Source organism: Leucoraja erinacea, chromosome 1, assembly GCF_028641065.1.
Source record: "Leucoraja erinacea ecotype New England chromosome 1, Leri_hhj_1, whole genome shotgun sequence".
Taxonomy (NCBI): Eukaryota; Metazoa; Chordata; class Chondrichthyes; order Rajiformes; family Rajidae; genus Leucoraja; species Leucoraja erinaceus.
In genome coordinates this window covers 124,738,863-124,801,093 of record NC_073377.1, presented here as the reverse complement: position 1 = coordinate 124,801,093, position 62,231 = coordinate 124,738,863, and the positions used below count along the sequence as shown (strand labels likewise).

General features: G+C 42.0%; 1 protein-coding gene across 4 annotated transcripts; it reads left to right on the top strand.

Moving 5' to 3' along the window:
• Positions 1-1,591: 1,591 nt before the first annotated feature.
• Positions 1,592-47,015, top strand: LOC129701642 (uncharacterized). Of its 4 annotated transcripts, none has more exons than XM_055642980.1 (13): positions 1,592-1,931; positions 7,456-7,547; positions 11,457-11,626; positions 16,415-16,494; positions 17,451-17,574; positions 18,423-18,546; positions 19,555-19,613; positions 21,312-21,420; positions 27,934-28,110; positions 33,092-33,183; positions 35,147-35,276; positions 44,419-44,469; positions 45,858-47,015. In XM_055642980.1, the coding sequence occupies exons 1-12, from the start codon at positions 1,654-1,656 to the stop codon at positions 44,457-44,459; spliced, it is 1,476 nt and encodes a 491-aa protein (XP_055498955.1). In that variant the 5' UTR covers positions 1,592-1,653; the 3' UTR covers positions 44,460-44,469; positions 45,858-47,015. The 4 variants fall into 4 exon arrangements, with proteins under 4 accessions (XP_055498955.1, XP_055498946.1, XP_055498966.1 ...); XM_055642971.1 differs by having other exon boundaries at positions 1,594-1,931; positions 18,420-18,546; XM_055642984.1 differs by lacking the exon at positions 44,419-44,469 and having other exon boundaries at positions 1,596-1,931; positions 18,420-18,546.
• The last annotated feature ends 15,216 nt before the right edge of the window (positions 47,016-62,231 follow it).

The window sequence follows — 62,231 nt, the reverse complement described above, 5'->3', positions numbered from 1 at the left end:
TTCCTTTGGCATCTAAAAATTCTCAGAAGTGATAAATCTGGCTGTAAATTTTTCTTCAGATGCGTTTTCATTTTGTATGTAAAAACCCACGAGAATCATGGGCGATTTAAAAAAAATTAGAGCCAGATTTATCACTTCTGAAACTTTTTAGATGCCAAAGGAATCAAGAAAAAACACAAATAATGCCTTAGTTGATGAAATGCAGTGAGCAAACGGCCAATGTTCGCCAAGCACTCTCTGTTGTTGTCCCTTCAGCTCTTGTTTCTATCTACCGTCATTTCTCCTCACTTTTGGAATTCTGAAGTAGGCTAAATGTCTCACACGCTTATCCCGATTTCCATAATTATTTACAGCGCAAAAATTGACAATTTCAGCGGGTTTTAACGGGCCCGCTACGCTGGAAACAATGGTAAGTGCATACCTGCAGTACATCGCGTGTAATCCATTTGGAGTAGCGTAGCAACAGTACGGGTCATGGGTCGTGACCCGACTGCCGTGAAACCTCCCTATAGTAAGGAGCTGCTGGAGACCAGCGCTAGATGGACTAAAGACCACAAGATCATCTGCATACATCATATTGTGAGATTCAAAAATCACAAATGCTCTTGAGACAAATTCAGACAAAGAAGTGTTTTTATTAATTTCATATTCTGCAGAATAGGTGTCTCTCCTCTGATGTCCCCTGGAGGCACAAAGAAAATGGAGATGCTTTCTATCTTTATACCCTTCTTCACTGTGGTCACTACCTCAGGTCTCCCCATCGAGTTTCGTCCAATCATAACATAAAGCCCACATTCACACGAGAAAGTCCAGGAATGTCTCGGACCATTTCCTGACGTCAAGACTCCCAAGGCCTTCTGCTGAAGTTGTTATCTGTTTGCTACTTTTTATCTAGAATTTCTCTCTGTTCTGTATATTGTTACTTTATTTTACCAGCAGTCTGGCTTCTGCGGATAAGCTCATTTCTTTCTAAGTTATATTTTTCAGAGTTCTAGTATAATTCAATCATCCCTATTAACCCTTCTCTCACAATATGGTTCACTAAAATATTACCAATCATGCACCCAGTATTACAGGCTTTCAATTGTTTGGACAGATCATCAATATAAAGATTAAAAAGGATTGGGGACAAAATTCCCCCTTGTCTAACACCATTGCTAACCCCACATGGGGCTGAGACCCTATTGCCCCCATTTTATTTGCATAGTCTGGTGGGTATACCAGTGGGCCAGAATTCTCACAATGTATTTAGGCACCCCCTCTTTGACTGAGATTCTGCATCAAGTCAGGAGCTGACAACGCCAATGATAGTGGGTGCGCGACGTTTAATGCCAGACGACGGCGTCGTTAAGGTCAAAGATCGAGCGGCCGGCCGGGGGTTATGCAGATGAGGAGCAATGCCGTCACTTTGGGTCAGGTCGCCAGCTGGCGCGCATGCTCCGATCTGCAGCGCCACCCGGGGCCGCGCTCCCGATCAAAGAGCTCCTCTAGGATCTTTGCTCCCGACCCCCCTCTCTGCGCGCTCCCGATCAGTGCGCGCTCCCGCTCCCGCTCCAGGCCCTCTGCGCGCTCCCGATCAGTGCGCGCCCCCGCTCCCAGCCCTCTGCGCGCTCCCGCCCCCGGCCTCGGGCCCTCGCTGAGCGCCGCGCCAACATGGAGGCGAGCGGTGGCGGCGGTTCCGTTCCCCGCGTCTCGCAGGCTCCGTCCCGGGCGGATTTCACGGTGTCTCCCTTCGCGGCGCAGCCGTGCAGGAAAGCGGCGGCGGCGGCGGCGGCTGTTGTCAGGACGGGCCCGGGTCCCGGCGCCAGAGCAGGGAGAGCAGGAGGCGATGTGTCGGCCTACAGCCGCAGCGCTGCCGCCGGGGACTCGGCCTCCTTCATGGACACCGTGCCCGTCACCGTCTCCCTGGAGAACGTGGGCGGTCAGCACAGGTACCGCTGGGTTGCAGCATCATCTGTGTACATGTCCTGTCTTTGCTGGTGCTCCTGCCCCATAGTGGTCTCCTCCCGTTCCCTATACTTTCGGCAGATATTCCTGCTCCTTTAGTGCAGGATCCATCTCATTTATCACCAACTGAAGGGCCTGCGTGAATTGCCAAGTGCCGGGCTCAATTTCTGCTCAAGGAAGTTGAGCTCAGGGATCTGATTGGCATCCTGATGGACTGCTGTAAGGTTGGAGGTTGACAGCTCACACCGAGTGCTTATCTACTCTCACTTACAAAATCAACATTTCAAACGGAAGTGAAGTAGTGGACTATTTTATAATTTATGTTTAGGTTTGATATCCAATTATTTTAGTTCGAGGCCTGAAATTGTACTCTGCTATGCTAGCTTGAGAATAAAGTAATTTTCATATCACTATCCTTGAATGATACCTGGCAGATAGGAGATGGCCTGTGTAAAGAACAAGATGCAGGTGCACCATGGAATAGGAAAACACCTTGATGGGTGGGCTTTGTTATCATGAGTGGGGTAATCTGATGTCTTGGTATAATACTTTGGTAAGTAGATATCTCATGACATGCCAATCCACTAATTTAAGTTACCAACATTATTTATCGACATCTGCTACAGAGACAGACTATTGACTGAAATATACTACAAACCTACTGACTCCCATAGCTATCTAGACTACACTTCTTCCCACCCTGCTTCCTGTGAACACTCTACCCCCTACTCCCAATTCCTCCTTCTACGCCGCATCTGCGGCCAGGATGAAGTTTTCCATAGCAGGGCAACGGAGATGTCATAATTCTTTAGGAAATGGGGATTCTCACTAGGGTCTCACTAGATGAGACTCTCACTATGGTCTCCTTGATATCCCACAGATCTGCTCTTGCTCCCCCTCCCCCCCCCCATTTATAACAAGGCCCCAATTCAATTCAATTCAATTCAACTTTAATGTCATCGCACAAATACAAGTATGAGTACAACAAAATGCAGTTTTGCGTCAGTCCGTAGTAGTTGTACATAAGGAAAAAAAAATAGAAAGAGAGAAGATACAGAATAATCAAGAAATACAGAATAATTAAACAATGGGGACGGAGGGACCAGAGAAATCTATCGGCGGGACTCCGAGTTCAGCAATGTGATTGTGTTGTTGTAGAAGCTGTTCCTCATCCTACTAGTACGTGACCTGAGGCTCCTGTACCGCCTCCCTGATGGGAGGAGGGCAAACAGTCCATGGTTGGGGTGTGAGGGGTCTTTGATGATCTTCCCAGCCCGTCTCAGACACCGTTTTCGGTGGAGGGCATCCATGGCAGGGAGCGGGGCACCGATGATGTGCTGCGCGGTTTTCACCACCCGTTGTAGTGCCTTCCTGTCCACAGCAGTGCAGCTGCTGTACCATACCATGAAGCAGGTGGTCAGGATACTCTCTATGGTACAGCGGTAAAAGTTGGTCAGGATCCGGGGGGACAGGTGGGCTTTCTTGAGCCTCCGCAGGAAGTAAAGGCGCTGCTGTGCCTTTTTGATCAGCTTAGAGGTGTTGAGGGACCAGGACAAATCCTCCGAGATATGTACTCCGAGGAATTTATAGCTGGAGACGCGCTCCACCTCAGTCCCGTTTATATGGATGGGGGTATGACTGCCTCCTCTGGTCTGCCTGAAGTCAACAATAATCTCCTTCATCTTTTTGGAGTTGAGGACGAGGTTATTGTTGGCACACCAGGCTGTCAGGTGCTGGATCTCCTCCCTCTAGGCTGACTCATCGTTGTCGCTGATCAGTCCTACTACCGTGGTATCGTCAGCAAACTACATATGATCAAAATATGATCAGCCGTCTCATACAGCATATAATCCTCCAACATTTTCACCACCTCCAACAAGATCCTACTACTGGCCGCATCATCCCATCTCCACCCCTTTCTGCTTTCTGTAGAGACCATTCCCTCGGCAACTCCCTGGTCAACTCGTCCCTTCCCACCCAAACCACCCCCTCCCCAGGTATTTTCCCCTGCAACCGCAGGAAATGCAACACCTGTCCCTATACCTCCTCCCTTGACTCCATCCAAGGACCATGACAGTCTTTTCAGGTGAGGTAGAGGTTCACTTGCACCTCCTCCAACCTCATCTACTGTTCAGCTCCCACATATCGGCGAGACCAAGCACAGACTTGCTGATTGTTTAGCTGAATACCTCCGCTCAGTCTGCCTTAACCTACCTAATCTCCCGCTCAGCTCAGCACTTTAACTCCCCCTCCCATTCCCAATCTGACCTTTCTGTCCTGGGCCCCCTTCACTGTCAAGAGTGAGGCCCAGCACAAATTGGTGGAACAGCACCTCATTTTTCACTTGGGTAGCTTACACCCCAGCGGTATGAACATTAACTTCTCTAACTTCAAATAGGCCTTGCTTTCCCTCTCTCTCCATCCCTCCCCCTTCCCAGTTCTCCCACCAGTCTTACTGTCCCCAACTACATTCTACCTCTCCCGCCCACTCCCCTGACATGAAGAAGGGTCTCGACGCGAAAGTCATCCATTCCTTCTCTCCAGGGATGACGCATGTTCCGCTGAGTTACTCCAGCATTTTGTGTCCACCTACAGAATGTTTTAGTTTGGTCCGAGAGTTGGAGTTGGACTTGGCATCATGTGCAGAACAGAAATTGTGGGCCGAAGGACCTATCCCTGTGCTGCATTGTACATCAAATTTTAGAAGGAATCACCATCCCCTGCCCGAAATAACTCACTGAGTCTGAAGAAGAGTCTCAACCCAAAATGTCACCCATTCCTTCTCTCCAGAGATGTTTCCTGTCCCGCTCAGTTACTCCAGCATTTTGTGTCAACCAAAATTATTCATGTTCTCCAGGGATGCTGCCTTACTCCAGCACATGTGTCCTTTTCTGCAGTCATCAATGTATACACCTCAACCTGAAAGATGTATGTACAACCAAGGAGTCTTCTACTTTGGCTTTCATTATGAGGATAACCAATAATCTGTTTCACTTGGAACATGAGCACACAAAATCAGGACAATTGATCTAGGGATCGGCACCTGTTAGGTTATGAAATTGTCTGAGAGAGAAGTTGTATTACCTGTGCTGAGACAATTAACAACGACTCTTGGATGGACGATCATCTTATTAGATCTATTAACTCAATTAACAGCACCAAAATATGATCAAGATCATTGATGTACGAAAATTATTGTTTAAGGTCTGTCTTCCCCACAAAGAGAGCCCTTAAACATATATCTTTAAACCTGACTTTGGTGTGTATGTGATATAATTTAACCCGTCCTTCCAGTTGAGATTTAATTGTGCAAGCCAGTCTTTGTCACTTGGAATCAGATTGGTGTATTCACTTTAACTAGCAGTTACTGTGGACTTGTCATAACATGCCAAGGATTATGTTTACCCTCACACGTTAAACATTTTCTGAATGAGTATTAAAACTGACAAATAATGCTCTTTTTTTGAGGAAAGTGACTGATTTGCTACTATCCCCATAATGTCACGACTTTGTACATGGGAAATCATATACATGGCCTTGTGTTTAAGGTGAGACGGGATAAATTTAAAAGAGCTTTTTCATGCGCAGTATAGTTGGTAATGAAACATGCTGCCAGAGGAAATTATAGAACTGGGTACAATTACAACATTTAAAGGACACTGGGCCAGATGCATGGATCGAAAAGATTTGGAGGGAAATGTGTCAGTCACAGGCAAGTGTGACTCAGTTGGTTTGACAACTTCATTGGCATGGAAAGTTGGGCCAATAGGCCTGTGTGTGCTGTATAGCTCCATGACTCCAATAGAGCAATTTGCAAATGTACCAATCTGTATTACTAATAACTTTATTAATTAATTTTGAACTTAATATTGTTCTACACTCTGGATGCTTATACTTAAATGCTATGAAATTCGACAGCAGCTATAATAATATTAAGATTTGTACTTTCTATTGAGATAAACCCTTTATCTCTGTTAAGTCTTGCATAAGAAAAAGTGCCCGTATTTTTCCTTTTATTTAGACTTGAAGGTTATTGCTATTTAATATTTTTTTCAGTAGTGAGTAGCATTTAGATTCTTATAAAGAACAACTGTGTTCTAGCGTACACCAAAATGCTGGAGAAACTCAGCATCATCTATGGAGCGAAGGAAATAGGCAATGTTTCGGGCCGAAACCCTTCTTCAGACTGATGCTGCTGCACCCGCTGAGTTTCCCCAGCATTTTTGTGTACCTTCTGCAGTTCTTTCTTAAAAACTGTTCCAGCATTCCCTTTAATATCAGTCTACCATTGCTTTAATTGGATATGACTGTTGGCATATCTTAAATGCCGCCTTGTGCCACTTAGTCAATTGTTGCCATCCCAATTTCTGCATTTGTCCCTTGGAGGTCACCATTACGGTTATGAATTGCAAATGACTGAATACTTAGTGTGTTGGTCTGCATCTTCATGAAGTCACAGCCAAATCACATGTGAGTTTTTTTCGTGCTGCATGGCTTTGACAGGATTCATTCATCATTAGATCATACACCAACTTGTCATGGTGTGTAATCTGAACCCATGCAAAGTTGTAATACTTTGATTATGACAGTATAATCATATTGTTAACTTAATTTTCTCTTTGCACTTTCTCATCACTCTTTCAAAAGGGAATTGATGCATTTTCTAACTTCTAAACAGCCACTGCAAGCAGGCTGACTGCTGAGTTGCTAACTTAATGAATGACAATCGACAATGTAGGTGCAGGAGTAGGCCATTCGGCCCTTTGAGCCAGCACCCCCATTCAATGTGATCATGGTTGATCATCCCAATCAATACCCCGTTCCTGCCTTCTCCCATGTCCCCTGACTCCGCTATCTTTAAGAGCCCTATCATGCTCTCTCTTGAAAGTATCCAGAGAACCAGCCTCCACCACACTCTGAAACACAGAATTCCACAGACTGTGTGAAAAACAATGTGAGTGGGCATGTGCATAGGAATTTATTTCAGAGAACAATTGACATCTTGAGTTCCTTCACTATAGCATTTGCTGCATGCATATTATTTGAACTCTTCTACCTCAATCGTTCGAAGCAATCAAGAATAGCAATTTATCCAGTTTTGGGATTATAGAGTCATATAGCACAGAAAAAGGCTTTTCAGCCCAACGCCCATGTCAACCAAGACTCGCCATCTACACTACTCCCGCCTACCTGCATTTGACCCATATCTTTCTAAATCTTTCCTATCCATTGTACCTTATGATTATTGAAACTGAGTAATTTTACCAAGCATCAACTGCAAGTGCAAAGTAAGACAATTACTTTTTTTTTGCAAGGACGAGGGACAAATGCACGTACTATAAACTGAAGGACTTTTATGTCACCCCTATTGCAAAATGTAATTTTGCTGTTTTTAATGTGAAGTAGTTGTTATTGGACTAAATCAATATTTTTTCATTTAAACGTAAAGATTTTAATTTTCCACTTTCCTTTCTAAGATTTCATTTAACTGCATTATTCTTATTTCAGGATAGTGTGTTTGGCAACAGATGCTAATGGAGGCACATTGTCCTATGTTGGGCAGCTGAATTCCGATGTGAATTTGGAACTGCAGGCAGCAGGTAAGGCACATATATGTTGTGACAGAGGGTGTATATTACATCAGACTGGTTTTAGCCTGTGTCAGCGTGATTTGTTAGGGTGTTTCCTCTATTGAAGAGGTTAATTACACCGTAGAGAATCATAATAACCTAATCCTGGTATTGCAAAATTATCTTGGTTAAAATAAATATGCAAATGAACAGGTGGTACAGTAGTGAATTTCTTGTACAGGTGCACAACCTTTTATCCGACAGCCTTGGGACCAGACACTTTTCTTAATTCGGAATTTGTCGGCCTTCGGAATGGAAATTTTTTAGCGAAGATTTTAATGGCTGGTTCAGTGGTAGAGTGCTCGGCTCATATCCGCAAGGTCGCGAGTTTGCGCCTTGATCCCGGCAGTTCCTCGGTCACGAGTTTGAGTCTTCAAAGTAGTTTTTTCTTGCAGAATAAATGTCTGTATGAAATGCAGTGTGTTGAATGAATTCCTGAATTTGTAAATGTGACCGCAGCATTGAATCACCTCTCGTACTCGTCACCCTAGCGGGGCTACATGCCCTTAGGCGGCCTAAGGCGACATTTTCACACTCTTATATCCGTGTGCAGCAGAGGCGACGTGCGTTTGGTGCCAAACGTGAGCTTTGGTGTGCAGACGACATCCTGGAAAAAATGTCCGGTTTCTTCCAGGTAGGCGATATACCCTCCCGGGCAATATACCCTACACTTCTCTTTTATGAAGGAGATTTAGTTCCCCTTTCTTCGAGGACCGACCGGAGGTTCTGCTGTCACCTCTGCGGGCCACCCTCGGTGAACGTCCTGTCTCCCTGTCCCTGGGATAGCAGGGGGCGATCGCACAATACCCCCCTCCCCCTCCAACTCCAGAGGAATCCGCTCCCCGATGGGCCGCTACGGCGACAAGTGGCAGTTCGCCCACAGCCCGAGCTGCGCGACCCCAAGATCAAGACGTACCTTGCACTCCATCAGCTTCTGCCCCTCTGTAGTTGGAGTGGGGCTGGGCTGGAGTTGCTGATCTGGGATCTCCGTGCTTGCAGTGGGCCTGGGGGCGGTGTCCCGATGAGGAGGTGCAGCTCGGGCTGTGGGCGAACTGCCACTTGTCGCCGTAGCGGCCCATCGGGGAGCGGCTTCTGGTGGTTCTGACGTCTCCGGCCAGTTTGCAGTTTTCCTCTGGAGTTGGAACGGGGCTGGGCTGCTGCTGGCTGTGGGTCTCTGGGATTTCCATGCTTGCAGTGGGCCTGGGGGTCGGTGTCCCGTTGGTCCTGACGTCTCCGGTGACTGGCATTGTATGCTGGCATCGCCAACGTGATGACAGTGCAAAGCCCCCGCGCCGGTGCAATGGGCGGGGAGCTGGAGAGGGGAGGGAAGGGGTCACACACATGGCCGGGAAGCAGAGGGGTGTAGGTGGGGTGAAACTGAAGGTAGCGACAATCTGCTGCTCCCTGCCCGCTGAGTTAAAAAGTTCCCACGCAAGACTCACGATACACTGTGTATCGTGAGTCTACCGTGGGAACTTTTTAACTCAGCGGGCAGGCAGCAGCATATTGTCAATTATTAACCCTCCCGCGCAATATACCCTCACCTTCTCTTTTATGAATGGGGATTTAGTTCCCCTTTCTTTGAGGACCGACCGGAGGTTCCGCTGTCACCTCTGCGGGCTGCCCTCGGTGAACGTTTTCAAGGACCTTTCTTCAAGGAACGAAAAAATGTCCGCTATTCGGAGGTTTTCGTTATTTGGATCTTCGGATAAAAGGTTGTGCACCTGTACTTAAAATAAAAAGTTTGGATTCAACCCCCACTCCAGAGACATGGGCATGTAATCTATCCTGGTGTTATGATTGTGAGAAATACAAAAAAAACTTCATCCTCAGAGGTATCTTTTAAAAAAAGATGTTAGCCTCCCTTTTCAGTAGATCTAATAAATCCCGGTGCAGCATTTGGCTCTTGCATGTCCTGGTTAACTTGAAGTTGTCAAACAACCCACAGTAAATTTAATCAAACTTGTTTACATGATGATGCCTTAGATACATTGGCAGCTTCAACTCTCTGTTCCAAACGAACTGTGAAGTGTTTTGAAATGTCTGCACAAACCCAAATCATCATCTCCAATTTCATATTTTCTTAAAACATAGAAGGCCATGCAGTCTGTCCTCGATACCAGATCTCGCATCAGCCCAGCTTATTTCACTGTAACCCATTCTCTGTCGCATGCTCATCGTCTCCACCTTGATTCTCCCATCACTTGCCTGTGCTATGGGTAATGAACCTGCCAGCCAGCATGTTTTTGGGATGTGGAAGGATGCCGCGGCACTTGGGAGAAAATCCTTGCTGTCATGGGAAATCGATTGAAATAATTTGCTAATGTAAGCTTTAAACCTGCAGGCTGTAACATAAAAAGAAAATCTAGCAAATGTAAGTTTTGTGAATGAATGAATGGCATGTGACATGTCACAGTGAGATTCTTTGTTTTGCATGCAGAAGGATGCAAAGAGTGGCCACATGTATGGCGCCAATAAAGTTACAATGTATTCCATTTAGTCACTAATGATCCCTGTTGTTCTCGGAGCCCGTGCCGGGTCACACTTCGTTCTCAGCGCACCACCCCACCGGGTCCGTCTATTCTTTGCGTCCCCCTCCCCCCACACCAAATCCCTCTCTGTTCTCAACAGCGTGTCCTCATCCAACTTCCGGCACTCACATGGGCCCGTGCTTGTCTAACTTTCAGCACCCATGCGACCTCTCCGACCTCGGTCCGTCCGGCATCCAGCACTCAGCACAAGCCTGTCCTCCACTGCTGCCGGGTCCTCTCTTGACAGCTCCGTGGCGCTCGCCAGAAGCTTCCCACTCCCAGACAGCCATCCCGACTAATATCCAAACCATATTTTTTGAAAATTGAAGCTATAAGAATGTCCAGGTTGAATCTTAATATTTTGGGAGCTGAAGAAAAAAATTCAAAGCAAGAAAAAAACACCAGCAAAATACTATGGTAGAGTTTTATTTGTTGCAGTATTAATTACTGAGAGTAGGGGCATAGTATACGTGGAAATTGTTGTTGAGATCATTCAGCTAGTGCTTTAATGTGTTGCTTTGATTCATATGAAGAAAAAAATCAAGACATTTAAATTGCTAAAGCACCACATTCAAGAAAAGGTAAATACACAATATTCATGGAATCAAATGTAAAAAAGATTGGGAGTAGTTTTTGTATTGATTTATTATTGTCAAGTGTACCAAGGTACAGTGAAACCTTTGTGTGCTATCCAGTCACATTATACTGGATAGCACACATGAATGAGTACAATCATACCATACACAAGTACAACAGGTAGTGCGAATATTGCTGAATATAGTGTTAAAGAGTTAATGTGTTACAGTTAAAGAGTAGGTGAATGTTTACAAAAGGACCGCTATAAGGTAGTGTAGGAGATTGGGACTACACCATTAACTATGAGAAGTCTGTTCAGTATTTTGAGTATTGCCTTTGGAGTATTGTCGCAGAGCAAATGTCACCAGGCTTACTGTCGCACAACAAATATAAAATATTGTTTTATTTTTATTCTACAGTGTTTTTAGAAATTGAAAGCAGTGTTTGCTTGAGTAAAATTATTGTAAGTTCTTAGCAAAGTTGTTGGAGGATATTGAAAAGTCCGGCGCATGCATTCCAATTTTCAAGAATCTTGGCAGATCATTTTATTTTTGTAAAGTATGATTCAAATTTCAAGACATATGGGCTTTCACTTTATTTATTTATTCATCTACACTTTATTTATTGCTCTTCAGATCACAGCTTGAATTTCCTGTATTACTATGAAAGCTGATGGCGTATAATGACAGGTGGTAGAGGAAGAAAGCAGATGCAGGTCTTTGCACCAAATTATGAATGCTACAAAGTACATTATTTTTTTTGTATGCCTCAGTATCTTCACAGCCGTTGATGCAGCAAGATGGTTTGAGTGCCATTTCAGCAGCCAACCCACTTCTTCACATCCGCCCTCTTGATGCAGGCTCACAACAACTACAAAATGTTTGTGAAAGACAAGGAGAAGGTAGAAGTGGCGCAAAAGAACTGAACAATGATGAACCAAAGGTATTTATGTATTAGAATTTTAATGATATAAACTGGGAGTTTGATTCCTGTTTACAGATTAACATAAAACACCTTTGTGATAACAGATCAAAGTTATTTTTTTATGGTCTGTTCATTTTTATAATTAAATAGATTGCCACATTTTAGACAACAATTGCTTCCATGTCAAGATTAAAGATGGAATGGCGATATTTCTATTGTCAGTTGTACCTGTCCATAAAATTAATTTGTTTATCAAGAGAGTGACATTTAAAAGAATGTCGGATGGAACATCTTATGATATGGTGCAGTGCCTAGGCAGTAAATAAAACGCAATGTTTCTAATTTTTTAGCTGTTCCACCCATCAACATTCCTTAAACTTCCACAGAATTGATGTCATCAAGAGCACAGAAAATACATTATTTGGCAGACTTAATATTTCGGGTTGTTATATTTCAGGCACTGTTTGAAAGGCTGGCATTTATTGCCTGTTGCTAGTGGGCCTCGAAGGTGGTGGTGAGCCAGCTTGAACCGCTGCACTCCTCCTGGGTAAAGGTGGGAACTTTGGTGGGAAATTTCAGGAATGAAGGAAAGACATAATGATGTGTGACTCGGAGGGGACTGTGTGGATGGTGATGCCATTGTCCTTGGTAGTGCTAATCATGAGTTAAAGGGACGTATCGGAGTAGCCTTGGTGACTAGAGTATATTTTCAAGATTTCTGCAGCCATTTTATGCTGGTGATTCAGGAAGTGTGTTAAGTTTAGTTAACAGTGTACCAATCAAGAGGGCTGCTTTGTCCAGAGTGATGTAGAGCTTTTTGAATATTGTTAGAGCTGCACTCCTCCAAACAAATGGACACTATTCCATTATACTCCGACCTCTATTTTGTTGATGTTAAAAAATATTTACCCCATTCGTAAGTGAGTGCTGATCATAGGATGCCCAGTTTCTGACCTGTTCCTGTGGGCACAGTATTTACGTGGTTGAAATACCGATGAATGCCAAGGATTATCATTGTCTGACACTTTTACATTATCAATTTCCACATATCTGTCTGTGTCTAAATGTTTTATTTATTTTTATAGCATAGTGTGAACTACATTTCTGAGGAGTAATCATCAGTGAACTGTCCTGCTTCTAACCAGGTACTGGAGGAAAGATCATTCAATAGCTGGAAATGGTTGTGGCCAGGACACTGCTGAGGAAGCTTTTGGGACTGGCATAATTGACCTCGAGCAATCATAGCTACTTTTCTTTTATCAAAGTATGATTCCACCCATTGGAGCTTTTACTCTTTGATGCCCATTGATGCCGCAGTTTGTCATTGCTGCTTTGACGTCAAAATAATAACTTTCACCATAGCATTGGAACTCATTCGTCTATGCTGCAACCAAGGCGGTGAAGTGTGTAACCAAGTAGTTCTGGCAGAACTCAAACTGTACAAGTGTGAGCAGTGAAGACTTGTGAATTGCACTGTCACCATTTGCTCACCAACGCAGTACTACACCCTATCACAAACAATTCTATGTTTTTTCTCCAACGCCCCCACCCCCCCGCACTCTTTCCTGTAGCGGAAAACATTTTCTGATCTTTAATATTTTCTTATTGATGAATCTGAAAAATTAACTCATTATCTATGCAGATCCTGCCAAAGCTGCTGAGTATTTTCAACATTTGCTGTCTTTATTTCAGATTTGCAGATTTAGTTTTATGATCAGTGAGTAGGATTTGGGAATAAATGTTAGTTGATAGCATTGTCTATAATACATTTGCTGATGATTGGGGGAGGACTGGGCAATAATAACTAAGTATAACTAAGATTAGCCTTGCTGCTAGAGAGCAGGGAATATTTGGTCACTTTTTCACATTTTCCAATGGAACAGTGTTGTACTTGACTGCTGATGAGGTGAGTACTGGAGCACATGTCTTTAGCATGATAGTCAAATGTTCAGTGTCATAAGTTTTGCTATGTCTAATGCATTCAGTTATTTTTTCATACCATGTGGAATGAATTGAATTGGATGAAAGTTGATTTCAGGAATCTCAAAATGAAGCCAAGCCATTATTAACTCGCGCTCATGACAGATTATAGTTTTAGACTTTTCTTTAGTACTTGCATTTGAACCCCTGGTGTAATTAAGAATGAGATGTTCTTCAAGCTCCCACCTCCAATTAGATATTTGTTGTCCATCACCCATTACAATTAGATGAATGGTGGACATTGAGATTTTGATCTGATCCATTAGTTGTCTACAAGGTGTGATTCTGAGTTTGAGTAATTCAGGCAGTTTCCTGACTGCCGCAAGATATACTACTCCTCAGATATTAGTGAGAACTTTGCAAATTCATCTGGGCTGGGAATGGATTTGCTTTGTCTGATTTTAGTACTGAGTCAATGATTTCCTGTTCAGTTTTATTACTTGTGAACTTGTCTGAAGATTATATATTTACATTGAACTTATTTTACCCCACATTTTGGCTGATAAAAGGGATCCTCAGTACCTGCTTTTAAAAGAAAATGTTTTATTCTGTGGATTTTATTTTTTTTAATAGTTCCACTTTTTGCTTCTCCTCCCTACATCATGTATTTCTCATTTCCAGCCACCATCTGGCAGCATCTCTGGAAAAAAAAAAGGATGAGTCAAGACCCTTCATCAGACTGAAAGTAGGAGGTGGGGGGTGAAGAGCTGCAGGTAGAATTTACTTTAAATTAGAGAATTCAACATTCATACCACTGGGGTTGTAAGCTACCCAATCAAAATATGAGATGTTGTTCCTCTAATGTGCGTGTGGCCTCATTCTTGCAATGGTCAGCAGGGGCGGAAATCCCGGGGGGGGGACAAGGGGGACACGCCGCCCCCCCCTCGCCCCCCGTTTTGAGAGGTGGGGGACGATCTCTCCCATTTTTTGTAATCCGGATTTAAAAACTCCGTGAACAAAAAAGCTGTTAAAAATCTCCGCTTTCCACGAGACAGTGAGGGTGGGACTGATGATCGATGGCGCCAAATGGACCAGAGAGCACATAATGATTCAGCGCGATGATTGGAGGAGGGAGGTGTCGGTCAGTAGGGGGGGTCAGAACGGTGCTTGAATCAGCCCGTTCGCGGGGCTTTTCATCGCCCGGTGCAGCTTAAAATCGACCTTGGGATCTACCACCGCCCCGCCAAATTGCTGCATCGAGGCTCCCAATGTTGAAGCCCCCGCGAACGGGCAGATTGAAGCCCCACGATTCGGGGCGGACGAGCTGCTGTTGCCAGAGTTCGGAGTCGGTCACCAACCAGGTCAGTTGCCGATGTTTTACTGGCCATAGGGCCCACGGCTGAAGCCTCGCGTGTATATGCGCGCGCGCGGCCGCCAAGAAATTGTCCCCCCCCCCCCATGTTTTGACAGCGATTTCCGTGCCTGAAATGGTGGAGGCCTTTCTGGAGCACTAGCATGGGTGTTGTGGGTCAAGTCAAGTCAAGCACAGTCGGGCCAACAATCCATTTCAAGTCAAGTCAATCCATTTCATGTTAAGTCAAGTCAAGTCAAGTCAATCAATTTCTAGTCAAGTCGATCCATTTTGAGTCAAGTCAAGTCAATCCATTCCAAGTCAAGTCAAGTCAATCCATTTCAAGTCGAGTCAAGTCAATCCATTTCAAGTCAAGTCAATCCATTTCAAGTCAAGTCAATCCATTTCAAGTTAAGTCAATCCATTTCAAGCACAGGGCAGAACAAACAACTCATTGCATTGTCATTTTATTTCGAATTTTGCATTGCAGTTTCAAGCACAGGCAGGCCAGGCCAAACTACTCATTGCATTGTCATTAAGGGCTAACAAACCATTAATTGCAAGTACATTGCAGACTCACAGTGACTGACTGACGTCCAGGCATCCGGGGTTTTATACTCCTGCATCCCCTGTAAGGGCCGTTACCTTCATCATGGTGATTGACAGGCGAGAGGACCAATCAGCTGATCTCAAGATTTTTTTAACATTCATAACTTTTTTATTTTTCATCGATTGGATAAATCCTCGGGGCTGCCGCAGCGGAGGAGGACTGTGATTAAGATGGCCAAAAATCATAGCGATATAGGGTAGCGTATTTTCTAAAATCAATATACAGCGCAGTGGCCAAGATGAGACTTTAGTTATATAGATTTTTCCTTTACATTTGACCTCACAAAGTGCAAAACATCACACTTCCTTGGATTTTTTGCAAGAGAGTATTCCTTTTGTATAAGTATAATGCGGCAAGATTTTTTTGCATTCACCTGAGGAGTTGATGACCTCAGTTATATAATTATGCAGTCTGTCTTTGATAATTGAGCTTGCATCCTGCATTGCTAGCATTTTTAAGATAGCTGTGAAACATTACATTCTGCGACGGGGTATTTTTTTGCAGTAAATATTGTCAAGCTGTGCTGAAAACCAGGCTACATTTTTTGTCATACAGAAAATGAGGTAGATTCAAAACAGTAAGGTTGCAAAGTATAAACATAATGATAATTAGGAAACATTAGGCCTTTATAACATTCTGGGAATGTTATAAAGACCTCATGTTTTCTAATTATTACTATGCTTATACTTTACAACCATACTGATTTGAATCTACCTAGTTTTCTGTATTCAAAAATATGTAGCCTGTTCACACCTGCTTAATGGTATACTACATCGAGTATCATTAATCTCAGATGTGAAGTTTTGAGTTTTCTTAAAGCATTATTATCTTGCACAGTGATTACATGAAGTTTTCCAAATGTAATCAAGAAATATGAGATGGTCTCAAACCTAGCTGACCTCATGTCAACCCCTTTTAATCTCAGAAGCGCAAAAGTGGTTGGCCCAAAGGAAAGAAGAGAAAACCGCCTAAAGATTTCGCTGCTCCACGTGCTCCGACCACAGGGTAAGTAGGGGACGTCCTGTTGAATTTCAATTCCTGATGATGCTATGTTAGTACGTTTGTAATAATAACTTTTAATGGTGAATAACCTGACACCCGTCTCATAAAAATTACAAAAAATGCTGGAGTAACTCAGTGGGACAAGCAGCATCTCTGGAGGGGAATGGCAATAAAAATGACAATGTTAGAATAATCTTGCTGCATATTAACAAATCTATTTGTTTCTTATCCAAAACTATATGGATTTCTCTCAGAGATTTCCTGTTTTGTTTTAGATAGATCGCCAGTATTTTTATAAATAAACTGAATATAGGTCCACCACCGATTTTCCGGCATCCTTGGTTCCAGAGCCTTTCTGGATTATCCGTTTTGCCGGACAAACAGCTCACGCCTTGGGGGGGGGGGGGGGGGGGTCGTGATACCGCCCCGCAAAGCAGGCCACAGAAGTCAACTATGGGAACGGATCTGCCAGCTACGGCCAGGCCGGTGTTCCAGAACCCTGGCCGCAGGGAGCAAATTCGACCCGCCAATCAGCGCGGAAATCCCGATGAGGTCACAGTTGGCCACCGCACTGCCTAGGTGCCACGGGAGGGGAGGATTTTATCTGGATTAAAGAAGCGGTTAGACCACCAGTTGTCGGAATATCAATGGTGGTCGTTGTATAGATGAGCCTACTACTGAAAATTAGTGCATTATCGTCATAACATTTAAAATCATCACAAATGGTGTGTTATGCCTGTGAATAATTAATTCTGAATCTGGATATTTCTATGTATATGAAAATGCACTTATTAAACATGATTTATTCACATTATTGTCTCCTTTTGCCAATATTGCATGTAGTTAAAATGTTACAAGATCTATTCCTTTGAACATTTTTTATTTAAAAAAATGGTTAATTAACTTTGGCACTGGTTTTGAATAGTTTGTTCCTTTAATCTCTTGTAACTGCCTGACAGATATGTGTTATTCCTGAATGAACAAAGATCCAAGCTGAAAATTGAACATCCGGAACTTCGTTTTACAGAGATTACAAAGTTGCTGGGCACTCAGTGGTCACAGCTCTCTCAGGAGGGAAAACATGTGAGAAATTCCATATGATTATTTTTATTAGTTTAACAGAAATCAATATTTAGGTTATTATTCTCAAAATTTAGCATTCAGTTGCCTTCCCCCCCTCTTCCCCCATAACACTTTGGGAGAAAAATAGATAGGGAGAGAAGAAGAGTTGGTTGCAAAGTTTTTCTTCACGTCGGTGCATTATTACCTCGAGCTTAAATGTTGCTCCTGCATGTAATGTTTACACTGTGATTCCATTAACTAACATATCCTATTAGTAATCTTGGTGTCCTGATTTTAGGAATTATCCACTGATGTAACAAAGTCAGAAAGAGAAGCAGGTTGATCTTTTCCAATGTGCTCTTTCCACCATGATTCAATTAATATCTAAAAATAAGCTCCAGTATTAATACGCTTTTGTTGTGAATTTTCTATTTTTCGAGCAATAGCCCCGACAAAAATATTTACTGATTTACCCTGTTTAAATTCTGTAATGGCGTGGCCTTTCCTTACTACATGGAATCTGGCACGACTGTTAATAAAAGTCTTGCCTTCAGTAATCTCTCAAAGTCAGTTTATAAGCAGCCAAAGGTCCGTTTATTACCAACTGAAAGTGGAAGATAGGCCATCCATCGGTTGTAAGTGTAAATTTCAATTATCTCTTCAACTCTAATTGGCAATCATGATCCAGGCCATGTTGCAATTTTCACTGGAAATGGATTGAATTACATAATGTGATTTCAACACACCTGTTAAGATTTCTGATGTTATGATTGTAACATTTTTAATACCAACCTTGGCCCTCAACCTGGCTTTGTGTGTGTATAAATGAACTTTGCTGTTACTTACACTCTCTGTTTTCTGGACAGAAGTACATTGATGAAGCAGAAAAGGATAAGTGCCGGTATATTGAGGAGCTGAAGGCATATCAAAATTCAGAAGCTTATCAAGCTTTTCTAAAAAGAAGAGCACTAAACAAAGTAAAAAAACTGTGTGGTAAGAGAGAAAATAATTCCCTTATATTGTTTTTCTCAGATAAAGTTATTTTCTAAAAGGTGCTGTATGAGGAACTCACTTTAGCAGCAGACAACTTTGCTGATAGGGGTGTGGGTAGAGAAAAAAAAACCTAACAATCCAAAAGCAAAATACTGCAGATGCATAAAATACGAAAGTAAAACCAACAAATGCTGGTAATGCTAATAGAAACATAGAAATTAGGTGCAGGAGTAGGCCATTCGGCCCTTCGAGCCTGCACCGCCATTCAATATGATCATGGCTGATCATCCAACTCAGTATCCCGTACCTGCCTTCTCTCCATAGCCTCTGATCCCCTTAGCTACAAGGGCCACATCTAACTCCCTCTTAAATATAGCCAATGAACTAGCCTTGACTACCCTCTGTGGCAGAGAGTTCCAGAGATTCACCACTCTCCGTGTGAAAAAAGTTCTTCTCATCTCGGTTTTAAAGGATTTCCCCCTTCCCCCGAATCAGAAACAGCGTTACCTTCTCAGGTCTATACAATGTGGATTGTCACCAAACTACATCTTTTATCATTTAAACTTTTTCTTACCAGATACAGAGATTAATTGATATTTGTTTGTGAAAATTCAAACATACTTGTCAGTGTACAACTCCAGTTCAAGTAGATTAGATTTGTTTATCATTTAGCCATGCAATGTATGCAAGAGCAGACATGCCACTCACTGATGTATAATTAAACATATTCTGTGATTGTGATGTTGTGGTGAAAAACAGATGAACATTTTTGGGCAAATTTCAGTTAGAAATTTTGCATTTTAGTTCGGGGTGGAATTATATATTGATGGGACCTTAGCAGACTGGCAGGTGTAAGTATTTCCACTGCTAGCATAGAAAATGAAGCCACATAATGTCAGCAGTGGAGATTATTGTGTTTAACTTGTTGAGATGTTATCCTGCTGCTTGTGAGGCATTAGGATATTGGCAATTTAAATTGTATTTAATATAACACTCTTCCCCAATTAGATGTTGAATCTCTGGATACGGAATATGAAGGTGAAGCTGTTACAATGTCAGAAATATGTGTAAGTAAATATTTTATTTCATAGCATTTAATCTATTTAACCTTTATATATAATATATATAAACATATATGTATAATGATGAAATACTATAGAAATATATTGGTGAAATTGTTTGCCTAGTGAAAGAAAGTAAGTCCTCCACACGTGGTCTTATAACTACATGTATCCTGAGAGAAAATTAATATTTTTGAATTATGTATACGTGACATTACTGAACACAAATTGACTGGTGTAAAACCGCACTAAGACATGACAAAGATTATTTCCACACTTTTAGAATAGATTATGGCAGATAAACACAGCTTTCAAATAGAATACAGATGAGAAGTTCAAGATGGCATAATAAACATCTGCTTTCCAAATAGTGCTATGTCAGTGGCTGGGCTTCACTTTGTGTTTGGTCTATCACATAAAACCTCCCAATCACAAATACTGTATTTTATGATTTTGTGATCTGTAACGTGACAAAATGTTGCAAAAGGGGTTCAAAGGGGGGTACTTTTCAGTTTTTTATTTATAAAAAATTTGAAAACCATGTATCATTTTCCTTCCACCCATTATACTTTGTGTTGGTCTATAAAAACCTAGATGGGCAAAATGTGGAAAAGGTCAAGGGGCGCATCATTCTCAAAAGTGCACATTCAAAGTCACTTCAAACCTTCAGTCAGGACTGAGTTTTCAGTACTACATAAATGTGTGTTTGGATTATGCAGTCATGACTCAAACATATAGCCTAGTGATCCTGAGCTACTCAGCCAAACACTATCCCAAAGTGAGACACAAATCGCTGGAGTAACTCCATCATCTCTGCAGAACATAGATAGATACCTTTTTGAGTCGGGACTTCAGACCCAAAACATAACCTATCCATGTACTCCAGAGAAGCTGCCTGACCCACTGAGTTATTCCAGCACTTTGTGTATTTTTACATCAACCAGCATCTGCAGTTATTTCTGTCTACATTATCTCCAAGGTGCTCCTCCATCTAGAGATAAAACCATCAACTGGTGCAATTGTTTCCGCCTCTCTACAAATACAAGAGGCCTCCTTTGGTTGGGTATTCTTGAGTTATAACCAGTAGTCATTATTCTCAAAACCATGGCAGGTCTTTCAGGAATGAAGTTAGGAAATACTTCTGCATGTAGAAGATTAAATAACAGTTACTACCATATCGGTTTTCTGAAATTGATTGGACTTTTGTTGCCCCTGGATATTTGCTAAAGCTGGAGCAGCTGTGAGGTTAGCCCACAGTTCGGCCATTGAAGAATGAAACAGACTCGGGGGACAAATTGCTTATTCAGTGTTCCTATATTCCAGTATGCTCCTTGTAATCCAGTAAATTGTGGAGGTTGGTGGAAGTTATTATTTTAAAAAATATTGCTTCTCATTGGTTTGCACATTCACTCTTTCATATTGCATATGTGAAATGTCATATAATATTTTACCCACTTGCACGAATCATTGCAAAGTGTTTAGACGAATGTTTCATGTTCTTTAAACAGATGCTAATTGATTGGCCCGGTGTGACTTTGTTTTAAATGCAGATAATATCAATGAAAATGACTCAACAATTTGGTTCAATTTGTATTTTGGATCTATAGTTCTGCTTTTAAGATGAAAGTAATTTATCAAGAAATAATGTGCATCAGCAATACGTTTTGTTGGTTGATTCAGTAACTGGATGTGTTTGTTATGCAGGATGAGGGAAACAATGATCTGTACTGCAAAACATGTAATCAGTATTTTAGTTCACTACATAACAAAAAGGAACATCTTTTTGGAAGACAGCATCTTCAGAATTTAACAGGTAAAGATTTATACATTTCAGGCTACATGATGTATCCAGTTTCAATTAACATTACTAATCTCTCTAATAAAGCATCAATGGCAAAGCGTAGGATGTTCGAATAAAGTTACTTTTATTGGTGTATTGCAAAAATGATTCTAAAATGTACATGGCACTGTGTGGATTTGGAAGTTGAGAGATAAAAAGTATATGGAAATGGAGTTTGTAAATGATGGGTCAAGGGCCGGCAACCTTGTCGTGCATAGGGTCCAGGACGCATGTCTGAGCGGATGGCGCGCCACATCTATCACGTGTACACGTGGATCTCGTCCCGGATGGCAGGCATCAAATCACGTGTTCACAGAAGGTAGACAAAAATGCTGGAGAAACTCAGCGGGTGAGGTAGCCTCTTGCAATCCTTGCATGTCTCACCCGCTTAGTTTCTCCAGCATTTTTGTCTACCTTCGATTTTTCCAGCATCTGCAGTTCTTTTTTAAATGTGTTCACAGAAGGTGCGCGGCCCTACCGGCGGCTTTGGGCAGGATGCGGTACAGCCAGAGCTCGGCGCTTGGCGGGCCGGATGATTATGGGGAAAATAATCCACCTGCGGGCTGGATGGTTTCGGGTTACGGACCGCATTTAGCCCAGGGGCCTGTAGGTTGCTGACCCCTGTGATAGGTAAACCAATAAATCTTTGCGTTTGGAGGATCTGGGTAGCCATGGAGCTGATGTACAAATATTGACATACAAGTAGAGAAATTGGTTAGCACAGCAACACAATATACGTGTGTAGTTTAAACAGGTTGCACTACCAAAATATGGAACTTTTGTTGCATTTGTACAGAGGTTCTGCAAAAACACACCTGGAGTCCTGTATCTGTACCTGAGGAATAAAAGTGTTAACTTGCCTAAGAGAGGAGTGCAGTGTCACTTCATTTCATTGATTCTTGCGATAAGAGAGCTCTCCCAAGAGGAGAGATTAATTACGCCACGTTCATGCTCAAATTTCAGAAGAATGAGTGCTGAAATGTCTTGACATGATAGATGCTCGAGGCTGTTTACTCTGGCAGGATCGTCTGGAACCAGGACGGGTAGGATAAGTTCTTGGTCATTTAGAATTGAGTTGAGAAAATGTTCATAGTTTGTTGTCTGTGTGGAGTTTGTATGTTTTCCCTGGATGTTATAGCTGTATATAGATATATAGATTATAGATATATACATACACATACACACATATTTTGCATTGTTTATTATGGTGTTTACACAGCGCTATGTTTACATATCTGTTGTGCTGCTGCAAGTAAAAATGGCATTGTTCTGTTTTGGGACATATGACAATCAAACACTCTTGACTTTTTTGAATCCCAAAGATATGCTTGCAAATTGATTAGCTAGTGTGATTTATCCCTAGTATATATGGGTGGCTGGAGAAATAAGAGCACTTGATGGGCATGAGAAAGAGAATTGTTACAGGGAGATGAGTGGAGGAATGGGACTGATGAGAGTGCTCTGACAGCTGGCAAGGACTGAAACGGTCAAAATACATATTATAAAGAAATATGTGAAATGCAAGAATTCACTGGCTATAGAGCAATGGAAACTCACTTGTATATATTGCATTTAAAGGGTAGATAGAAGATTAGTCTTTATTATATCACCTTACCATATTGAAAAATGTCATGAGAAACTGTTTATATTCTGTTTTCTATATTCTCTGTTTTCAACTACCCACAGAAACATTGGAAGTCCTCAAACATTTTTTGTCACGGCAAAACGTGTAAGATCTTGTATGTTGGAAGTAAGCCATGCTACTTTTGTAAAAGGCCAGTCATTTTTATATTTTCTGTTGGCTCCAATGTAGGAGTACTGGACTGGAACTTGTGCAGTTGGCAGTCGACCACAGTGAACTGCTGGCATTTATTCTTGCCAATGTTAGGAAATTTAGGATTCCAAACAGGGATTTGCTGAATTCCTGGTATTTATGCAGAGGGCCCCATCTGCTGAACCGCTGCTGAGTTAATGGTATGTCCCACTTTCAAAACATAATTCACGACTTTTTTTCTCGTGGACATTTTTCATCAGGTTAGAAAAAAACGCCCTAACCTACGATGCCACGAGTACCTACGACTAGCATCATGGCCTGCTACGACCTACCTACGACCTCGTGACGACCATGCTGCGAGTATGAGTCAAGGGCAACCACGACAGAGGTCGTGAATTAGGTAGTGAAAATGGGACAGATCCTTTAGACATGGAACTGAGAGCCCAATTTATATAAATGGAGAAGTAACGTAATTGTTTAAATCAATTGTTTACTTTTATCTCTTTAGGTGATTGACCTTTTATTTTTTAATCTTTAAAATGCTTCAAATGATTCATTAATTAAAAAAAAAAACATAGTTTCTGAATATCACCAGAGGTTGTAAATTTGATCAAAGAGAAAAAGGGAGCACAAGCAAGATCTGAGAGGCCTTTGGGAAATATAACGAATGGAGAAAATAACTCAAGCGGACAAATAGAAGGGCCCCAAATCCCAAAGCTCTTTATACCTATATGAAAAGCAAGAATGTAACCAGGGAGAAAGCAGGACCACTCAAGGATCAAGAAAGAAATTAGTACTTTGAGTCTGGGTATGTAGGAACTAAATAAGACTTTGCATCTATTTTCACCAAGGAGAAGGACATGGAAGACAATGAATTGTGTGGAGAATACTAACATGCAAGGGCAGTTTGAGATTAAGGGGAGGTGTTAGAGCTTTTGAAAAGCATCAAGGTGGATAAATCCCCGGGACCTGATGAGATTTATCCCAGGAGTGCGACGAGAGGAGATCGCGGGAACCTTGATGAGGATGTATGTGACTTCACTAGCCACAGGCGAGGTACTGGAGGACTGGAGAGTAGCTAAAGTTGTTTCTGTGTTTAAGAAAGGAGAGAGAATCCAGGGAATTATAGGCCGGTGAGCCTCATGTCAGTGGTAGGGAAGCTATTGGAAAGGATATTTTGGGGTAGGATTTACTCTCATTTGGTGGAGAATGGGTTAATTAGGGGCAATCAACATGGCTTTGTACACAAGATACACACAAAATGCTGGAGTAACTCGGCCCGACGGGCAGCATCTTTGGAGAGAAGGAATGGGTGATGTTTCGGATCGAGACCCTTCAGACCTGGCTTTGTACATGACAGGTTGTGTACAAGGGATATGGGGAGAAGGCAGGAACGGGTTATTGATAGGGGATGATCAGCCATGATCACAATGAATGGCGGTGCTGGCTCGAAGGGCCAAATGGCCTCCTCCTGCACCTATTTTCTATGTTTCTATGTCTTGACTCATTAACATGTTTGCTTTTTGAGGTTGACAAAGGAGATCAGTGAGGGGAGGGCAGTGGGTGTTGTCTACGTATTTTAGAAAGGCATTTGTCAAAGGGCCCAATGGAAAGCTGATCCTGATGATTCAGATGCATGGGATTAACAGTGAGTAGATAGTATAGATTTGGAATTGCCTTACAGACAGGGGATTGTGGTGGAAGGACAATACTCAGACTAGAGGTCTGTGACCACAGTTCAGCAGTGATCTGTGCTGGGACCTCGGATGTTTATGATGTATATAAATGACTTGGATCTAAGCGTAGATAGGTTGGTTAGTAAGTTTGCAGATGACACCAAGATCGCTGGGGTCATAGACTGTGAGGAGGGCTGTCAAGTTATACAGCGGGACATCGATCTGCTACAGAAATGGGTGGAGAAATGGCAGATGGAGTTTAATCTGAGCAATTGCAAGCTGTTGCCCTTTGGGAGGTCAAATGTGAGGGGGAAATGTATATAATTAATGGCATGACCCTCAACAGCATTGATGTATCGCACTTTCAGGGAGTTATGGAATAGGACCCAAATATCCCTCCAAGTAGATACAGTGGCAAAAAAGGCAAATGTCATGCCTGTCTTCATAGGTCGCGGCATTGGGTATAAATCAGGACGTCAACTTTATAGGACTTTAGTTAGACCTCATTTAGAGTATTGCATGCAGTTCTGGTCACCGCATTACACCTAGGATGTGGAGGCTTTGGAAAGGGCACTGAACAAATTTATCAGAATAATGCCTGGATTAGGGGATATTAGCAACAGGTAGAAGTTGGATGGATTTTTGGCTCTGGAACACCAGAGGCCAAGATAGAAATATATAAAATTATGACAGGCATGAGTAGACAGTCAGAACCTTTTTCCCAGGATGCAAAATTCAAATACTAGAGGGCAGAGCTTTCATGGTAAGTGGGGCAAAGTTCAAAGGAGACGTACAACCTTGCTCTGAGGCTGAATCCGCGCTGCAAGGATTGGTGGTTTCAGTCCCTTACGATGGTGGCATTTAAGAGTTTTTTGGATAGGTATATGGATATGTTGAGAATGAACGGAAATGGATTCTACGTAGTTAGAAAAGAGATGGTTTTGGCATCATGTTCGGCATGGGCATTGTGGGCTGAAGGGACTGTTCCTGTGCTGTTCTGTGTTCTACCAGGGAAAGCTGGAGGCATGGTCTTCTCAGCTGTCAGTCTTTTTTTCCCAGTTATTTAGTACGCTGGGCCTTGCCCCAGAGCAACCACTGCTAGTCGCCATGCATTGCCAAAACTTGGGCACTTAAATGATGATGTATGCAAATGATGTAGACTGTAATATTTATTCAGAGGGTGGCAGCCAGGCAAGCACATGCACCTGTCTCAACATATCCTGACACCAGCATTATTTGATCAGGCTGAATGAACAACTTGTACATGATTCTCAACTTAGAATTCTCGCTGTGTCTTTTGGTTCTTGGTTTACATTGAAAGACAGCTTGTGACCCCTGTTTACGTACCATTGTTAGTTCTTTGTTCATTCATAATCACCAGCTTTGTGCTCACACATGTTGTAGTATTACTCAAGCTTACACAGTGTCATTATTAATTTTAGTTTATTTTCTGCAAATTTCTCAGGCATCTCCTTCAAAATTTGAATCATGAGATATTTACTACTTCCTAATTCATATGCCTCGTGACATGTTCGTTTCTTGTTTATACATCAGATGTTTCCAGTATTGGTTTAAATCATGGGTTGGCAACCTTTTCTGCCAAGGGGCCAGGACATATGTCTGTGGCCACATCTATCATGTGTACACATGGATCCCGCCCCGGATGGCAGGCATCAAATCATGTGTTCACATAGATCCTGCGCCTTCGAGGACGCACTGAGCTCAAATATCATACTCACTCGTCCCTGGCCCACTGACAACCCCGATCCCGACAGTGAAGCCCAGACACAGAAGGTGCGCAGCCATACCGGGGGCTTTGCGCAGGATGCCGTACAGCCAAATCACCTTCCAGGTACCGGAGATGACGGAAGTCTGCGGGCCGGATGATTAAGGAAAAAAAAATACGTCTGCGGCCGGATGATTTCGGGTTACGGGCCGGATTCGGCCCGGGGGCCATAGGTTGCCGACCCCTTGTTTAAATTTTCATCTCGGCCTCCATTTTTCATTGCTCATCATCAGTGTGACCTTTACACTTTGTTCAAGTTCCTTCTATAAATATTAGCAACTGTATCTAATTAGTGTTTGGCCCACTTGACAAGCAAAGTTTAAATGTATTTCAAAATGAGGTACATTTTCATAGGCTGGACTGAATTCCTAAGCTAAAGCTCTGCTTGTTATGTTTGCACTTGCCATTCGATCTGGGGTCTACTCCTGAGCCATCCACCTCACCGTTGAGTGGCTGCTTCACTTACTCCAGCAACAGAGGTCAGAGATTTATATTGGATTCCCGGCACTAAAATGCACTACCTGAGAAAAGTTTTTTTTTTTTTTTCAAATTATGGGTCAGCTTTTCCTATTAAGAAGTGTAAATGGTTTGATGAATGAATACAAACATATTTAGCTCATTGTGGCAATCCCTCGGTAAAGCTAGGATCCCCATAGCACTTTTCAAATTCTCTTCAACACCATGCACACACCTCATAGACATAAAGCCCAGGCTACTGCAGATAAAATCCTCCAGAGCATCTCTTTTGGATTCTGGTCAGGTTTCAAATTGTGTGTCAGGATACAAATATAGAATGTTTGCGAAATGTTTAAGATGTTAATACTGCATTAGCAAAGCTTCAAATTATTTTAGTTGTCATCACAAACAAACAAATTTATCAAAAAGTTTGTGCACCTTCTGTGAACACGTTTAAGAAAGAACTGTAGCTGCTGGAAAAATCGAAGGTAGACAAAAATGCTGGAGAAACTCAGTGGGTGAGACATGCAAGGATTGCATGAAGCTGCCTCACCTGCTGAGTTTCTTCAGCATTTTTGTCTACCTTCTGTGAACACGTGATTTGATGCCTGCCATCCGGACGGGATGGGGGTGGGATCCATGTGTACATGTGATAGATGTGGCCCGCCATCTGCTCACAGACATGCTTCCCGGCCCCTATGCAGAAAAAGGTTGCCGACTCCTGCATTACATCAATCCCTTCCTTCTCAAACTGCATTCTCAGATGTAACAACTGTGACTCTAAATTTAAACAGGAGACTTTGAGAAGGAGGCAGCTGAGCTCTCGAAGCAGCAGCAACAGGGTTACGAAGATTCAGTTGATGATGCTGATATGGCAGAATCCTCCCATTTTTGTGGCCGGATCTCAAGGCATAACTATACATCACTTAATCTAAGTTTCTTGGAAGAATTTATTTTCAAGCAGGTAAAATGTAAGTAAATGTAATTATTATTTTTGTGTTATTTCAACATTTATAGGGAAGGTATAACTGACTTTTACTAAATGCTGTAATTTAGCCAACTAAGGACAGGTAGGTGGTGGTGCTTGTATTTTGTAGGGATTTAGCATAATGTTCACAATCTATGCAGAGAAGTTCCTTCCTGAAATCTATTCCTGGTCTTGAATGCAATCTTATAAGTACACCAGCTACCTATAGTTTCATACATATGGCATCATTGTGTGATGAATTGCTAATTTTGATGTGGAAGTTTGCATCCTTGGTTCAAGTGCTTTAGACATTTAGGGATGGACAGCCTTATTCTTCATTTGATCTGGTAAATACTTGATTTGGGAGTACAAAATGACACGTGATGCTCTGTTATCAGACTTCTGAGCTGCTTCTGTAAACTAGGATACTATCCATTTCAACTCTACCCCATTGTGGGGATTGGAGTTTCTCTACAGAACTGATTCGCTACAATGATGAGGACTATATTCTGCACTCTGTATCTTCCCCTTCGTTCTACCTGGTGTACTTCTGTTTGACTTGGTTGTATTTATGTATGGTATATCAGATCTGTTTGGATAGCATGCAAACAAAGCTTTTCACTGTATCTTGGTACATATGACAATAATAATCCTAAACCTAACATATTGCTATTCTGTGCTCTTGTATTTTTTTTGTGGTTGGTGCTGTGGGGTCTGGCCATTTTACCTCAATCTCACAGAGGTCAAGCATTAACTCATAAGACACATCCCTCTGGACTGTCATCACCACCAATCATCAGGCCATTGTCTCCCAAGCATTCACAAATGTAATTTCCTTGTAAGATAATCTCTCCAAATCGTCCAGCCTAGTTTTGACCCACCCCTGCACGCCCTGTCCTACCTTTCATGCTAGATTCACAAACAGGGCTATGTGGACAGACCCATGGTTTTTATCCTGGTCCTGAACACCAAATTTATTTCTTCATCTCTTAACTGCATCCTTCTGCCCCTGGTCGTCCCTTCCTAACATACACCCATGACACCTTTGATGTCCTCTGCTGCTTTGACAATTCCCTTGTTCCAATTGCTTCATCCTTATTATGAATTAAAAATCCTTCTGTACCTGTATCCTCACTAAGAGGGTTGAGATCTCACCACTTCTTCCTTGAACAGATGTCTTACCAGTACCCCTCCCAACCCATTAATTTGCTTGTCTGAACTTGTTCTCACGTTGAACAGCTGCTTCAATCTCAGACCTATTCTTTATCAAATGTGAACCTATGGAAATTGGACATAGCCAAGATATAGCTACCTCTTTGTAGGATATGTGCAACAGTCTTGTTTCAATCCGACTCTGGCTGGCACCCTTTCTCAACTGTTTGACCAGTATAATTATGTCTGCATTAGTGCAGCTTATTGCAGCAGTGGGGAAGTCAAATTTTATTACTTTTGCTGTCAGTTTCCATATTGTTCTCACTTTCACAAGGTCCATCTCTGATTATTTCCTTCTCTCTTCAGGTCAGGAGATAGGCAAGCCATTAAATCCATTTAACTTCGACTTTCACGACCATCTTGACTGTATTTCTTCCCTTCCCATTAAATAAGGATTTAATTCCATTCTGCCAGTTAGATTGATTGAAAGATGCAGCATGGAAACAGGCCCTACGGCCACCAAAGTCCATGCCAACTATTAATCATCTGTTCACACTAGTTCTATACTATCCCAGTTACATATCCACTCCTTATACACAAGGGGTATTTTTTACACGTTGCACCACTGTGCTTTCATATCTGTCATATATGCTCGGATATTAAATCTTTACACTCAGTCTGAAATTAAGAATTAAAAGATAATTTTCCATGCTCTTTAAAGAAACTATTCAATGAGTATCTCTTCTTCACGCTATCTTCATATCAGTTTCTCTGTGAAAATTATAATTAATTTTATTTCACTCATCCTTTCAGGCAGCAAACTAGATAGCTAATTGTTGCATTAAAGAAGTAGCTTCGCAATATTTATGTTATCAATACCGTCAATTTTTAATAGCTCTATAATATGTCCTTGTAACATCTGTTTTGTGGAGAACATCCACCTCTGATCTTTTCCCATTACATAATTTTCTCAATTCTGATACCAATCTGCAAAATTTTCACTCCAGATCTTATCTAAAATAAGCTGTCCTGCAGTAAAGATCAACCAGTGACTTGCAAAGGTTTACTGAGTTTTGTAGAGACAAATGCTGATGCTGATGCTGATTTACAAAAAAGACAAGGTGCTGGAGTGCTTCAGGTGCTCAAATGCTTCAGACTGTCTGAAGAAAGGTTCCAATCCAAAATATCACAGATGCATGTTCTCCAGAAATGCTGCCTGACCCGCTGAGTTATTCCAGCACCTTGTGTCTTTTCTTAAGTTTTGTATGTTTTGCCTTTTTATACATCTAAGGATTATCAACTTGCCTGAAAACTTTGATGCTTTGAATTATGTAGCTTGATGCTTGTCGGTCTTGCAGCCCTATCTTGAAAATTGTAGCACTATTGTCGTCTCATCCTTCCTTCCAACTGCATGATATCATTGCCAGATCCCATCCACTTCATTAGTCAATCCATTTCTTCCCACAGTTAGCTTCAAACCATTTAGGACAATGTCAAAGACTAGAGGGCATAGCTTTTGGAAGAGAGAGATAAAGTTTAAGGAGATGTGCAGAGCAAGTTTTTTTGTTAGACGGCTAGCAAGAGAGTATTGGGCGCCTGGTACACACTGCCAGGGTGATGAAGGCAGATATGATAGTGGCTTTTAGATGGTCACTTGGATTTGCAGGGAATGGAGGAGTGTAGACCACATGCAGGCTGAGGAGATTAGTTTAATTTTATATCATGCTCAACATGGACATGTTGGACTGAAGGGTGTGTTCCAGTGCTGCACTGTTCTATGGTCTATTCGTTTATTTATAATCATTGGGTCATTTGAAAATTTATGAAAGTATCTTGGAGATTTTTGAAAATATGTTGCCTGAATCCGAGTTCAGATAACCATTGAAGGAGAGCCAAATCCTGAGGGGCACTTTTACACTATACTCCAGTCTAAAAAAAACAAAGGTTCACCCAAATGGTTGGCTTACCACCTTAGTTCTGGATCCATGCTGCCACAGTTCCTTTAATACTTTGCAATTGATATATAACAGTTCATCAAAGGGGCAGCACTGTGGCACAGAGGGAGAGCTGCTGCCTCACAGCACCAGAGACCCAAGTTCGATCCTGACTAGGGGTGCTGTCTGAGCGGAGCTTATGCGTTCTTCCTGTGACTACATGGGTTTTCTACGGGTGCTCTGTTTTCCAAAGACGTGCAGGTTTGTAAGTTAAGTGGCTTCTGCAAACATTGCCCTTTGGATGCCAAATTAACAACCAAGCCAAGGTCTGGAGTTCTTCAGGTGCTCAAATGCTTCAGACTGTCTGAAGAAGGTTCCAATCCAAAAATTCACAGATGCATGTTCTCCAGAAATGCTGCTAGACCCCTGAGTTATTCCAGCACCTTGGTTCTTTTCTTAAGTTTTGTATGTTTTGCCTTTTTATACATCTAAGGATTATCAACTTGCCTGAAAACTTTGATGCTTTGAATTATGTAGCTTGATGCTTGTCGGTCTTGCAGCCCTATCTTGAAAATTGTAGCACTATTGTCGTCTCATCCTTCCTTCCAACTGCATGATATCATTGCCAGATCCCATCCACTTCATTAGTCAATCCATTTCTTCCCACAGTTAGCTTCAAACCATTTAGGACAGTGTCAAAGACTAGAGGGCATAGCTTTTGGAAGAGAGAGATAAAGTTTAAGGAGATGTGCAGAGCAAGTTTTTTTGTTAGACGGCTAGCAAGAGAGTATTGGGCGCCTGGTACACACTGCCAGGGTGATGAAGGCAGATATGATAGTGGCTTTTAGATGGTCACTTGGATTTGCAGGGAATGGAGGAGTGTAGACCACATGCAGGCTGAGGAGATTAGTTTAATTTTATATCATGCTCAACATGGACATAGTGGACTGAAGGGCGTGTTCCAGTGCTGCACTGTTCTATGGTGTATTTGTTTATTTATAATCATTGGGTCATTTGAAAATTTATGAAAGTATCTTGGAGATTTTTGAAAATATGTTGCCTGAATCCAAGTTCAGATAACCATTGAAGGAGAGCCAAATCCTGAGGGGCACTTTTACACTATACTCCAGTCTAAAAAAAACAAAGGTTCACCCAAATGGTTGGCTTACCACCTTAGTTCTGGATCCACACTGCCACAGTTCCTTTAATACTTTGCAATTGATATATAACAGTTCATCAAAGGGGCAGCACTGTGGCACAGAGGGAGAGCTGCTGCCTCACAGCACCAGAGACCCAAGTTCGATCCTGACTAGGGGTGCTGTCTGAGCGGCGCTTATGCGTTCTTCCTGTGACTACATGGGTTTTCTACGGGTGCTCTGTTTTCCAAAGACGTGCAGGTTTGTAGGTTAAGTGGCTTCTGCAAACATTGCCCTTTGGATGTGAAAGTGGCATTGCATAGAACTAGTGTGCAGGTGTTGATAGTCAATATGGACTTGGTGGGCCGAAGGGTCTGTTTCCACATTGTATCTCTAAGTTAAAACATTTTTAAAGACTTCAGATATAATTGCAGAATCTTCTTCAAATTCTTCATGCTTACAGAGAGGGTTGCTAATTGTAAAAATTCAAATTGTTGCCATACATGTTGCAGACAGAATCATCTCCTTTCCATCCTGAAATTCAATGAAGTATCACATTTTATTGAAAAACTGAGCTGTGTGTTAGATCCAACCTACTTTTAATAAATTAGTATTGGCCTTAATTGACATCTCTGCACAAACACAAACTTTGTAAACATATACTGTACGTCGTCATTTCTAAGATTTTTAATTAGTAGCAAATGTGTAGTCCACGCATGATTTGACATTTATTGATTTAAACAATGTTTCCTTTGATTTGCAGTAAGAGAGTTTGAACTTGGTGAACTTGAAAATTCTTTGGAGCACGTACAAGATAAGCATAAAAAAATTAATAAACAGTTGGACGGATTGAAGGTAATTTATATTGTCTCTTTAATGTTCAGTCTTTCCTTTTATGCAATTGTCCTGAAGGGCTTATTCAGAGGATTTTGCAAATTTCGTTTTTTTTCTAAAAGAACAGTTGTGCAGCATATGCCAAGTCAATGGCATTAAATATAACCATGAATTTACAATGATTTGGTGAGAAAGCTGCAAAACTAACACCTATTTATAAGCTGACTTTGGAAGCAACCATTCATAGTGTCAAATAGATTTATAAATCATGGAAACAAGTCCTTCGGCTCAATTTGTGCATGCCGACCAAATTGCCCAACTGAACTGGTCCCACTTGCCTGTGCCTGGGCCATGTCCCTCCAAGCCTGTGCTGTACCTGTCCAAGTGTCTTTTAAATGTTGCAATTGTACCCCACCACTTCCACTGGAGGCTTGTTTCATTCACTCACCACTTTCTGGGTAAAAAAAAAAAGTTGCTCACATTTAAATTTTTCCCCTCTCACCTAATACCTATGTCCTCCAGTTTTATGCTCCCCTACCCTGGGGACAAGATAGTAGCTATTTATCTCTTATGTGACCTCATGATTTTACAAACCTCCATAAGTAGGTCTCCAAAATAGTCCTTGTCTATCCAGCCTCTCCTTATAACATAAACCCTCTTGACCAGGCAACATTGTCATCAATATTTGTTGCATCCTTCCCAGTTTAATGACATTCCTCTTGTCACAGGGTGATCAGACCTATACATAGTACTGCAAATATGGACTGATCAACGGCTGTAACTTGACATCCCAACTACTGTACTCAATACCATAACCAATGAAGGCAAACGCGCCAAATGCCTACTTCACCATTAGGTACGCTTTAGTTCATTTCTCTACTTCAAATCCACATTTCTGACAATCTGCCTTCATGTCACAAGGGTATTCATCTCAACCTTAAACATACCCAGAATCTGAACATCTGCAGTTTTTGTTGATAAAAAAGTTTCAAAGATTCCCACTGTCCAAATACAGAACATTCTCCTCATCTCAAACCAAACTGGTCAACCTCTTATCCATTAGATAGTCTGAAGAAGGGTCTCGACCCGAAACATCACCCTTCTCTCCAGAGATGCTGCCTGACCCGCTGAGTTACTCCAGCATTTTGTGTCTACCTTATCTATTAGATTATGCTTTTAGTTCTAGATTCATATCCAAAGAAAGCATTGTATGAATATTTTATCTAGTCAATCTCTTTCAGATATTCTACATTTTTCCAGTTACTGTAGGCTCTTTGCACTCGGCCATTACTCGTACAACAACTTCTTTGGCCCTGGAATCAAATACATTTATCTGCACCACCTTCAATGCACACAGATCACAAAAGGTAAACACATCAAGCCCCTATATAATTGCAGTGAGATTAGATTATATTGGACTTCAAGCACTTGCCATAAAACTCATAATCCCATTCGGTATCATCATTGCTTGATAAGCTTGCTTGCTAACATTCTGATTAGTATAATGCCTGGATTTCTCTGAAAACACTCACTATGTTAATTCCTAATGTTAACATGTAACTCATAATTTTAACACATATTTTATTTTTCCACTTGCCTCACTGGTAGCTAGAAGTGTTTGGAGAAGGGTGTACTCCTCCATCTGAAATTATCTTGAGCACGCAGTTGACCTATTTCTGTATTCCTTTGCTGACTCTTGAATATTACGACATTTAAATTATCAACAAGCTTGGTCATACTTTGCCCTTTCATCTCAGTTTTAACATTCAGATCAGTTTAATGCAGGTTGTAGAAAGCTGTGTCCCAATCACTCATTATTATGATATTTTACCTGCTAATCTGAAAATGATCCCTTTATTTCCCTTTAATAATGTTGAATTATTGTATAACTAACTTAGTTCTTAATTACCTGGCCCTAATGTGATGTGTTATTTAGCATGATTAATCAGACTGATTTAAAAATTACAAATGTCTTCTATCTTAGAATCAGAAACTAAAACTGGAAACTGACCTTGCAAACTTAAAAGCCTGTGGAGCATCATTGGATGCGCAATTAGAAAGTTTAAAAATGGTTCCATTACTCTTTCAGTTCCACATCCAAATAATGGATAACGGTGAGTTATAAATTACGCTGATCATCATTTCTATCATTACATCTCTTTCTAATAGTATAATCAAAGTAATTCCTGATTTATAGTTTGGTTTAGAGATACAGTGTGGAAACAGGCTCTTCAGCCCACCGAGTGCATGCCAACCATTGATCACAGGTTCACACTAGTTTTATGTTTTCTCACTTCCTCCTCGACTCCCTACACATGAGGAAAGGAATAATTTTTACAGAGGCCAATTAACTTTGTTTTGGCTGTTTGGGAGCATTTATTTAGTGCCCTGCAATGTTTAGCTTTGGACACAAAATGCTGGAGTAGCTCAACGGGTCAGACAGCATCTCTGGAGAAAATGTTCGAGAAAGAACAGCAGATGCTGAGTTTCTCCAGCATTTTTGTCTACCACTGAAGAAAATGGGTAGGTGACATTTCAGGTCGGGACCCTTCTTCAGACTGATTGTAGTGGGGGTGGGGTACAGGAAACAAGAAAACACCACAACAAATCAGGACAAACCTACTGACTCCTATAGTTATCAATTATATACACTTCTTCCTACCCTGCCTGTTGTAAAGATGCTATCCCCTAATCTCAATTCCTTCGTCCCCGCCACATCTGCACCCAAGATGAGACTTTTCATACCATGTCCTCATTATTCTGTGAACGCGGTTTTCCCCCTTCTGTCATGGATGGGTCCCTCACACGTGTCTCCTCTCTGTCTCGTAGTTCTGCACTCGCTCCCCCTGCCCCCAGATACAACAAGGACAGAGTCTCCTGGTTCTCACCCTACCAGTCTCCACATCCAGCACATCGTCCTCCAACATTTATGTCACCTCCAACATGATCCCACCACTAATCACATTTTCCTATCTCCATACTTTTTCCACCTTCTACAGATCGACCGCTCCCTCAGCAACTTATTGGTTCTATCATCCCAAACCGCTCCATCTCCAGGTACTTTCCTCTGCAACCGCAGGAGCTGAAACACCTGTCCTTAGACCTCCTCCCTCAACCCGATCCAGGGACACATAATTTTAGGTAACCTCTACAAACATTCACTCCCCCCCCCCCCCCCTTCCTCCACGAAAAGACAGTTAACCAGTTCCACTCTTGGGATCACACCATTCCTAGCAAACAATTGACCGATCAGGGAACCTCCCTGCTGTGGCCAGCCCTGATTTGACCTGGTCTTTTTTTTACATCCAGTTCCCATTGCCACTCCCCCACCCACAATCAGTCTGAAGAAGAGTCCCAACCGAAAACATCACCATTTCCCCCAGAGATGCCATTTGACCCTCTGGTATTTTATGCCTATGGTAAAAACCAGCATCTGTAGTTCTTTTGTTATTACAATTTAACTTTTAGCCTTGATTTGTATTAGTTGTACATAGCAGGACTAATCAGCGCTGTTCTATTTTTATGACTTTAACAAGGACAGGGTGTGAGTTGGGATGGTTTGCAGCCTTCAGTTCATTTGTCTCTGAAAACTGCATAGATTGGGTCCTTGCAAAACCAATTATGTAATTCCAGATCTTTGCGTGGCCTCCAAGCAATATCCTGTAGAATAAAAGATAAAACAATATCCAGCATTGAGCAAACTGCACTAAATAAATTATAATTATGAATCCAGTTTATATACCAACAACAAGCAGAGAAAAGGAGACGCCAACCCTTAGGGTCTAGTCCTGTTCAGACATGTTCACAGGGCTGCCAATATTGGGTGTGAGTTGGGAGTGAGAAATTGCGAGAGACCAAGCCCGAGGGAGCGTAGCGACCTGTTCACAGGGCTGCCAACATTGGGAGTAAGAAATTGCGAGAGACCAAGCCCGAGGGAGCGTAGCGACATGTTCACAGGGCTGCCAACATTGGGAGTAAGAAATTGCGAGAGACCAAGCCTGAGGGAGCGTAGCGGACCGGGGGGGAGGTGGGTGGGAGGGGGGGAGGTGTTCCCCCTCCCATTTGTACGGAATGTTTGCATTTTTCAGCTTGAAATTGTGCAATATGGCGCATACTGTAGCGAGTCTTTTAACTTACACTTGAATGCAATATGTATGCTTTAAATTGGATTAGCTATGAATAAGGTTAGACTAATTTACATTCCTAATTACATTCCACAGTATAGCCCAGGCTCTGATCAACACGTGCAGCACATGAATGATCTTAGTGTATTCATGTATGGAAATCAGGTTATAATCAAACATTTGGCCAATGTTGACCAACCTGGGTCTCACTACACACCTGGTACTGCTCCTGGCCCTGACTCTAGTTGCATACCTTCTCTCATTCCTGTCCCTGTGTCCAGCCTTACACCTGGCTCCCTATTCTACTCTGTTCATAGCTGCTTACCTGCTTAGGTTCCCAGTGCTGTACACTCCCCTGGTCCCAGCTTTGACTGCACACCTAGTACTATTCCAGACCTTGACTCTGGATGCACTTTTGGCCTTGCTCCTAGCCCCTTTGCACTGACAATATATGTGGCCCACACATAAAGCCCCATATCTGACCGCCTGGACTTAACCTCAAGTCCACAGGTGCTTATCTAATGCATTAATCCTTTATGGGGCACTTCACAGACCAAATTATCTATAACACAATCTGCTACATTCATTGGCTTCCTTGTTATCTAACATGCTAGTTACTTTGTCAAATAAGTCATCAATTGGTTGAACACAATTTCTCATCCATAAAATTTTACTTACTCAGCTGTATAAGTATTCTGTTACCATTTCTTTCATTTTCGTAACAAACTGTCCTGAAGTCATTTTCACCCCCAATATTGTCAGTATTTTGCTGTCTTCCTCTCAGCTGGAACTTTTCCGAAATGCAAAGTCCAATAATTATATATTTAAGCAATATTATTCTATTAAATGTGATCTTGAGAGTACATAATATTTTCTGTGGTATTCATAACACAACAATGATAAAAAAGATCTCTGTTTTGATTGCACCTACCAACATGCATACATTATTACATTACAGTTAATATGTACCAAGAGCAAATTTTTGTTCGAATGCTCCCCATTCCCAATTACTTTTACATTGAAGTGATTGAAATCCAAGTGACGTTTAAATGGCATCATAAAAGTAAAACCTCCGGAATGGATGATATTCATTACGTGGTTGGTTGGGGTCAGTATCAGCACAATTACTATATTAAACTTTGAATCTTCAGATGTCCTGGTTCAAGCTTTCTTTCTTTCTTTATCTTTATTTCGAACGATTAAAAATAAAGAATAAAAGAAAAGATGAAAATGAATAAATAAAAGGACAATTATATATATACATACATATATACATAAATACATACATATACATGTACATATATACATACATACATATACACACATACACATACACATATACATAACATATATGTACATACATAAATTAAAAAATCAAAAGCCAATTTCAACATAATACACATTAGACTCGTTCGAAAAAGGATAGGAAGAAGCCTATGCTTGTCGAGTCCTACCCCCATTCTTCACCATTAACAAATACAAAATTCAAAAAAATAAAACTAAACAGACAATTCAAATAAAACTACTCCAATCAAGCTATTAAGAAAAAAAAGAACAAAAAGAACAAGCACCATTAACATCTGTGAGATTTACATTCTCCTTCCTCATTACTGTACTTTTCAAAGATATATCTTTTGTACATTTTTTTAAATTGCATTATATTCATACTTTGTTTAATCGTTTCGTCAAGTCCATTCCACAAAACCACCCCACAAATGGAAATACACATACTTTTTAAAATGGTCCGAGCATAATGCTGTTTCAAGTTTAGTTTCCCTCTAAAGTTATAACCCCCCTCTCTGTCTTTGAACAGTTGTTGTATGTTTACGGGTAGCAGTTTATTTTTTGCTTTATAAATTATTTGTGCAATCTTAAATTCTACCAGATCCTTAATCTTTAAGGTGTGTAATTTTAAATAGAGTATATTTGGTCTAGTATATCTATAAAACTCTGGGGCTATCCGTCCGCCTGCCGTCCGGATCCCTTTCTGCCTTTTGATTCGTGCCTGATACCCGCAGATGTCCAATCGGAATGGCCGTTGCTCGCAGATGTCCAATCGGAATGGATCCATTTGCATGTACGGCTGCCGGCTGCATTTCTTCCTTTGATTCATTGCCACGCCCAATCCAGACACTCAATCTCCGAGATCTTTTCCATTTCGGTAGAGATTTCGCTTTTCTCATGACAGAGCGTGAGAAATTTGTGATCAGCGTGAGAATTTGTTCAAATGAGTGATTCTCACGCTCAAAGCGTAAGAGTTGGCAGTCCTGTGTTCAGCAACTCCTGCTACTTAGCGGATTTGTTTAGAAACTGGCTTTTACTGGCTATTTGTTTAGAAAATGGACCCTGTTGGCAGAAAATGGATTCCTTCCTTTACCGTTTACACTAATAATAATAGCAATTAGAGGAAAGATCCCAACCCAAAACAACGTCTCTGTCATGTTTTCCAGAGATACTGCCTGATCTGCTGAGTTACTCCAGCACTTTGTGTCTTTGTAGCACTAATAATGTAATTTGTTTATTTTTCTCCTCTGTCAATATTGGAGATTATTCCTTCAAAGTGTTGCATCTCCAAGTCTCCTGCATGTGCTCAGTGACTGGGTACCTAAATCTCTTGACAACTGTGATGAGATTGTGAGATCATTTTTTGTTAGTTTGCAGTCGGTGGGTACACCGTACAACAGATGCAGTGATCATGTCATTCATGCACTACGTCTATTCTTGCCTTCTTACCTTTGTTCCATTCTGCAGAACATACAAAGATATTGTGCATTTATTATGCAAGAAAGATTGTCTTTGTAGCTCTAGGCCCATCGTTGTTGGAGTGTCAGCACAATTGTGTGATTGTACCTTTGTTGCTTTGATTTGTAGTTCACAAATCTAACCTTATTAATGAATCCCTTTGTCCTGTCGGCATACCTGTAATCTCTATATTTTGTGTATGTGGGATTCTGGATTTTTACAGTCAGCGTGTAAACTTATGACGTAGAACGATGACTCTTGGAGCTGTTCAGGCTCAAACCTCCTTGCAGAACTGCAGAAGCATTGAAGCAGGCAATACAGGATTATGTACTGTGAATATCTGCATTTAGAAAATATGAGGCTTACTATGTAACCATTTTAGAGCATCTATCCCTAAGCATCAATAATGTATTGCATTAAACAGCACGTTGGTCAAGTCTTTTGCTTTATAAATTAGTGCTTTGTTCTATGCATCCTGTCATGCAGGTTACTAAAGGGCAAACCTGCCAGTGTGCATTTGGCTACTGGTGATTGGTTGTCCAACACAAAAGGAGTATCATTCTGGTACCTTGGTACCATCTTCTTCTGGTGGCGCTGCGAGTCTGCTGCCTCACCTGCAGTGCGTTCGTTGTTTCGACTTTTTTTGTTTTTATTAGCATGTCCAAAAGTATGTTTTAGTGTTTCTCTGTATGTCTCGTGTGAGGGGGGTGGTGAGGGAAACCGTTTTCAGTCACCTACCTCGATGGAGATGCGACTTTTTTGCTTGTCACTTCTTCGCCCTCCCCCCCTCCTCGCGGCCATACAACTGGTTTGGTGCAGCCTTTCCCAGTGCCGGGCCCAGAGCTTCAGCGGCGGCGCAGTGGGGACTTTTAACATCGCGGGGCCCCCTCGCCGGGGGTCGCTGCAGACGCGCTCCGACTGCTGGCCTGCGACCTACAACATCTTGGAACCTCGGTCTGTGGAGCTTCTGGCGGCAGGCGTGGAGATAACCTTTCATCGCGGAGTGGGCGATCCCTTGCCGGGGGTCGCTAGAGAAGAGCTCCGACCACTGGCCTGTGGCCTACAACATCTGAAAGCCACGGTCTCCGGTAAGGAGGTGGCCGATTTGGGAGCTCCGGGTGTGCTTGACCTGTCCCGACGTCGGCGTTCCGACCATCCAGACCAGAGGGCTTGAACATCAAGCCATCCGTAGTGGTGACTACGGAGGGTCAGAGCCCCGACCACGGTTGAACAAGGGAGGAGGAGGAGGAGGAGGAGAACTGTCTGAACTGTATTGCCTTCCACCACAGTGAAGAATGCTGTGGTGGATGTCTGTTGAATTATGTTGTGTATTATGTCCTTTTTTAATTGTAACGTTGCATGGTAAATTACATTTCACTGCACCATGTGACAAATACATTTGAACTTGATCTTGAGCCAGAGGTGTTTGAAAAATCATCTAAAATTAGTTTAGTTTAGTTTATTGTCACAGGTACTGAGGTACAATGAAAAGCTTTTTGTTGCGTGTTAATAAGTCAGCAGAAAGATGGTACAGTGAAAAGCTTTTTGCTGCGTGCAAACCACTCATATATTCTTGATTGCAATTGAGCCGTGCACAGTGTACAGATATATGATAAAGTGAATAACATTTAGTTCAAGATAAAGTCTGATTAAAGATAATCCTAGCGTCTCCAATGAGGTAGATTGTTGCTCAGGACTGCCCTCTAGTTGTTGGTAGGATGGTTCACAAACTGTCTCTGAACCTGGAGGAATGTGTTTTCACACTGCCTGATGGAAGAGGGAGTGACCGGGGTGAGACTTGTCATTGATCATGCTGGAGGCCTTGCTGACACAGTGTGAAGTGTAGATGGAGTCACTGGAAGGGACGTTGGTTTGTGTGATGGCCTGGGCTGCATCCACAATTCTCTGCAATATTCTGAGGTCTTGGATGGAGCTGTTCCCAAACTGTGATGCATCCCGATAAAATTCTTTCTCTGGCGCATCTGTAGAAGTTGTTGGGGACATGCTGAACTTCCTAAGCCTTCTAAGGAAGTACAGGTGCACAACCTTTTATCCGGTGTTCCAGAAACCGAAAAGCTCCGAAAACCGGCCATTTTTTCCAGATGTCGTCTGCGCACCAAAGCTCGCGTTTGGCGCCAAACTTGACCCAAAACGACCCACGGTCAACCCAGGTCTGTACTACTGTAGCGGCTGCCTCCTCCCTGGAGACCGGGAGACGCTTAAACATCTGTAAATCATTGCTTAAATGTTAGTCAGTTAGTTTGGAGGGCTTTTATGTGAAGGGGGGTGAAGGGGTAAACTTTAATTCTTAGTCCCCTACCTGGTCGGAGAGGCGGGGAGCGGTCAATGCCTTACCGGGTCGCCGTGCAGTAAGCTCCGCAGCGCTGTGGCCGTTGGGGCTGCGGGCGGCGCCAGTTGTAGCTCCGACCCCGGCAACTCTACCCCTGGCTGCGAGGCGCTCCAAATCCAGCGCGGCCCGCGGCCGGACGCCCCAGCTCCGCAAATGTCGGGAGTCGGCAGCGTCGCAGCGCTGGGAAACCAGCGGGGAGCGGGCAATGCCTTACCGGGTCGCCGTGCGGCAAGCTCCGGAGCGCTGTGGCCGCCGACACACAACATCGCGGAGCGTCGCTGGATTTGGAGCCGCGGAGTTGGGGGCTCCGTCCGGCCGCGGGCGGCGCCGGTTGGAGCTCCAACCCCGGCAACTCTACCCCTGGCTGCGCGGCTCCAAATCCAGCGACGCTCCGCGATGTTGTGTGTCGGCGGCCACAGCGCTCCGGAGCTTGCCGCACGGCGACCCGGTAAGGCATTGCCCGCTCCCCGCTGGTTTCCCAGCGCTGCGACGCTGCCGACTCCCGACATTCCCGGAGCTGGGACGTCCGGCCGCGGGCCGCGCTGGATTTGGAGCGCCTCGCAGCCAGGGGTAGAGTTGCCAGGGTCGGAGCTCCAACCGGCGCCGCCCGCGGCCGGACGGAGCCCCCAGCTCCGCGAGGTTGGGAGTCGCCGACCAGGTAGGGGACTAAGAATTAAAGTTTCCCCCTTCACCCCGACTCCACCACCACCACATAAAATCCCTCCAAACTAACTGACTAACATTTATGCAATGAGTCTCCCGGTCACCCGGGTGGAGGCAGCTGCTCCAGACTTTTCAAGCCGCCCGCGCTACCTACCTAATCTACGCTAAAAATCTTCCATTCTGAAATCCGAAAATGTCCGAAATCCGACAAGTGTCTGGTCCCAAGGCTTTCGGATAAAAGGTTGTGCACCTGTAGAGGCATGGTGTGCTTTCTTATTCTCTCAATTGGCAGAAAAAGTGCAAAGCTGAGTCCAAGGTTTTTTTTTTGTGTCTTATTAATAAATAGATAAAACGTTGGTCCATTTGAAAGAGTAATTACAACATTATGATGAGTTTGCTGCATTACATGGGCTGGTTATAATAATAATAATAATAATAAACTTTATTTCAGACTCAAGGTCCAGACAAGGGGCAACATTACATTAAATAAAATTTAAAAAATGCATTGCATATTAAAAAATATCATCAAGTACATATAAAATCTTAGTATATCACATAAAAGCATCATAAATTATATATTAAAAGAAAAACACAATACATGGGTTATGGGTCTCTGGGAAGTTGTATGCCAATCTTGCAGTCTACATGCATTGAATTGGTGCAATTAAGTATATTATCGTAGCATAAACATAACTCCCTCCCTTATCAGTTAACATTGATTAACTTGAAATTACCAAAACATTTTTGAAGATCTTGTGCAGTTAGCCCACTTTCTCTTTAATTCATTTTCCTTCCAGTTTTCTCCCATCTTTTTTTACTTGAAGGGACTTGTTCAACTGTGATTCCATTAATGATGGAAGGGTGAAGTCACACCTATTTCTTCAATATGAACTACATTAGTTCCTGCTCACTAACTTCCTCGTATCACTGCAGTACTCCAATTCTACCCGTTTGCACATCCATGATTTCCATTGCACTGCTATTGTTGGTTGTTTCCGTCGTCGTCAGGTGTCATGCTTTGTAATACCCTCCCTGAAATGCCTGTACTCCCTACTTCTCCACTAGGCCGTCAACTCACCAAGCCTACTCATTTTGTTAGCGTTAAATTATATTTGGTAATGTGCCTATGAGGGGACTGAAGCTGTGTACTAATTTAACCAGTAATGGTCTAAACATCTGTTTCCTACTGGTTATCCCAAAGTTTTAATGTCATTAAAGGACAATTTTACTCCACAGATTATGTCATTTTGCTTGAATTTTGAGAGAGTGGTAATAAAACAAAACATCACTGGTACACGTGACCTTCCAGCATTCATTTGTTTTGACCAATCATTAAGTAAGGATTAATTTGAAATAATATTTTACTTTATTACTCAGGAAATTGCATTGTGCAGAAACATTATCATTGGATACATTAAAGAAATAAAGGTGAATATTTGAACACATTTTAATACAATTGGTAATTCAGTGTCACATTGGTTTAGCTTGTAGGTAAATGGCAGACCTATACTTAGCACCATTTTAGAATGCTTTTCAAAATTTGGTTTTGAAATTTGTCATTTTATTATTGCTGCAGATTAGATCGATGCCAAGCCGTCCTGAACAAAAGAGTAGCATAAGAGGGGTAAAAGGTGCAGTTTTTCACCAGTAAAACTTGGTAATTTTAATCATCGAGTAAACCTGAGAAATAGTTGGCTTTCACAAAAGTGCAATGCAGATTAGAGGCATATATTGGAATACTGCAGGATAATAACAAGAACTTTGATGTGAATCGTGTTCTGTTTGAATTGGCTTTTCAGCTTTTCAACTGAGACTCATCATTATCACTCATCCCCTCTATCATGAATCATCACTCTATCATCAGTCTGAAAAAGGGTCTCGACCCGAAACGTCACCTATTCCTTTGCTCCATAGATGCTGCCTCACCCGCTGAGTTTCTCCAGCACTTTTGGCTACACTCTATCATGAAGATCTCGGATTCAAACGTTGCTTCATATTGAATTAGTTGATCTTAGTTGCAAATTGCTTAATTTGCCTCATTTAAGGAGGGGTAAATTAGCTTGGGTTCCTTCTACAGCTCCCTAGTATTATTCATTGAGTGAGAAAGGATCATGTTTAACTGATATTTTCCCACCACGACACCATCCATAATTAAATCGGAAGATCGGAGTGGAGGCTGGCTGGACAATGGTGCCTTCCTCACCTTGGTGCCACTGTGTTGTGTTGTGTCGTGGACTTTCTGTGTTTGTGCTTTTTTTAAAATTCTATTTTATTTTTTTAATATGTTTTAGTATTTATTATTTATATATTTTTATGATACTGACTGTAAAGGGAAATTAATTTCGTTGTCTCTAATTGAGACAATGACAATAAATTTGAATACAATGCAATACAATAAAACTGAAAATGCTGAAAACACTCAGCAAGTCGAACAGTGCCTGGGAAGAAATGAAATAGAATTAGTATTTAGAGTCACTGATCTGAAATATCAAAGCTATTTCTCCAGAGGAGATCCCCGCCTTGTCAAGTTTTTCATGTTTTTTCTATTTTTACTTTAGATTTCCAGCATCTGCAGTTTTGTTTTTGCTTTTCTGTTGTTATTAATGCCAAGCCAAGCATGTTACGTGCTTGCACATGAAACATTAATGCTTGCACATGAAAAATAGCCATGCAAGTACAAAACCATGAGTGCTGTAAGATGCTCTGCTGCATTAATCAAAAGCAGAAAAATTAAACAGCTAAACACATTTTGCAATTATGCACAACTTGACCAAGTAAAATAATTTGGTTGCAAATGTTTTTGCTTGATTTTACAGGAGCGCTTCCATTTGCAAAAATCCTTTGTTAGAATATGAAGAATAGAGAAAGAGAATGATGAAGAATAAGAATGGTTTGAAGCTGCAACTCAGGTCAGATGTGAACATTGAATTTTGCTGGATTTCTATCTGTTAGCCGAGATTTTATCTGTTGAATTTGATTTTTATGGATCAGAACCATTGATTTTTATTGTAATGCATTGCTTTTTTTTCAGTGTTAAGTATGTTTTTATTGTGCTCTGTATCTGGTTATAAACGCATGCTGAAGAAAATATGTTTACAGTGTGATCCAGGTTATATTTGATTTTTGCACATTACTGATGGAGTTACTGAACAGAACATTTTTTGCCATTATTATTGTGCTTTAATATGTGATGGTTTATTGGATAGTTCAAATACAGTAGCAAAATATATTTGGTGTGGTTATGTAATACCTTAGCTTAGTTCAAATTAATGGGTTTTTTTCTCCTTCCCCCATTTTGTTTCCTTTTGGAACACAAGTTTTGTGGTTAAAATTATTGTATTCTGCATGTACCAATTGTCACATCAATTTTTACATGTAAAGATGTAAATAACTAAGAGAAAATGGTCTCCAATGTGTTTTCCATAAATTTTTGCCTGCAATTTTAATGAAATTATGTACTTTTATGGATAACTACATTACTGTGTTTTTATTTTTTGAAGTAGCATGTGTGATTTTCAGAGTTGTTTGTGTTATTTGTTTCTAGCATTCAACACATCACTACGTTATGTACAAAATGTACATGTGTATCATACTAGCTTTTTTAAAGGACAAATCTGATAGTGGTTTTTAAAATGTATATTTAGCTGAATAATATTACTTGCAATTGCTGCCAATCCACTGATGCAAGATTTCCGGTAAAGGCTTTTGTCTTAACATCCATCTGGTAGCAAAACTTCTTAATTGCACTGTCATATATGAATCATATTGTAGAATGTGTATTTTTTAAATGACACTATAGAAATCTATGAACTCCTGTTTTATAGATATAAGATTTTTTTTTTTGGTGTTCTAAGTGTTTACTAAATCATTGAGAACAGTGTTTTCTATATAGTATTGCTACAATTGGACAAACAAAGTACTGTATATTTATTTTTTGTGAAACTGTCAAATACAATAAATAATTTTAAAAATCACACTTTTATTTACAATTTATTTGGAGGGGAAATTTGTAAAATTTGTTTGTATATTGCCTTCTATATTCTAATGATGTATAGATTTCCAATGCTTGTTGCTAGATCATTTAATAATAATGAGTGCCAATACTAACTGGCACAAAAGGAAGAGTATTTGTCAAAACTGGGAATGAATGGCAGAATGAGTCAAGGGTGAACAGTCCTTAATTCATTTCCATATTAAATTTATTTTACTGCAAAGATTTGCTCATTAGAGTTGAATGATCTCCTGCAGAGTAGGACAGTTTTCCATTTTGATTATCTAATACAGTGCAGAAAGTTCTTCATATCTATAATTTGTACTAGCAAACCTTGCAATTGGTTAGTTGACAACAGTCAACACAAATTTTGTGATTTTTGGTAATTGGAATTGTTTTATAAAACAAACCCATAGATTTGATAGAAGGATATACAGGCACTCCCCGACTTGGGTAAAAGGTTACGTTCCGTGAACCCTTGCCTAAGTCAGATTTTACGTGTTAGAATCGCCATCCCCTGCCTGAAATAACGTACTGAGTCTGAAGAAGGGCCAATATATTGCCTGCCCATGTTCTCCAGAGACGCTGCTTGACCTGCAGAGTTATTCTAACACTTTGTATCAGTCACTGATAGTATAAATTGTCTCAGTGGCATCTAGCTGCATCCGGGGCACTTTCTGCAGCGTGCGGTCTTCTGGGTAAGCCAGAGGTGGGGAACCTGAGGCCTTCTAGGCCATTGAGTGCGGCCTTTTGAATGAATTCAAATTTTATAGAATAAATCCTTTTATTTTTATTACCATGTTTTTTGTTTTTTATTATTTTTATTTTAATCTTAAATTGAACGTATTTAAAATACCAAAGATTTAAAGAAGATTCAACAAAATAATCCTCTCTGACTAGTGAGTGTATCTACAGACGGTGCACCTTCCATGACCAGAAAACGTGAAGGGTTTATTGTACAGATAAAAAGGTATCAGATCTAGATGCTCTCATTTATTTTCATTGTATCTTACATCAGCAAAATCTCTGTGCTAAATCTACTACAGGTGCACAACCTTTTATCCGAAGTTCCAAATAACGAAAAGCTCCGAATAGTGGACATTTTTTCGGTCCTTGAAGAAAGGTCCTTGAAGACGTTCACCGAGGGCGGTCCGCAGAGGTGACAGCGGAACCTCCGGTCGGTCCTCGAAGAAAGGGGAACTAAATCCCCATTCATAAAAGAGAGTATATTGAGGGTATATTGCGCGGGAGGGTTAATAATTAACAATCTGCTGCTGCCTGCCCGCTGAGTTAAAAAGTTCCCACGGTAGACTCACGATACACAGTGTATCGTGAGTCTTGCGTGGGAACTTTTTAAACTCAGCGGGCAGGCAGCAGCAGATTGTCGCTCCCTTCAGTTTCACCCCACCTACACCCCTCTGCTTCCCGGCCATGTGTGTGACCCCTTCCCTCCCCTCTCCAGCTCCCCGCCCATTGCACCGGCACGGGGGCTTTGCACGGTCTTCACGTCGGCGATGCCAGCAGGTCAGTGCCAGTCACCGGAGACGTCAGGACCAACAGGAAACTGACTCCCAGGCCCACTGCAAGCACGGAGGTCTGAGAGACCCACAGCCAGCAGCAGCCCAGCCCCGTTCCAACTCCAGAGGAACACGCTCCCCGTAGGGACAGAAGCTGATGGTGTGCAAGGTACGTCTTGGTCTTGGGGTTGCGGATGAGGCGGCGCAGCTCGGGCTGTGACGTCTCCAGCCACCCCCCTGTACAGGAGCTGAGACTGGGAACTGTGGGGTTGTTTGCAGTTGCAGAGGGAGGGGGCAAGGGCGGTACAGTTCCCAGTCTCAGCTCCAGTCCAGGGGGGTGGCCGGAGACGTCAGGACCAACGGGACACCGACTGCAAGCACGGAGATCCCAAAGACTCACAGCCAGCAGCAACTCTAGCCCAGCCCCGCTCCAACTCCAGAGGAACCCGGGTTGCGGATGAGGGGGCGCAGCTCGGGCTGTGGGCGAACTGCCACTTGTCGCTGTAGCGGCGCATCGGGGAGCGGGTTCCTGTTGGTCCTGATGTCTCTGGCCACCCCCTCTGGACAGGAGCTGAGAGACGTCTGGACCACCAGAAGCCGCTCCCTGATGGGCCGCTACGGCGACGTGGCAGTTCGCCCACAGCCCGAGCTGCGCCCCCTCATCGGGACACCGACCCCCAGGCCTACTGCAAGCACGGAGATCCCAGATCAGCAACTCCAGCCCAGCCCCGCTCCAACTCCAGAGGAACACGCAGAAGCTGATGGTGTGCAAGGTACGTCTTGTTCTTGGGGTGGCGCAGCTCGGGCAGTGGGCGAACTGCCACTTGTCACCGTAGCGGCCCAACGGGGAGCGAATTCCTCTGGAGTTGGAGGGACAGGGAGACACAGCAGCTTTTGAGAATGGTGGGCAATCACTTCCAAAGTTCTGCCCACACAGTCAGTACACCTCTCCTACACTTGTCTCCCGCACTAAGATCATCTCGCTGAGAATGATCCCAGCCGAACCCTCCCTATTCTCTCCTATTCTGCAAGAAAAAACTACATTGAAGACTCAAACTCAGATCGAGTAACTGCCAGGATCAAGGCGCAAACTCGCGATCTTGCGGATATGAGCCGAGCACTCTACCACTGAGCCAGCCGTTAAAACCTACGCTAAAAATCTTCCATTCCGAAAGCCGAAAAATTCTGAATTACGAAAAGTATCTGGTCCCAAGGCTTTCGGATAAAAGGTTGTGCACCTGTATTTTAAGTGACACTTTGCAGCAAGTTATAAGTATTGTTAACTGTATTCGTGCAAATGCAACACGGCATCGTCAGTTTTGTAATATGCTGAAGTTGGACGAAGAAGCATTCAGTGTGGATTTGCCGCATCATTGTAAAGTGCGTTGGCTATAGCAGGGACTGGTGTAAGCAAAATTTTTATCTTTGCGAGAACAGATAGTTAAATTTCATGCAGAACAGAATCAGCAGTGTGAATTATTGAAAGAAGATTTCTATAGAAATACTGTATTTATGTGCGATATCATGTCAAAACAAAACGACAAATATTTATTTGCAAGGTAAAAATAAGTATATATGATGTGGCAAAAAATCGAAGCATTTCGAAAAAAGCTATCTTTTTTCAAAACTTCTTCTTCAAAATGAAATTTCGGATGAACATTTTCCCCAGTTAGCGAATGTCATTGATGAGCAGGAGGATTCATGCAAATCATTTGAAGAATAGGCAGTTGTTATAGACTTATTAATTAAAGAATACAATGAAAGGTTCACTGACTTTGAGAATCATGACATCACACTCAAATTAGCATTTCAACCTCACCTAGTTGATGTCTCCAAGGCTCCTAAAGAACTACAGATGGAATTGATTGAGCTCTCAGAAGATGACATTTTAAAGTCCTTATTTGATGCTAAGAAAGATCTAGATAAAATGCAATAGAATATCCACGTCTTCGGCAACATGCACGAAAAATGCTTTCTTGCTTTTCAACCACTTATTGCTGCAAATCTACATTCTCCTACCTAACTCAAATCAAGACGCCTTTAAGGTCACAAATGACGGATGCCCATCTAGAAGTCCAGCTGAATGCGTACATCCATGTTGCAACCAAATATTCAAATGCTTTCCTACAAAAAGCACACAACAAAGTCATTAAAAGATTAGTTAATTTTAGAATTAACACATTTTTTTCATTTTCTTAAAGTTTGTACATAGTAGATTTTTACAAAATAATGTACATTTTGAAGTATATCTAATTGAAGTTTTGTGGATGCCGCCTTATTAGATTACAGCTAACTTAATGCAGCATTCCAACATGAAAAGGTTCCCCACCCCTGGGGTAAGCACTGCCACCATTGCCGACTTGTTTCCGATGTAAATTTGAGTGATCGTACAGTGTTGTGAAAATTACAAACTGCCTTGATTGCACTAGGGACTGAGTACAGAATTGTTTACGTAAGTGTGAGTTTACGTAAGACGCTTATTGTGTAAGTTGGGGAGTGCCTGTATAATAAATATTGTGTATAATGATTTTCAAGAGTTTGAAGTGTTTCACAGTTGGAACTTGTTTGGATACTTCAGGTATATGATACAAGAGAAAATGTTCCACCACAGGTGGAGAATTACTTTGGAATATAAAACCCATTGTTTCATTTCAGGGTGTAATCTTTGGATGCAAACTTAACCAAATCTGATGTGTATGTGTGTTGCAATCAAGTATAAATCGAATGAGATAGCAATTTGTTGTAATTTTTTAATGAAGGAAAAGTTATGCCTTTAATATTCATTGATGGTAATGAAAAGGCAGTGAAATGTGTCGTCTTCATTTCTGCATGTTTACTTTTCATTTAAAAATTGTAGTGCAGATGAAGCTCTGTAAAATTGACCTTTTTTATGTTGGCATAATTAATGCAGAACTGGTGATGTATGAATTCATTAACATTGGGCTCTGCTTTTACTGTTTCTACATGTGCAAAGTTTCCACTTTAGCAGTGCCAAATCTGGAACATCATTGAGATGCAATTGGCAATTATTTATCTCATTATGTCACACTCTTGATTAATTTTGAATTTTTTCTTAAATACTTTTGGGTCAAACTTGAGTCTCTCAAACATGTCTCAAACTTGAGAGAATGGAACAGTTTCAGTGTCATAATGAATGGTAATATCAAATCTTTATGGATGAGCTCAAATTTTTAGATTTCTAGCAAAGCTTCTGTTGCTTGATTTGCTGCTCAACAATTGCATTAACCTTCACCATTCTTGTAATTACCTGAGTATGTTTCCTGTGCATTGACAGTGCATAATGAAGTGATATTGATGCGGTTAGAATTGGTCATAACATTTCCTGAGAGGCACCAGTTGTTGAAGGTCATGGTGGAGAAAATATTATGATCAATTCCAACTGACGGGTCTGCTGTTTATTAAGTCCCAAAGCCAGTTGCTAATGGTGGTAGTAAGACCAAGGTCCTAACGTTTAGGGATGACCTTATTCAGAATTATAGTTTTGAAGGCTGTAATTAATTAATCGTATCCTGACAGAAATATTCTTATTGTCCAACTGCTTTGGGGCTGAATGTACTGCAAGAGTGACGATGTCTTCCATGGACTAATTTCTCCCGTTTGTGAATTACCGGGGGTTGGATTTGTCTGAAAGACTGGCGCAAATGTGAGCCATTCCCAATAGTCATACAGTCATAGAGTGATACAGTGTGGAAACAGACCCTTCGGCCCAACTTGCCCACACCGGCCAACAATGTCCCAGCTACACTAGTTCCTCCTGCCAGCATTTGGTCCATACATCCACCACCCTTTGTGTGAAAAAGTTACCCCTCAGATTCCTGTTAAATCTGTTCCCCTTAACCTTAAACCTCCTCTGGTCCTTGATTCACCTACACTGAGCAAGAGACTGTGCATCTACCCGATCTATTCCTCTCATTACCTTATACACCTCTATAAGATGACCCCTCATGCTCCTGCGCTCCATGTAATTAAGTCCCACCCTACTCAACCTCTGCCCAAGGCTCAGACCCTCTAGTCCTGGCAACATCCTCGTAATATCTTTCAGAGCACCTCATTATGGTTGGCATTAGAGCTATTGGATGGTAATAATTGAGATGGGTCACTTTGATTTTCTTGAGGTCTGGAAATATGGAGTTGTCTTATATTTTATGTTTAGTTAAATAATATGCAAAGTTATATTGAATGTGCAGATAGCTATTAATGACTATGATATATTTGGGATCACGGAGACATGGCTCCAGGGTGACCAAGGCTGGGAGCTGAACATCCAGGGATATTCAATATTCAGGAGGGATAGACAGAAAGGAAAAGGAGGTGGGGTAGCGTTACTGATTAGAGAGGGGATTAATGCAATGGAAAGGAAGGACATTAGTTTGGAGGATGTGGAATCGGTATGGGTAGAGCTGCGAAACACTAAGGGGCAGAAAACGCTGGTGGGTGTTGTGTACAGGCCACCTAACAGTAGTAGTGAAGTTGGAGATGGTATCAAACAGGAAATTAGAAATGCGTGCGACAAAAGCAAAGCAGTTATAATGGGTGACTTCAATCTACATATAGATTAGGTGAATCAAATTGGCAGGGGTGCTGAGGAAGAGGATTTCTTGGAATGTATGCGGGATAGTTATCTAAATCAACATGTAGAGGAACCAACGAGAGAGCAGGCTATTTTAGACTGGGTATTGAGTAATGAGGAAGGGTTAGTTAGCAATCTTGTTGTACGTGCCCCCTTGGGCAAGAGTGACCATAATATGGTTGAGTTCTTCATTAGGATGGAGAGTGACATTGTTAATTCAGAAACAATGGTTCTGAACTTAAAGAAAGGTAACTTTGAGGGTATGAGATGTGAATTGGCCAAGATTGACTGGCAATTAATTCTAAAAGGGTTGACGGTGGATATGCAATGGAAGACATTTAAAGACTGCATTGATGAACTACAAAAATTGTTCATCCCAGTTTGGCAAAAGAATAAATCAGGGAAGGTAGTACATCCATGGATAACAAGGGAAATCAGGGATAGTATCAAAGCGAAGGATGATGTGTACAAATTAGCCAGACAAAGCAGCATACCGGAGGACTGGGAGAAATTCAAAGACCAGCAGAGGAGGACAAAGGGCTTAATTAGGAAAGGAAAAATAGATTATGAAAGAAAACTGGCAGGGAACATAAAAACTGACTGCAAAAGTTTTTATAGATATGTGAAAAGAAAGAGATTAGTTAAAACAAATGTAGGTCCCTTGCAGTCAGAAACAGGTGAGTTGATCATGGGGAACAAGGATATGGCGGACCAATTGAATAACTACTTTGGTTCCGTCTTCACTAAGAAAGACATAAATAATTTGCCGGAAATAGCAGGGGACCGCGGGTCAAAGGAGTTGGAGGAATTGAGTGAAATCCAGGTTAGCCAGGAAGTGGTGTTGGGTAAATTGAATGGATTAAAGGCCGATAAATCCCCAGGGCCAGATAGGCTGCATCCCAGAGTACTTAAGGAAGTAGCTCCAGAAATAGTGGATGCATTAGTAATAATCTTTCAAAACTCTAGATTCTGGAGTAGTTCCTGAAGATTGGCGGGTAGCAAACGTAACCCCACTTTTTAAGAAGGGAGGGAGAGAGAAAATGGGGAATTACAGACCAGTTAGTCTAACATCGGTAGTGGGGAAACTGCTGGAGTCAGTTATTAAAGATGGGATAGCAGCACATTTGGAAAGTGGTGAAATCATTGGACAAAGTCAGCATGGATTTACGAAAGGTAAATCATGTCTGACGAATCTTATAGAATTTTTCGAGGATGTAACTAGTAGCGTGGATAGGGGAGAACCAGTGGATGTGGTGTATCTGGACTTCCAGAAGGCTTTCGACAAGGTCCCACATAAGAGATTAGTATACAAACTTAAAGCACAAGGCATTGGGGGTTCAGTATTGATGTGGATAGAGAACTGGCTGGCAAACAGGAAGCAAAGAGTAGGAGTAAACGGGTCCTTTTCACAATGGCAGGCAGTGACTAGTGGGGTACCGCAAGGCTCAGTGCTGGGACCCCAGCTATTTACAATATATATTAATGATCTGGATGAGGGAATTGAAGGCAATATCTCCAAGTTTGCGGATGACACTAAGCTGGGGGGCAGTGTTAGGTGTGAGGAGGATGCTAGGAGACTGCAAGGTGACTTGGATAGGCTGGGTGAGTGGGCAAATGTTTGGCAGATGCAGTATAATGTGGATAAATGTGAGGTTATCCATTTTGGTGGCAAAAACGGGAAAGCAGACTATTATCTAAATGATGGCCGATTGGGAAAGGGGGAGATGCAGCGAGACCTGGGTGTCATGGTACACCAGTCATTGAAGGTAGGCATGCAGGTGCAGCAGGCAGTAAAGAAAGCGAATGGTATGTTAGCTTTCATTGCAAAAGGATTTGAGTATAAGAACAGGGAGGTTCTACTGCAGTTGTACAGGGTCTTGGTGAGACCACATCTGGAGTATTGCGTACAGTTTTGGTCTCCAAATCTGAGGAAGGACATTATTGCCATAGAGGGAGTGCAGAGACGGTTCACCAGACTGATTCCTGGGATGTCAGGACTGTCTTATGAAGAAAGACTGGATAGACTTGGTTTATACTCTCTAGAATTTAGGAGATTGAGAGGGGATCTTATAGAAACTTACAAAATTCTTAAGGGGTTGGACAGGCTAGATGCAGGAAGATTGTTCCCGATGTTAGGGAAGTCCAGGACAAGGGGTCACAGCTTAAGGATAAGGGGGAAATCCTTTAAAACCGAGATGAGAAGAACGTTTTTCACACAGAGAGTGGTGAATCTCTGGAACTCTCTGCCAAAGAGGGTATTCGAGGCTAGTTCATTGGCTATATTTAAGAGGGAGTTAGATGTGGCCCTTGTGGCTAAAGGGATCAGGGGGTATGGAGAGAAGGCAGGGACGGGATACTGAGTTGGATGATCAGCCATGATTATATTGAATGGCGAATGGTGCAGGCTCGAAGGGGCCGAATGGCCTACTCCTGCACCTAATTTCTATGTTTCTATATACATGCACATGCTCTTTTAACTATATTGAATCACCTACCTGTTGTAAAAACTTGGATACTAACACATTTATTGAGCATACTTTTTCTATAGCATACCAGTCTAGAGCACAGCTTTGAACAAAAACTGGAGCACCATTTGGATCGGTCATCTAATGGCATCAGGAATTTGCATGGAGTGGAAACAAGATTTCAAAATTAGCTCTGAGGCAGTATTAAACCTCAAAACAATTTGACGTTTTCTTTGGTTATCCATAAGTGTGTAAAATATCTCTGCTTTAAGTAAAACTAGGTCTTGTTTATGAAAGCTGATTTCAGCACACAAGCTATGGGTAGTACGGAAGTAATCATAATTATTATGGCGAGGTCCAGATGCTCTGACCAGAATTTTTTATTCAACTGGTAAATGTTGATTTCTATTTAGTCAGCTCGGCACTGCTCTCTAGTTAAAAATTGGTCAATCGATGATTCCAAAAGAAAATAAGATATATTTAATGTAAAAGCTAATTTACTTTGTCTGAAAGAAATTAGGACTAATAATAAGGCTAAAGGGCCTGTCCCCTTTTCACGACCTAATTCACGACCTTTTTTACTCGTGGACATTTTTCATCATGTTGAAAAAACGCCCTCACCTACTTGATGCCACGACTACCTACAACTAGCATCACAACCTACAACCTCATACAACCTCCTATGACCTTGTGACAACCATGCTGCGAGTATGAGTCAAGGACAAACATCAGCAGATGTTGTGAATTAGGTCATGAAAGTGGGACAGGCCCTAACAGTGCACTTGGAATGATGTGTGACGAAACATGATTACAGAAGAGACTCAAAGATAAACACAAAGTGCTGGAGTAACTCAGCGGGTTATGCCCCTGTCCCACTTAGGAAACCTGAACGGAAACCTCTGGAGACTTTGCGCCCCACCCAAGGTTTCCGTGCAGTTCCCGGAGGTTGCAGGTGGTTGCAGGTAGTGGAAGCAGGTAGTGAGACTGACAAAAACCTCCGGGAACCGCATGGAAACCTTGGGTGGGGCACAAAGTCTCCAGACGTTTCCGTTCAGGTTTCCTAAGTGGGACAGGGGCATAAGGCAGCATCTCTGAAGAAAAAAGAATGGGTGACGTTTCAGACTCGATCTTTCTTTGGCATAAACCAGTATCTGCAGTTCCTTTAAATACAGAAGAGAATCGGCAGCTAAAAGGAAGGTATTTGCCATGCACAGTTGCACGCAGCAGGCCTTGGTGGATAGAGCGTAAGTGTTCGCATACGGTCAAAACAGTTGCCTAAACTACGTTTGGTCTTGCAGATGTAAAAGAGGCCACATCGAGAACACAAAACGCAGTAGCTGAGGTAAGAAGAGGTGCACATAGAAGAACTTCACCTGGAAGAACTGCTATGGTCCTTGGATGGAAGTGAGATAGGACGTGCAGGGACAGGTATTTTCATCTCCCACAGTTGCAGGGAGGGAGGGGCATGTCAGTGAGAAGTGATGCACAAATTAACGAGTTGTGGAGGAAGCGGTCCCTACGGAAAGCGGATGGGGAAGGGAAGATGTGACTGGTGGTGAGATTATGTTGAAGGTGGCAGGAATGTTTGAGAATGGTGTGTTGGAAGCGGAGGCTGGCAGAGTAAAAGATGAGGACACTATTCTTGTTCCGTTTGGGAAGGGGGATTGAGAGCAGTACTGCAGGACACAGAGGAGACATGGGCAAGGACCATCATAACAGCAGAGAGGAACCCATATTTACTGAAGAAAGAGGACATCTCGATTATCCTTGTCATCTTGGGGGCAGATCTGACAAAGATGGAGAAATTAAGAGTTATGGATTGCGTACCTAAAATCGTGATGTCCAATATTAGACACAGTGGGATGGACTTTATGACGCAACTTGCCTATTTCCTTCACTCCATAGATGCTGCTGCACCCGCTGAGTTTCTCCAGCATTTTTGTGTACCTTCGATTTTCCAGCATCTGCAGTTCCTTCTTAAACACTGCAGATGAGGCCTGATTAGTAATGTACAAAGATTTGACATTAAGTTACTTATTTTCCAACTTGCATGCAGGAAGGAAGGTTGACTGGTCTGATGTAGATTTTTTGCCCTTTTGGTTACAATTTTGCCTAGAGTTTTGGAAATGAGATACTCAAATTGAACAGTAGATGGCAATGCTTCATGCTTTATAACCACAAAACTGATCAGAATGAAGTTGTGACGTAATTGATAATGAAGTAGTTGAGCACTAGCTGAACTTTGCTTCAGGAGGCTCTTCTCAAAATGAGCATGAGAACTGTTAAAATGGGTGTTGGAAAATATATTTCACCGGTTTCAGATTTCTTCTTGCTCCAGGTATTTAAACTGATTGCACCGTCCTTTTTTTATAATATTACACAATCTACATTTTTTTCAGAATAATAATTATATTGAGATATATCTACACTTTGTACAAAATCTTAATTTGTGTGCACATAATATGTTTGCATAAACATTTGAAACAGAAAATAAAAATAGTTAAAATATATAATTGATTATAATGTGTGAACATATTGTGCTTAATGCAGTCACATATTAGTGCTTTGGAATTATTCATCAATACAGGGCTGATATTTTAAAGGCATTGAGTTTAATAGATTTTATTTATTAATAGTATTCCTTCAAGTTGCGTCATAAAGCCCTTGTCCCACTTAGGCCGTTTTTTTCGGTGACTTCAGGCAACTAGGCTGCCGCCACATGGTCTGTATGGTCGTGAGTAGTCTCCTCAAGTCGCCTAAAGAGTGGTAATGTTTTTCTGGTCACCGCTGGATTTTGAAATGTTCAAAACTTTCTGGCGGCTGTGGGCTTGACGTAGCTTATGCCCCTGTCCCTGAACGGAAACCTCTGGAGACCTTGCGCCCCACCCAAGGTATCCGTGAGGTTCCCGGAGGTTTTGGTCACTTTCCCTAATGGTGGAAAGTGGTTTCCGTGTAGTCGAGTCTTCTTTTATGTTCCTGCGATTATTTCAAAAACCCCAAAACCGGCCTTGACTAAAAATAGGTTGCCGTTTGGTCGAAGCCAGTGGAGTGGGGTTGCTATTTACTTACAGGCAGTCGAAGGCCATCTCCTTCGCTGACTTGCCATTTTGATTGGCTCATTGGAGTTTTCAGCAAAGATCCACAGGATCTTTGGTTTTCAGGACCTAGAAGATACGCCGGAAGGTAAAATGCCCGCTAACTTTATTAAACCTCTTAAAACCACTCCACTCCTTCTCGTCCCCCCTTCTCTCCCCTTCTCTCTCCCCTTCTCTCTCCCCTTCTCTCTCCCCTTCTCTCTCCCCTTCTCTCTCCCCTTCTCTCTCCCCTTCTCTCTCCCTTTCTCTCCCTCCCTCCCGCTCTCTCAGAAGGACTTACCATGCTCTGTGGCAGCCGTTTACCTTCCTCTTCATCGTGCAGACAGCGCTCCCTGGCCCCCACCTTCGCGGTGTGTGTGTGCTTGTGCGTGTGTGTGCACGGTCGGTGGCATAGATCCTGTAGGAACTTTGGTCAGTAGATGCAGCTCACGCTTCGGTCGAGGCTTTCCAGGCAAGTGATCAAAACCTCTGGCGACTCATGGAAACCTTGGGTGGGACGCAAGGTCACCAGAGGTTTCTGTTCGGGTTTCCTAAGTGCGACAGGGGCATTAACGTAGTTTGTCTTCTCCTGTTGTAGGTACTGTCATAGGTTGTCGCCAGGATGACGCAGGTTGTCGCCAGGTGACGTTGGTTGTCGCCGGGTGCTGACTTCGGTGAATTCCATTGGCGATTACGTCAACCGGCGACAGGTACCGGCGACTGAATTGTCGTCAGTTGTCTTTAGTTGTCACCAACAGGGTCATTGCTTGTCACGGGTGGCCGTAGATTGACTTCGGTTGTCATAGGTTGTCACCTGTGTGGTCCTAGGTTGTCGTAGAGACGTCCTAATGTGGACGTCCTAATGGGTCGGCGGTTGTTGGTAGCTTGACCACGTGGTATGTGCCGTAGCTTGTCGTAGGGAGTGTCCAGTCCCCGCTTTTTCAGCGACCTGTTACGACTGACAGTCGCCGAAAAAATCGCATAAGTGGGCCAGGCCTTTAATGATAGACCGCTCATTAATGCTTATTGAAATCTCCCAAGAGTTAAGTGAACCTAGATTTGCAATTGTTTTCCAAATTGTTAATATCATGTAATTTTTACTTTCCTCATGTCATTTGATTCCCTCAATATTCATATCTCTTTGAACAAACTCAACGATTGAGGCTCCATAACCCATTAGGGTAGATAATTCCAAACATTCACCATCTTCTGCATAAGGGAGTTCTTCATCTCAGTGCTAACCAACCTTATCCTTATTCTGAGATCGCTTCAACATGCTTCAACCCAAGAAACATCTTTCCTGTAAACAGCTTGTCAAGCCTCCTAAAAAAATGTTTCCAGAAGTTATTTTTTAATCTCTGGAGAACACAAACATAGTGTACTGAATATTCCCTAGCACAGTCACCCAAAACAATAATCTTGCCAGCCCTAGAAATGATGGATCTATTTAATTTCAGTTTCTCGCTTAAACACCTCTGTAATATCTTCTTCCACCTCCATCCCTGGCAGCACGTTACGGCCGCTCCCGGTGTAAATATAAACGTTGCCCCTCTCACCTTAAAACTATGCCCTCTGGTCTTTGACATTTCCAATTTAGGAAAAAGGTTCTCATAGTCAGGTCTCCCCGCAACCTCCAATGGTTCAGAGAAAACAATCCAAGTTTGCCCAATCTCTCCGTATCGTTAATAACATTGAATTCTGCCAGCATTCTGGTAAGCTTCTTCTGCCCCTCTCCAAAACCTTATTCTTATTGCAATGGACTGATCAGAATTGCATGCAATACTCCAAATGTGGCCAAACCAAATTTTTATTAAGCTACAACATGACTTCTGACTCTTCGACTAAAAGCACCCACCAACTCATGAAGGCAAGCATATCACATACTTTTGGTACTAAAATAACTACATGTTATGATCCCTCTATACATCAATGCTGTTAATTCATTTGGCATTAACTTTCTTTCCCCTTGCATTCGACTTCCCAAAGCACAACATCTCACTCTTGCTCAAGTTAAGCTACACCTGCCATTTCACTGTCATATCACTAACTGATTGATATTCCCCCTGTAAAAAGACACAGAATGCTGGAGTAACTCAGTGGGACAAGGCAGCATTGCTGGATAGAAGGAGTGGGTGACGTTTCGGGTCAAGACACCTTCAGACTGAGTCAGGGGAGTGGGAGACACAGAGGTAAGGAATGAAGGGTGTGAAAGTGAGACATCAAAGGGGATGAATGTTCAAGGATCACTATTAGCTCGGAGAAGCAATCAGATAAAATTTAATTGGGGAGAGTCAGACTAATCCGAGAACTAGGAAGGGTGGGGGAGAGGGGGGTAATGGAGAGAGAGAGAAAGCAAGGGTTACTTGAAGTTAGAGAAGTCAATATTCATATCCTGGTCATTTATATATACCACAAACAACGGGAGGTCCCAGCACAGATTCCTGCGGAACACCACTGGTCACAGACCTCCAGCCAGAATAACACCCTTTTTCCACTGAACTGTCTTCTGTTGGTAAGCCAGTTCTAAATCTAAACTATCATGTCACCATGGATCCCATGCATTTTAATCTTCTGAATCAGCCTGCCGTGAGGGACTTTGTCAAATATGTTACTAAAATCTACGTAGATAACATCCATTACCCTCATCAATCACCTTCGTCACCTCCTCAAAAAACAATCAAGTTAGCAGGACATGACAAGAAACGGACAATTTACGCTGATATGGATCAGGTGCAGGTACTTAGTTTAAGTTGGTATCATGTTACAAAGGGGCTGTTGTTATATTGTACTGTTCTATATTCTATCTTCTATCATAGGATAGGAATCAGGAATCGAACCCCTGCTTAATTAGCTGTATGGCATCGCAAGGCACTCAAGGTAATTACAGCATCCATGTATTCTAACCAAAGGGCCTATTCCTGTGCTTTACTGTTCTCTGTTCTATGATCAGCAAGGAACCATAATCAAAACTATAATTACTAATCTCTACTTTTTGCATTGTCAACCATTGGATGTCATTTGTTTAAGAAGGAACTGCAGATGCAGGAAAATCAAAGGTACACAAAATGCTGGAGAAACTCAGCGGGTGAGGCAGCATCTATGGAGCGAAGGAAATAGGCAACCCTGAAGAAGGGTCTCGACCCGAAACGTTGCCTATTTCCTTCGCTCATAGATGCTGCCTCACCCACTGAGTTTCTCCAGCATTTTTGTCTACAATAGATGTCATTTTGTCATTTCATGTGTTGACATTATTACTGTAGCATCAAATCAGTTCCAATATGAATGTTTATTAATTTTTGGGTTTATTACATTTATGACACAATATGTTTCATAGTCACACAACATGTAATAGACACCTAGAGCCACATTACATCTGTCACAGTAATTAACAAGTAGGTTACCTTCAGTATAATGTGAATTCATTAAGCCATCAAGGTAAATGCTTTTTAATAGCCTGCTTATTTGAGAGACTGATTAACTTCATTTCATTCATTGTTAAGGTGGAAAAGGTATTATTAGAGAAAGTGTATGATTATCCCAAGATCATTAAAA

Bases quoted from the DNA above. Each gene is read 5' to 3' on its own strand.
- LOC129701642 (XM_055642971.1), top strand. From the start codon at position 1,654: ATGGAGGCGAGCGGTGGCGGCGGTTCCGTTCCCCGCGTCTCGCAGGCT. The intron at 16,495-17,450 runs GTAAGTAGGGGA...ACTGCCTGACAG, and splicing joins CCACGTGCTCCGACCACAGG to ATATGTGTTATTCCTGAATG. The intron at 21,421-27,933 runs GTAAAGATTTAT...AAATTTAAACAG, and splicing joins GCATCTTCAGAATTTAACAG to GAGACTTTGAGAAGGAGGCA.